Source organism: Alligator mississippiensis, chromosome 13 (genome assembly GCF_030867095.1).
Source record: "Alligator mississippiensis isolate rAllMis1 chromosome 13, rAllMis1, whole genome shotgun sequence".
Classification (NCBI taxonomy): Eukaryota; Metazoa; Chordata; order Crocodylia; family Alligatoridae; genus Alligator; species Alligator mississippiensis.
In genome coordinates, this window is record NC_081836.1 from 23,604,067 (window position 1) to 23,670,248 (window position 66,182).

General features: G+C 49.7%; 1 protein-coding gene across 1 annotated transcript; it reads right to left on the reverse strand.

The window, feature by feature from the left end:
• Positions 1–10,938: 10,938 nt before the first annotated feature.
• On the reverse strand, positions 10,939–49,980 carry C13H16orf96 (chromosome 13 C16orf96 homolog). Its single transcript, XM_019489989.2, has 15 exons — positions 49,366–49,980; positions 34,037–34,141; positions 33,410–33,490; positions 29,774–29,860; positions 29,172–29,325; positions 28,916–29,001; positions 26,614–26,724; positions 25,064–25,138; positions 23,723–23,887; positions 21,929–22,047; positions 20,846–20,908; positions 20,410–20,505; positions 17,923–18,100; positions 14,882–14,981; positions 10,939–12,212 (listed from the first exon to the last, which is right to left on the reverse strand). The coding sequence occupies exons 1-15, from the start codon at positions 49,786–49,788 to the stop codon at positions 12,079–12,081; spliced, it is 1,977 nt and encodes a 658-aa protein (XP_019345534.1). The 5' UTR covers positions 49,789–49,980; the 3' UTR covers positions 10,939–12,078.
• Between the last annotated feature and the right edge of the window lie 16,202 nt (positions 49,981–66,182).

The following is a 66,182-nucleotide window of genomic DNA, read 5'->3' on the forward strand; positions in this document are numbered from 1 at the left end:
TCTTCTATGTTCTTGCTTTCTAGTCCCTCAATGACAAGCCTAGAGTTTTACACGTTTGCAACCCAATAATTGGCACTAGCTTTCTTGGGACTGTTGCAAACTGAATTTTTACTATATTACACTCATGTCTAACATTCATTGCACAAACATCCTTGGTTGTTCCATTATATGCTCTCTGTCTCACTTTTTTTATTCTCATAGTACACGGGTTTAGTTTTCATTTTTTGAATAAGGTATTCTGGTATTACATTGACCTGTGCCCCTGTATCTAATTTAAAAGTTACTGTTAGTCCACTGGTATCCAGGTTGATTGTCCAATTGTTAGAAGAATGAACTTCTTGAATTGTACCAGTGACGAATTCTTCCTTTTCCTCATTGCATAGAGCATGCACCTGCTGTTTCTTGTGTGGTGCATCCTGCTCCTTTCTGTAAACTCTTGCAAAGTGATTGAATCTTTTGCATTTGTTGCAGCATGTATCAAATACAGGGCATTGCATGGATTTGTGGTAACCCCCCACAGCATCTGCATCTGACCATTGTTTCTTCAAGCAATTCTTTTTGGCCTCCTCTTGTTTGCTTCATAGTGAGATCCTCCTTTCTGTATTGTTTGTGTCTTGCCTTAGGTTTTTTCAGTCTTGAAATCCTATCTAGTTCAGCTCATTCTGTTTTTTTCCTCCAGCTTCTGCAGCCTGGCATTTGTTATCTCATCCACTTGGCACATTCTAAAGGCACATTCTAACTGCCTTTTTCAAATTAAACGCAGGATCCTCTAGCAGTCTTTTCCTGAGGCTTGTATTCCTTATACCCAATACTATTTGGTCTCTAATCATGGACTCTTTTAGGTCTCCAAAGTTGTATGTCTGGCTCAGTAGTCTGAGGTCTTTGACAATGTCCTCTATTGTCTCATATTCTTTCTGCTGACTCATGTGGAAATTATACCATTCAAAGGTTTAATTTTGTTTGGGTATACAATATTCCTCAAGCTTTTTTATTATTGTGCCATAGCTTTTCTGTTCTGTTTCTGACAGTTATAGGCTATTCTAAAGAGACAGAGCTTCTGGGCCTGCTATATTTAAAAAAATAGCTACCTTGAGTGAATCTTTCTTCTCTGTAGCTCCATTGGCCATCTTATATATGGTGAAGCTCTGCTTAAATTTCTTCCAGTTTTCTGCTACTGGACAGCTTTAACTCCTCTGGAATTCTGAGATACTCCAATTTTTGTTCTTTCTTTGCACCCCACTCCTTTTACCATGTGTAGTTCTCAAAAGACCATGGAATTAAGTTTATAGAATAAAGCTTGTTTGTTCAAAAAACAGTACCTTGCCTACAGTTCTGTTGTTCCCTCCTGCAATCCCCAGGCAAATGTAACAACTTATACATAATACTGGTAAAGGTATCCACACACATGTCTTGTTACAGGGGGCCATGACCGCTGTTAATTTAGAAGGAAAGCAGCAGGCTAGAGCTGCATTTTGATGGTAGCAGCTGAGTTTAGGCCAGCTACTAAGTAAGCAGTTCAGTCAAGCCAGGCCCTCAAGCATTCCAGTTCTTCTAGTGGTGCCTATTCCTGTACTAACCAGTAGGGCTGTGTGAAATTTTGCCAGGTATTTCACGTCAAAGCTGTTTTGATGCATTTTGAGCTCGAAACAGCAAAATCAAAATGAAACAAAAGCCTTCAAAACAGCTTTGAAATGAAACAAGGGCACTCAAAATGTTTTGAAAGTTTCAAAACGTTTCGAGTTTTGAAGCCAGGCTTACTTGGCTTCAGTGCCAGTCCCAGCCAGCAGCAGCAGCCTCCTGTCATCCAGCACAGATCCGGGGGCCCCCCTGGGAGGATTCTGGCACATCCCCCAGTGCTCCTGGGGGTGTGGACCCCTGGATCTGCGGGCCATATGATAGTTTCATAGTTGGTAGGGTTGGAAGGGACCTAAGCAGATCATCAAGTCTGACCCCCTGCCATGGGCAGGAAAGAATGCTGGGGCCAAATGACCCTGGCTAGGTGATTATCTAGCCTCCTTTAGAAGACCCTCAGGGTAGGAGTGAGCACCACTTCCCTTTGGAAGTTGGTTCCAGATCCTAGCTGCCCTGACTGTGAAGTAGTGCCTCCTGATATCTAGCCTGAATCTACTCTCAGTCAACTTATGGCCGTTATTCCTTGTTACTCCCGGTAGTGCTTGGGGGAACAGGGACTCTCCCATTGCCTGCTGCTCCCCCGTGGCCAGTTTATAGACGGCCACCAGAACCCCTCTCAGCCTTCTCTTGTGGCTATAGCTTCCCCTCATAGGGCCTGCTTTACTGCCCCCTGATCATGCGAGTGGCCCTCCTCTGGACAGCATGTGACTGAGGCCAGTGGCAGCACCAGTCTTCCTGGCATTAGGTGTAGGCTGTGCCCAGCGCCAGTCCCAGCCAGCAGCAGCAGCCTCCTGTCATCCAGCAGGCAGACTGCCCCCCCCGCACTCCGGGGAGGGCTGTGGGACTCTGCCAGACTCCTCCTGGGGTATGGGCCCCCAATCTGCCTGCTGGATCACAGGAGGCTGCCTCCAGATTACAAGAGGGACGTGAGGCTCTGCCAGACTCCTCCTGGGGGTGCAGGCAGACCCACAATCTTCCTGCTGGATGACTGGAGGCTGCTCCCGCTGCCTGGGACTGGCACTGGGCACAGCCCACACCCTGTGCCAGGAAGATTGGTGCTGCTGCCGGTCCCAGACAGCAGAAGCAGCCTCCTGTGATCCGGCAGGCAGATCAGGAGCCTGCCCGCAGCCCTGGGGGGAGTCCAGCAGAGCCCCACAGACCTTCTGGGGGTACAGGCCCCCAATCTGCCTGCTGGATCATAAGAGGCTGCTCCTGCTGCCTGGGCGGCAGCACCAATCTTCCCAGTGCCAGTCCCAGGCAGCAGCAGCAGCCTCCTGTTATCCAGCAGGTAGATCAGGGGCCGCACCCCCAGGAGGAGTCCAGCACAGCCCCGCAGTCTTCCTGGGGGTGTGGGCCCCCAGATCTGCCTGCCGTAAGACAGGAGGCTGCCACTGCCGGTAAGCAACAGTTTTGCTTGTCAGCACCTTGAGGTGCAGTTTCCCAGAAATTTCTGCACCTATTTCCTTGTAACTTGGCAGGCTTCATGCCATCCCTGCAAGTTTCATCTGAATCAGGCTAGAAATGACAATGTTATAGGCAGTTTTGTGCTTCCCCATTATAGCTTATGGGTGAAATGTTGAAACACCGTCAAAACAGCGAAACAGTTTCAACAAAACGAAGTAGAACTGTGCTTTTGAAATGAACCAGAACTTGAAATGAAACACTATTACGTCGAAATGGAAGTTGAAGCGGAATGGTGCTGTTTCGCACAGCCCGACTAACCAGCCACATGCCAGGAACCACCACCTCTACTGGAACTAATTAGGCTCCATTGTTGGCAAGCTGGTTGGTGATCATCAATGCCCAGGGATTCATTCTGACTCCTCCACTCACATTAGGGGTGTCCCCCAGCTCAGGGCTGTCACACTAGGCATGGGAGAGAGGCAGGGAATAGGGCACAAGGATTCCCCCACAGCTGTTCATGCTTTATGGGACATTTCCTTCACCCTTCCTTCACACTTGTTATCCTGGAATCATTACTTTGAGCACATCAGAAGGACACAGATGGGGGATGTTATGTGGATTCTCAGGCCTAGGTTTAATGGACAAGAATCCACCTCACAAAAGCATTTGCCTGTGTCAGCAGGCCCAGAAGAGAGAGAGCTGAATAGTTCATGGAGTTGAAACTCCCTTCAGACCTCTCTTAACAGCCCAGCACTTGGATGCCTGCCCTGCGCATAGTTGGATTCAGGATTTTTAAAAAGGGGGCCTGCAAGTAATGACCAGAACATCAGGCATGGCTGAACCCCCTTCTCCCATCCTTACTATCCTCACTACTGTGACAGGCAGAGAATGGCATAGAGCAGAAGCCACTCTATTTAAGCCTCTGGGAGACCTTCCCGCTACTATTTTTGTCCTGGCCACTCCTGCTCCTCTCCAGATGGGGCTGCAGGGAGCAGCTACATGAGAAGTCAGGCTTGACACAGTACAGCAGGAGCAGCAGGCTGGTGGGGAACATGCCTACTACTGCTACTGTCTCTGGCTGAGCCTAGCTCCCCACGCAGCCTGGCTAGAGCTGGGCAGGAGTGGAGCTCACCCTGCCACTGGGTCAGCTGTGGACAGTAGAGAAAGTTGCAGCGATGGGCAAGGGAGGGGGAATATGGGGAAAGGAACATGCTGCTGAGCAAGGAGGGGAATGAGTGGAAGAATTCTTACTCACTTTGGAACTTTAAAAAAGCCCCTGGCTGCTGATCCTTCAGCATGATCCAAAAGGGCTCTGTGACCATTCCATTGCACCCCCTCCAGGCCCACCCCTGGCCCTGCCCTATATCCTGCTGCTGTGTATGTGTCCCATCTGCCAGTCAACCTTAATAAGGTTAAGGCCAGTGTTTTCAGATCTGGGGTACCACACAGGAAAGGCCTCCAGAGCCAAGTGCCCCAGTCAGTCTCTGCTCTGAGATGTGACCACAAATCCCTTTGCTAGGCTAAGGCTGTTGGTGTCAGGTTTGAAGAGAAAGGCTGGCAGTTGTGGCCCACTCAGTACAAGAAAGGTGGAGCTAAAAGGCAGACTTCCAGAGGCCTATTTACTCTGGGGTTTGTGTTTTGTCCCTCATGCTAACAGCTAGGCATGACTCCCAGAGACTCATGCCCCAGAGTCCTGGCCCTCTCACAGATTACACTGCTCCTGCTCTTTCAGACATCACATATCAGGCTCTGAGTGGGGCACCTTGGCACCACAGGGGCTGGATCCTAGTTGGGCAGTCTGTACTCAGCATTTATCACCATATGTTGCCTTCCTTTGCAAATAATAAGATGGCTTTGTCTTGGACAGTACAGTTTCCATCAGGGAAGTGCATGAGGAGAATGGGGGTGTTTGTCAGATTACTGCAGTACACATGCATCAGTCACAAATCCACCCTGGGGAGGAGGTTGCTGTGACTCCCAGGCACTGCCCTAAGAAGAGTATGGATTTCTCCACTACCCATCAGAGAGGCCAGCAGTGTTGATTGGGGGTTACCACAACCATCAACAAAATGCAAGTGAAGATAGATTTCACCACGGAGCAGAGAGAAAAGGGAGAGGAGAAGAATGCATAGGGGAGGCAGAGACAGCAGGCAGAGATACTGATATCCATATAGGAATTACAGCCTCCAGGCCCCAGAAGTGGCATGGTGACAGGCATACTCTGGGACTTCTCTTCACTGGGCACAGCACTGGCAGTGCAAGGTCCTGTGTGCTGTGGGGTAGGAGTGGGGTGCTATTCAGGGGGTTGATCAGTAATAGATTATGGAATCACTAGGCTAGATCATCTAGTACATATCAAGCCAGGTATACAGGGCTACCTTCCTCCTGCAGTCCTGAGGGCTAATTCAGCACACAGCAGTGTGGAGCAAGGTAACAGTGCCAAATGAAGGCTCTAACCTGTGCCAAATGAAGTGGTCCCTAGAACCAGTTTCTGTCAGCCTGAGATCACTAGAAGGCAGCATGCTCTGGCTGTACCCACTCCAACTCTTGGCAGACTCAAGGATGTCTGTGAGGTTTTTCTATAATACCCTTGGCATGACCCCAGGATGCTCATGGCATGAGAGGACCCCATTAACTAAGTATCCATGGAGCAGAGGCAATGGAGAGGTCCAGCCATACCATGTTTGTCTCTTCAGGGATCAGTGGCTGCTAATGGCTCAAGCAGTCCTTCTGGGTCTAGCTGCCCTGGTGTCTTTTGGAATTGAATGTAAGTGCAGGCTGCCTGTCCTGTGAGTTTCAATTCCATGGCAAGATGACATGCACAGTTATAGACCAAGACAGAATATGGGCAGCATTTTCCAGCTACCCAGCAGACACAGCTGAGTCCCACTGTCAGTCACCCCAGCAGCTGTGGATTTCCCTTTCTCTCCTCTTTTTGCTTTGCATTTATAATATTTTTCCCACTACCATGCTCATTGTTCCTACCCACCTATCCTTGTGGCTGCTGCCAGCTGGTGCCTCCTATGCACTGCACATCAGACATCTTCATCTGAGGTGTTGTGCATGATGGTGAGAAACCCATCACATCCTCCACAGCTGGTGAGAAATGCTCTCCCTATGTGGTTACACTGTAATACAAGCCAGTCAAGTCTGAACCCCAGGATATTGCAGGAGGAGCTGCTGCCTGTGCAACTAGATGCCTCAGAGTGAAGACTTCAAGAGCAGACTCCATTTAGCCATTAAGAAGGAGAAGGGTGGATTTTTGACTGATGCAACCTGAGCTGTCTGCAAGTGTCTACTGTGGGACAGACATTTCTGGAGGAAAGATGCTGTAAGATCCCATGCTTGGAACTTTTAGCTAAACAAATTCAACCACAAAATGAGCCACACATTTCTAATAAGTTCAGTGTGTGTGTATGCAGGATTTCCCTGAGTATCTGCTTCAGTTCAAACAGAAAATAATTCAAGGAAGTGCAGGAGGTCAGACTAGTCCCTTCATGCTTTGACATCTGTGGGTTCTTATGGGTCAATACCATGGCAAGTGGGAAAGGAGGTGCTTACCAAATGGTCTTTCTGGATAGATGTGGTCCCCTCTGCAAAGGAAAGATGATAAGCAGAGTAGCCCTTGGCTGGATTTGAACTTGCTGTTCTAGATATATAGCCATTCTACTCTTTCTGCCCATAGCCTATACAGTGTGCACCCAAGAGTTTAGCTTTCCAGCAGCATGCTATAGCCCAGGGGTAGGCAACATTTTTTGGCCGGAGTGCCAAAAAAACCATGGTGTCTACCTTAGAAGGTGCTGGAGTGTCGACATGCCAGAGCCTGGAGCAGCTGTTTGCAGCCTTCCAGCTGCAGCCGGCCCACGGAGCCCGGTCTGCTTGCAGCAGGGCTTGCAGTCTGCCAGCTGCCTGCTGGGAGCAGCCTGGGCTCCGTGGCTGGCAGCAGCTGCTTAGAGCTTGGGCTGGCGGTGGTGTGCCAAGCAAAATGGTCTTGTGTGCCATGCTTGGCATGCGTGCCAGGGGCTTCTGACTCCTGCGATAGCCAGTCCTGGATAGTGCCTGCTGTCATTGGACTGGGCTCTTAGGGGTTGGGTGCATGATGTGTTTACACCAACATAATCAGCCTTTACCTAGGCCTAAGTAAGGAGTGGACACTCGACGTGCAGCCCTACCCCTGTGTAACTTTCTTGAATCCAGGCGAGAAATGGGGAAAAGCAGGGTTCCACCTACACTAAGTGACACAGGTGTAAATGTTGGGTTTCAGCCACTGTACCAAAGTAGCTGCTTGCTACCAGCAGACATGGGATGCCAATGCCTCCACGCCATGTTCATCTGCTCCTGCACTGTTATTCAATTCCAGAATACTGTGCCCCTGTATGTGCTCGTTCATCACTCAGCAAACTAGTGGACACCCAACTTCATGCTCCAATGTGTCTGGTGTCAGGGGCATTGTGCCCCACTCCACTCCCATGGTTACCAGCCCTCAGTAACATTGCTCCCCCTCATCTCCACTGCACAACCAAACTTATTAGCCAGACTTCTTGATAATCCTACACAGTCAATGTATTGGACCAATAGCTTGGCTCTCCTCAAGATGTCCAATATGGTCCACCCATTCAAAATCCTTTGATTTTCCTTATTTACTAGATGGCATGAAGAATGGTCAGCACATGCACAAATTAATCACCACATCATCTCTGACCCTATAGTCAATCAACCAGGATTTCACTGCCCATGCTATTATTGGGCACTTAACCGTTTTTGAACTGGACAGGGTCACTGTGCCGCAAACCTATACCAATGGGGCCTTCACATTGACAACAAATGCCCCTGTGGACAAGTTCAAACCATGTCCCACATTGTTCACTTGTGTCCGTTTACTATGCTACCTGGTGGTCTTCAAGTTCTTTACACTGGGGATGACATCATCTTAAGACAGCTAAACAATATGCCAAAACAGCATACACTAAATAAGTATACCAGAAGACTATTATCCACTCCCAAACTCATGGCAACTTGCTATAATAGCACCAGCTGTGACCCACTGCCCTGGAAAAGCTGCTCATCTCTGCTCCACCTCCAGTGTAATTTACATTGGTGTAAATGTGTAGCCTGCCCACGTCTTTCCTCAGCTTCTTTTGTGGCAGGAATGGGACACTTGGGACAACTTCCAGTGGCAGAAAGGGTCCCAGAGACTGCAGGTCAGTACATTCATTGCAGAAAAGCAGACACAAACACACACCTACTTGTCAGATCCAGGCAGTGATGGGCACATTGAACACCAACTTTTGTCTCCTGGGCCAGGGGATCTATACCATGGGACTGCATCACAGCGGCACCTAAACTGAAGCATGTTATGACTGCTGCTTCAAACTCGGGCTTGATCTGACCAGCACTGGCATCTAGCTCCAAACTGCCATGCTGTTGTTGCTCCCAGAGGCTGAATGGGGCCTGTCTAGAGCCTCTAGCTGTCTAAAATGCCACCCAGTACCTCATACCTGAGTACCTGCCTCCTAGCATCTGATCTTCTACTTCCCCTATATCAGGACTTTTCTTGATCCTGGATTACAGTCTGCTCACTTACTTCTTAACCTCCTGGTTTTTGGCCTCAGCTTGTTCCTGGATTCTGCTTATAATCTCCACCTCGAGCTTTTGCCCCAGTGCAGTAACCTTGGTTCCTGATTGGCCCCAAGGTCTGGCTCCCCATGTCCTGACACCGTTACAGCTGAGGGCTGGAGTATCAAGAGCCCTGGTAGGCTTTCTAGAGGATATTCCTAGAACTTGGAGAAGGAGCCCAGCCCATGCCCTTCAGTCACTCCCTCCCCACAGCATAGCAATGGGTGGTCGCTACCCATCTTGGGTACAGTTCCTCAACTTCATGTCAGGACTGAAGGTGATGCCCTCAGAATACAAAGACTCAATGTCCTGTCAGAGCCAACATGGATGTGTGTTCACTGCTGGAGAAAGGGGCTACCCTGCCTTGAGCCATGGCTTCTGCATGGCAATGCCCAGCTTGGCACAGCAGCAAACACTTTTCAGGCTGAATTTTAAAAAGCAATTCCCTTGCAAGGTGCAGGCCATAGCCTGGGTGGTGCCATTGGCTGCACAGCAAACCTGCCATCTATTGGATGCCATGCTTCCTTGCCATGGACATTTATTCCTAGAACAATATGTGCTTGATACATTTGGAGGGAGCCCAATGCTGCAGCCTGCCATCCAAGCCCATGTTGCTGCCTGTGTGTTATGGAGCCCACATCTGTTGCTTCACAGACCCAGCTCTCCCACCTACCATGCTGCAGCACAGGTTGGGTGGCTGCCTGCTCCCTGTGATCTTACTGGGGATCCATTGTGCCTGCAACTCCAGCTTTCCATGCCATCTTGGCTGGCTCTACCAGGGATGTTCAGCCCAGTGTTGCCTCTAAACTGCGCACGTGCACGGCTGCGCACAAGTAAAAATCTTGCCACGCACAAACTTTTTAAGGCCATGGACCCGCCTGGAGAGAAGCTGGTTGCAGAGTGTAGCGGAGGCACCAGGGCCAGTGTGGGACACTTACCAAAGGTAAGCTCCTCACTCCTCATGCAGGGCAGGCAGCAGCTTCTCCCTGAGGTGAGGCAAGGCAGGGCTGGGGGCTGGCGCAGGTTCTGCTGGCTCCGGGGAACTGCTCCACACCCCAGCCCTGATGCCACATGCCTCCTTGCTCCCCGAGGCGATACAAGGGAGCATAGCAGTTCCCTGGAGCCCGCGCCAGCCCCAGCCCCCGGCCCCATCTCACCTCAGGGAGGAGCCTCTGCCTGCCCTGCATGTCCCACGCCGGCCCCGGTGCCTCTCTTTCAGGTCTATCGATTGACTGTGTCCAGCCCATGGCTGCCCCACAGCACTCCACTGCACTGCTCTGAGCAGCAGTTAGCATGGAGAAGGGTGGTGGCCGAACCTTGCCTGCTCCCACCTGGACACTTACTTTGGGACACTTACCGGTGGACTGTGCCGCACCGCGCCAAAAGGGGGAAGCAGGATCGAAGCAGTGCACTCACGGACCACTACTTCTTAAAGGGAACATTGCTCAGCCCCTCTTGAGTACTGTAGTTAGTGGGAGCAGTGTTACAGGCAAGAGTGTATTGTTAACTCAGAAGTGTGGGGCAGGAAGAGACAGGGAAACCAGGATCTCTCACATTCTGATCCATGAGCTGACACCAACTCCCTCTTAGAGCCCTGAGCAAATTACTTCACCCATCTGTGCTTTGTTTTTCCTGCCCATAAATTGGGACTGAGGGATCTGCATGTGGATAAGCAAAGGCAGAATTGGGTCCAGGTGAAAGAGATGCAGCCTAGGGGCTTCAAACAGGCAGAAACAGGGAAACCCCTTCCAAACTGTCTGAGGGTTGGACTAAGACTCACTGATGTGGCTGAGTCCACACTACAGGGACAGCACGGGCTGCAGCACTGCAAGTCTCTTCAGCAATGTGGCTCTGCTGATTCAATGGGCTCAGTGTGGGACTAAGGAGTTCAGTCCCTGTGGCTGTCTCCATCTCTCTGGGTTTGGGTGACATGGACACCTGTGTTATGAACTAGCACAATACAAAGCTGACAGCCGGGAACAGCTGTTCTCCTGACACCCTTGAAGCTGGATTAGCATCATTGGCCTTGTGGCAAAAGGCTTGATCTGGGTATCACCCACTCTATGGAGTTACTCCAACATTACGCTGGCACGAGCGAGGTCAGATTGAGCCCCAAAGGTTTCCTTTGAACATAGAGAAGTAACCCCTCTCTGAAAAGCCACTCCTGGTAAAAATTAATGTCTTCAGATATTCTCCCTTGTCTCAGGTCCTGTGAAATGTGTGATCAGTGACCCTACCTGTTCTCTGGGCCTCTGTCCTCAGAACAAAATGATCCCACCCAACACATCTTATAAAAGTGACAACTTTATGGAGTTCCTTAAATTAACCTCATCTGGATGGGCAGCAGGGTTGAGAGCAGCTGCAGGGCCTCTCCTGTCCAACCTTAGCGCTGGCAGGGAGAGGGGCAGGGGGCTTCCAGGGCAAAGGGCTGCTGGTTTAGGAGAGTCCATGCTTTTGAGGCACAGAACTGGGACCAACCGCTCTAGCCCCACACACACTGCTGTACTTGGGCTCTTGTTAATAATCTCTGGAGGCCTCGGGGATTTTAGGATCGAGAGAGTCACTCACCAATGCCGAGCCTCAGCTGTAGGTATGTGTCTCTATATGCCACAACTGCTGCCTGGGTGCAGGGTCCTGTTGGTTACAGCTCTACAACCCCTGTGGGGACTCACAAGGGCCTGCTGGTCTGGCAGCAGGAGAAGGAAGGAATATTCCTGGGGACATGGCTGAGCCCTGAGGATCAGCCAGCAAGCTAGGCAGCCAGAATCAGTGGCTTTGAAGTCCCAGGAGCCAGTTTGCTGGGCCAGGGCAGGGACAAGCTGCTGAGCATCAGGCAAGCATTGGGCCTTACTGGGTGGACAGCATGGAGACATGCCAGTCCTTGGAACAGCCAGAAGGCAGTGCCAGAGCATCAGTCTTTCCACAGCCTAGAGGAGCTCCCTGACCCCCAGCACAGCAAGTGTAGCCCTGCTTGCCATTATCATTGTTCACCAGCCAGGCAACCCACAGGCCTCCCTAACACGCACCTTCAGTACTCACCAAGAGCTCTCAAGACCTGGGGCTTCTGCTAAGACAGGGGCACTTGGATCTTCCCTGACTGCCCCCAGGTCTGTGTGTTAATGCAGAGCTTAGGCACTGGAAGAGGGGCCCCCCTAGTTTATTATGAAATGACACATGCTCCAGGGCAGCCCTACGGCCCCATCCTGCCCATGCCCTTGCCCTTTCACCCAACAGCTCATGGTGGAGATGGTGACTGCAATTCCCTGCCTACAAGCAATGGGCTCTACACAGTCATAAATCCCTCTTGCTCAACTTGCTGAGGTCATGCAGAGCAGCCTTGGAGTTCCTGCCAGTTAAAGCTGCCCAGGAATAATGGGTAGAAAGGAAAGAGGTGGGGCTGGTGGAGCTGCTGCTGCCCTGTGTGGCTCACATGCCAGTCATGCCCCTGTCTCCTGGCAGAGGCCATGGGGTGGCTTGCTGAATGGGGACATCCAGGGTAGTCTCCTGGGAAGGCTGCTGTTTGCCGCTTACAGATCCAGCCCTCATCCGGGCAACAGTTGCTGCAACACAGAAGTGAGAAAAGCATTAAATCATCTGACTCAGTCCAGATTCCAGCTGCCTGTAGTCAGGGGGAAGTCACAACCACAAGCCAGAAGACAGGAGTGGGCCTTTGCATTCACATTAGCTTTATAGGGTAGCTTGAAAAGGAAGCCTGTCTTCACACTATCTTCACAGCAGTCCATGGCTAGACTGGGGTGGGGGAGGGTGCTGTGGCTTCTCAGTTTACTATGACTGCAGGTGAAACAATGAGTCAAAGCCCACAGTGATGAAAGTGCTACATCAAGCTAGCCATGGATGCCCTGGCTCCCTGCTCTCAGTGGGGTAACTCTGACATAAGCAGAGTCTGTATGTCAGTGGCAAAACAGCACAGATTTCACTGATGGGCACGGGGGAGAGGTTTGATGGAGCTGAGCTAGGAAAGGCACTTAGAGCAGGCTGGAACAAGATCATCAGCATTGTTTTACAGTGTTATGGGTATTTTAAAATTATTTAAAAAAAATTAAGAGCAGATGCTACTTTTGGTACTGACCAAGCACCACCGGCTCCAAGTGCCTCATTTTGTATTATGATCACGAAGTTTGATGTTGGGCCCTTTGAACAAGACAAGAAGGGAAGCACTAGTACTAATTAGAGAAGTAGCTGTTATTCATAGATTACAAAATGATTCCAGGCTAAGGCAAGGGTATTACAAACAGTTGTTCCTCCAATTAGCACAAGGAGTGCCAACTGCTTTTGTGTAAGTTGTCAGTGTCAAAATATCTCATTACAACACAAATGGAAGACATTGGGCGCATCTACACAAGACACAAGATACACAGTAGACTAATTCTACTGCGCATTAATGCATCACGGCAAAAGCCATGCTAATACACTAATGCACAGTAGAATTAGTCTACTGAGCATTAGTGTCACTTAAAAGGTATGCACCGCTGTTACTGTTCAGTAGCATTGGTTACTGTGCATTGAGTTAGTATCCGTTATTACAGGTACTAAACTTAATGTGCTGTAACTGAGACATATTAATGAACATGTAGATGCACCCATTTCGATCTAGAAATAATAAGTTGGTTCTACCAGCACTGGGAAGCAGCTGTACTTAATGATTTTTAAAATAAAACTGATTAATTCTATGATGTGTTACTACTAATAATATTTCCTAAAATAATGTAAACATAACAAAATATTAACATTAAAAGATAAACTGCAAACCTAAAATCCCCATAGTTTTGAAAAATTTCTGAGACAGAAGCATTCTAAACAAACATTTCTCAGCATGTTCATTTCTCAGGAAATGGTGAAATATCAGTGTTTCCCATGAACCAGATACAGCATTTCTGCCACTTCTTTTTGCTCTGAACATGCCCAGAGTGCTCACTGGGTAGCAGTCACATGACTGTGTCCCTTGCACATCACTGTGACTAACACTCATCCTCAGCCCCTAGCCCCATTAGGGTAAAGCCAGTGACAGCCAGATCCTGAGCCAGGACCAATGTTAGGCTGCCACTGGACAAGGGCAACCTAGGGGGCTCTGGCAGGGGTTGTGGCTGGCATAACAGTGCTCTCTAATTTTGAGCATCTGTGATTCTCTGAAGCTTAGAGCAAGCCTCCTTAGTTTCCAAACCCTCCTTGATTTGTCCCAGCCTTCTTCTAGAACTTCCCTACTTCCTCAGGCTCCATCCTCCTTGCTGCACCACCCCTGGGCTGCCCTGCTTTTACAGCTTTCCATAATAACTCCCAGTCACAGCTCTTCATGCCTTTCCATGCACTTGCCCCTGCCCTGCTCCCTCTGCTTGTGCTTACTGACTCCTTGTTGTCCAGGTGATGCTGTGCAAGAATGATGTCTCACCATAGCGGATTCACTGCTCCCCATTTTACCAGCCTGTCTTTGTAGCTTGCTCTCCACCTGCTATCATGGCACATGCCAAGGACAGCTATTTACTCCACTACACAGTTATGGAGCAGAGAATTCCCCTAACATTGAATGACAGCCTGAGCACAAGGGTGGTAGGGACTCACATGCATAAGGTGACACATAGTGGCTGCCACAACTGGTGGCAGAGCGTGTCCTTTCCATCCCATGTCTTGAGTGTGGCCGAAGGGTCTTGGTTCCTTCCATGTGAAGAATTGAAAGAGATGGGGTAATGGGGTGAGACACCCACAGGAGATCTGAGTGGTGCAAGAAGTCAGGCCCACAGGCCCTTAAGACAGGCCCAAATTCATGAAGCCAGGCTACAGGGAAATGCTTTTACCCTAGGGCAGACATCTTTCACTCTGGCATCTTTCACTCTGGCACACCCAAACTGGCCAGTGAGGGAACCACATTGAAACCCTGCTAAGGCACATAAAATGTGGTAATGATAATGACCTTTGTGAAGTTCTGTGCACTTTACCAATGGCTGGTGCCATGTAAGTGTTAGGGAGTACTAGTAGTGTTGTTAATATTATCATCTGTAGTGCAGTCCATGGTGTCTACCAATCCCAAGATGCAATGTGCCATTTTGAGCCAAATAGCTAAGCCCCTTGTCTAAATCTAGCATGTCATATGCTGAGATATGCAGCCTCCACAAGCTGCATCTCCAAACTGGGTGAGCAGGCCAGAGCTGTGCTGGGCTGTGGGCTGCACACCCTACCACTGTTGTGCCCAGATGAGCTGTTTTCCATACCATACCTGGAAATTCCTTGTCTAGAGAGGTGCCCCATTTTGCAGCTTGTGAGCTCATCCTGCCCTTGTAGAGAACTCCATTGATGCCCAGAATATCAACTTCAGTCTATGGAGGAGAACACAGAATACTATAGGAAGTGCATGGAGACCAAGGTCCAGGAACCAAGAGCCTTGAGACCCTCCTGGACATTAATTTCTTCTACTCTCTCCCAATTCCTCCCTTTGCCATGTGCCTTCACCCTCTTGCCAGCAACCACTGTCCTTCCTATTGCCCTGCAAGGTCAACCCCCTTAGGAAGGTTCTCTTGGTGTTCCCATGTCCTTATGAGGCTCCCTGGTTTGACATGCTAGTGACACACACTTAGCAGAGTCTAAGGCAAAGGCAGGCAATTATTTTGGGTGGAGGGCCACTTACCAAGTTTTGGCAAGTCATCAAGTGCTGCATGAGTAGCCCCATCCCTTGATAGATACCCTGCCACCTGGTTGCCATCTTGGGACCATGAGTTCCGCTCCCTAACCCCTGACCCTTGCCACCAGAAGTCCCTCCCTTTGCCTTCCAAAAGTACTTCTTTCAGCAATGGGGTTTGCCGTCTTGGAGCCAGAAAAATACCAAATTATATTTTAAAAATCAAACATACTACAACATTCATTAATTTCATTTCAAAAAATATTTTTGTCCTAATTTACATTTGTTTGTGTAGTTTACATAGAGGTGATGGTATAATAGCTTAAAATGAAGTCATACTGTTGTATATTATGGGAGGGTGTGGGTGGGAGGGTGGGTATAGGTTTGTGGGTATGTGGGGTGTGGGGGAGGGTGCGTGTGTGTGGGATTTGTGGTGGGGTGGATAGGTGTGGGGGGGTGGGGTTTAGGTGGGTATAGGTTTTGTGGGGAGCTGGGAGTGTGCACTGGGAGGGTGATTGGAGAGGATAGTGGAGGGGGAGGGTTTTCCCACAGCCCACCCCTGGAGGGGGAGTGGAGGGGGAGGGTTTTCCCACAGCCCACCCCTGCGCCCGCAGCAGACAGAGCCCCCTCCAGTGCTCCTGCAAGCCCGGGTAACACGCTCCTGCTGCTCCTGGTCCCCGGGCACCAGTGCAGGCTCCGTGCTACCGCTCACTGCCACATCCCTCCATTTGCCACCACTGTCCTTCTCCTACCACTTCCGCACCCCTCACTCCTCGTTGCTTCAGCACCACATCCCAGCTGCTCCTGCAATTCTGGCAATGCAGCCAGGAAACAGGTGTGGGGGAGTGGGAAAATGGCTGCAGCAGGCAGGGGGAAGGGACAGCGAGCGGGCATGCGGCACGCAGCAACAGCTGGGCAGGAGCATGGGGCCCACGCCGGTGCACCGGGGCCAGCGCTGGCAGGACCCAGAGCAGGGTGGCAGGAGCGCGGGGTCTGGGCCGGCAGGGGTCTATGCACCCAGGCTGGCTCCTCCTCTTCCTCCTTGAGCAGTGCAGCCCAGCTCCATACAGCCCCTGCCGGCCCAGACCCCATGCTCCTGGGCAGAAACTGCTGCTCAACATGGAGGAAAGTGACCCCCTTCACCACCACCAGGCAGTTTTAGCTGTGTCTGCCTGGATTCCGCACCATGCTAGGCTGCAGTGCGTCTCCTTCACCACTGTCTCTGCGCTGCCCAGCATGGCAGCAGTGGCCGTGTGGAGCAGCCGTAGGGCAGCTCATAAGCAGCAGCAAAGGAGCCACACCATAGCCTTGCGCAGCACAGGCTCCCGGTGTCCACAGCAAAAGCTGCCCAGTGACAGCGAGAGGGAGGGGCTGCTTCCCCCTACACCGACCAGTGGTTTCTGCCCAGCCGCTGCTGTCGCTACCACGGCCATTCAGCCCCAACTGGGTGCAGGGCCCAGGCTGAGGAGTGGCAGTGTGGGACAAACTGCTGCTCAACGCAGGAGAAAAGCGGCTTCTCCCTCTTCCCCTCCTGCTGTTGGCACTCCCTGGTTCAGCTGCTCAGAGCCCATGCGGGGCTACCTGTGCTTGCTCTGTACTGCCACCACTGCCCCATGGGGCAGCCCAGAGGTGGTGGTGATGCAGCGGAGACACAGGCAGCCCCGCATGGGCTCTGAGCAGCTGCACCAGGAAGCACTGGCCACGGGGGGGGCGGGGAGGGGGCACTTTTCCCCATGCTGAGTAGCAGTTTGTTTTGTGCCACTGCTGCTCAACCCAGATGGGCGAACGTGGAGCATGCAGGTTTGGGACTGTACGCACTGTTCCCTGCCTGTACCGTGGGGCTGGGACAGGGGGGACTGGGAGTGAGCTGGCACAGTGACAGCTGGGCAGTGACAGCCAGGCACCAGCAGGGCCCAGAGTGAGGCAGCAGGAACATGGGGTCCCAGCTGGCTAAGGCTCTATGGAGCTAGGCCAGCTCCCCCCTCTCCCTGCTGGCACAGCCCAGCCTGGCTCCGTAGAGCCATGCTAGCCACATCCCATGCTCCTGCTGCCCTGCTCTGGGCCCCGCTGGCGCTGGCCCCAGGACACAGGTGCAAGCCCCACATTCCTGCATGCCCACTCACTTCCCTGCCCCCACCACCGCTTTCCTCACTTTCCTGCCCACCAGCCGCTCTGCACTATGTGACTCCAGGCTGCATGGCCAGACTGCAAGACTCAGCAGGAACCAGCCCAGCTCCGAGGACTGGGACAATCACCCATGGTCCTCCCCTGCCTCCCTGACCCCTACCCCTTCTTACCTGAATTTCTCACTCCCATGCAGGGAGGCATGAACAGCCCCATGGTCCCAGGCCAGACCCCCCTGCTAGGTAGGGGCTTCTAACTGGTGGGGGCAGGCCTTGCTGTTCAGGGCCCTGCCGTGGCTTCCCCTGGGTCCTACTGCCCCTGGCTCCTGTGATCTTTGACAGGCAGCCTAGGGCAGATAAATATTAATTTTCTAAATTTTAGGGGTCCCATGGGCCAGATAGAATGGCCTGGTGGGCTGGATCTGGCCTGTGGGCTGTATTTTGACTACCCCTGGTCTAACAAGAAGCACATGGCTAGGGGTTGGCATGGGAGGTGAACAGAAGCATGAGTAGGCTCACATTATCGTAGGTGAGGACAGCTGGGTCTCCATAGGGGTAGATGGTAGTGAGAGTCTTTGGATTGGAATATCGCTCGGCAGGGTAAGTGGCATGTGCTTGGCACTGCCAGCAGTGCTGCGAGGACTGCTGCTCGTGGCTGGTTGTTTCACTCCTGTCCTTCTTCTCCAGAGCTTGTTCCCTGGAGAAGGACAGAGTGGACCCATTACCCCCCCTTATTGCACTGTTAACCACAGGAATCACACCCTTATCTGGCCAAAAATCAGCCATCATATCCTCTAGGAGTATCAGGAGTTGAGCAGGGCTCTGCATGGATCTGTAGAGCTGGCAATGGTTAATCTAGGAGTTTAGAAAGGGGGGTGCAGTTGGGATCAGATCCTTGGCCTCTAGGCTGACAGGATATGGCAGGTGCACCTGGCTGCCTGCCCAACTTGAGAAGAGGAGCTGGGTAGCCTGGCAGGAACTGGGCTCCCAGTTGACCCTCAACTGATTCTGCAGGTGTTTCTGGCTTGCCTGCCTGGCTGGGGAAGAGGGGCTGGGCAACCCAGCTCTGTCAGGATTGGGCCCCAGACAGCAAGAGTGGAGGAGGTGCAACTACACCAAAGCACCCCTTCTTCATCCACCCCCGGATACAGGCACATGGAGTTCCCTTCAGTGAGCTCAGGGATACTAGAGAAGCAAATATTGTCCCAGAAACCAGAAGATCCTCCCCCTGAACCTGGTGCTATACACTAGTGACTGCTTCCCCTGGCTGCATAGTGATGGGCATCACCCCCAGCAGAAGACAGGGCCTGCAAAAATGACCAGCTCTCAAGGGGTGATGAGCTTCTGTCCTGATGAGATGAATGCCCTGAAACCTGCTACCTTGGAGTAGAGCTTGCTATAGGCATCTTGAAGGAAAATTACCTCCCCTGGAGATGCTCAAATTCAGGGGTTAGGAACCAGGCTCCATTGCTACTTGAATCACTTGCAGAACTAGAGCACAGGCCCCTCCTTTATTAGGCACATGCTGCTGAGCCAGGAGCTGAGCCACACCAGTGTCTCACACCTGGCACTGGTGAAATGGTGGAGGGGTAATGTTAGCACTAGCAGATCTCCAGGGAAAGAAACAGGCTGCCTTATTCTCCCTGGACATGGGGCTTCTTTCATAGGCTAGGGACAGACATTCAAAAAGCCTGAGCCTGAATTGATTCAACCTTTGCAGGTTAGTCTAACCTGGCTAAGCTGAACCGCTTTCCAACCATAGAGACAATCCCTCTGGACTGAGGAAATTCAGGCACATGCCTGCAGTGGCTCAGGCGGGAAGCCAGGGGGTGCTAAAGCAGCCCTCCCTTCCCTTGCAGATCTAACCTGAAGCGGGTGTGGCCAGGTCCCAGCAGGAGGCTCTGATTAGGGATTGGTGTAAACCTCCAACCTGCCTGCAGTCCCAGGCTTTTCCCAGCTGGCTGTTCAAGGTGTGGGAGTGTTACCAACCCCCAGCTAGCACTGAGGCAAAGGGGTGTGTGTGCAGTGTGTGCATCTGCTGCTGATACAGAACTTTTCAATCTCCCTCCCTGCTTCTGTATACTGCCTGCAGCAAACTGACAGGCAAGCAAGCCAGGGGTGTGGGGCTGATAAGAGTGTCACTCCTATCTCAGTGTTTATCACCCCATTAAGAAAACACAGGGACATTACCAGCTACCTGTTGATTCTGCCTGTTGATTCAGCAGGGACCCAGAATGTGGTCGGCTAGCTAATACACAGATACCTTCTCACAAGGCAGAGGGGAAAGGGGAATTCCTGCTTAGCAGGGACAGGGGGAGCAAGCAGCTCTTAAACAGCTTTACCAAAGAAGGACATTAAGCTACCTGATAAATAGCTCCAAAAAGCCTGTCTGCCTCTGTGGTCTCTCACAGCACAGACTGTAGCCAGCATGTGGTCTGCTAGCTCATGTTGAGGTGTCTGTGAGGGAGGGGGGAATGGCCTGTTTAGCACATTGGAGGGGGAGGGAGCAGAAGCCAGGCAGATGCCTGAAGAGACTGCCAAGCTCCAGCAAGGCAGCAGAGGGCCAGCCTTGCTGTGGAGCAGAGAGCCCTGCCCTGCCCAGCCAGAGAGCATGCTGGGATGCTGGGGGGCTTTGATTTATCTTAAACCAGCAAGGAGTCATAAACATAAGCATAGACATTGCATAAACTGGTTTGAGCCAAATCTCAAACCAGTTTCAGCCATTTTCAAACTGGTTTATGTGTACTGAACATCTATTTTGTTACAGGTTTAAACCAGTTTCTCATCACTTAAACTGGTTTATATGTAATATCTGTCCCTAGCCATACTGACCAGAGAGCAGGACAGTACATAGAAGGCCAAGGAGAATCTGGTGTTTAATCCCCCCTACAGTCAAGTACATGGCATGTCTCACACACCATACATCAGGCCCAGGTGCAAGAAGCAAGAGTCCTCTCTGGTTTCATCATGGCTCAGGGCCCTGCAGCTTCCTGGACAGTAGCTCACCTCATTTGCTGTTTCTGTGCTAGGTACTCATAACCATTGGCACTGGCTGGGCGCGTCCGGGAGTACAACCTTGCCTTTCGGACTGTTACCAGGTGCCTGTATGAGGGCAACAGTGTAGAACAAAAGGTCAAATAGTGCCCTCTAGTGACAAATTAGTGTAATTCAGCCAGAACTATTGAAAATCAGGGTTTTGCTCAGTATCAGTAACTCTCAACCACATACCATGAGGATGCAGTAAGTTCTTCTGACCAGTGTGAGAGATAAGCAAGGTGTGAGGAGATGAGCATAAGCCTGACTTATCCCTGTCTGGCTGCTCCCCTGCCCAAAGACGCTATAATAAATGCACTGATTTTGGCAATGGGGTGCCGCTTAGTTCACAAAAGTTATGGAGGGTCTCTTGGATCTAAAAAGGTTAGGAATACTGCTCTGTACTCACGGCCCAGTTGTCATCATCACTGGTCTGTCACAGGAAATGCACTTCACCCGTTCAAAGAGTTGCCTGGAACAGACCCCATGATATGTATTATTCAGATATGAGATCAGCACTCAAAGATATGCCAGTGGCATCAACTGCAGCTTAAAAGTATATTTCTTAGCATGACACTACTACTTAGAGCCTTCACTATCCTGGATGCCCACAGAAGCACAGCCTCTGCACAGCTCATCCAGGTGTAGCAGTACCCAGTATGGAGTAAGGACAGATTCCAAATCTCCTGACACCAAGGCCAGGAGCCTTCTGTTGGGACCACACCAATTCCCTAGAGTCTTGCTCTGCAGATCAGCCCCAGGACCTCTGGACAGTCACTCTTGCCTTATGGCTTTAATAAGAGGGAAAAAAGAAGGTATAAATCCCATTGGGGCAACCTTTCCCATCACTCAAGGTGATGTGGAGCATTTTGTCACAGGAATCAAAGAGTCTAGTCTAATCAGCCCTTGGCTTTTAACATTAGGAGGTCCTGGACAAGAGCTCTTTGTCCAGAAGTGGAAGGTTGTGCTGAATAGCAGTTGATACAGCTTCACAGAGAATCTCACAAGCTACCAGGATAAATCCTGAGCTTCAAAGAAGGCCAAGAAAAAGCAAGATCTTTCAGCACTAGGGAGAGAGACTTGCCACTAGCTCTGTATGTGAAGGACAGGTGTTTCCACCATCATATAGATGTGCCTGTTAGGACAGATAGCCCTATTTATGGAAAGGGTAATTGAAGCTCTATCTATGCCCCACTGTATTTGAAGGCAGCAAGGTCAAAAAGACTACAGGTAGTGCCAAGCAGTCAGTGTTTCTTGGTGATGTTACGAGCTTAACCAGATAGAACATAACTTGCTGGAACTGATAGTGTGAGTGAATCTCCATGAGGCTGATGAGGAAAACAGCTGTACTTGGCTTCTTTTTAGCTACCTGAGTGCAGCCTCTATGTTCCCATGTGTGTTGGGGCAGCATGACTTCCCCAAGGCACTGGCATAGCACAGTGACGGGGTGGACTCCGTTCCTTGCCACAGGAGGCTGCCGTCACCCACTCACTTTTTAAAGCCAGCAGCGCTGTCAGCATCAAAGTGGGGGCCCTCGCTCAGATACTTCTTAATGAACTTCCACACTTCCTCCAGTTGCTTTTTCAGGGGGTCCAGTGCCACACGGTCCAGCTGTAGAGAACCAGGAGAAGCAGGTGACTCCAAAGGGACCTGCTTGCGGTAGATGTCTGCATTATTCTGCTGCAGCTCACTCTTCTAGGGCTGGCAAAGCTTCTCCTCCCCACTAGTTCCCACACATGGGAGGAGTGACTCCACTCCACAAAGCCTGATGCAAGCCCTAGATGTGCAGAGAAGTTGGCTACGCAACCTACCTCTTTGCTGGTGGCCTGGGCTGCTCTTGTACCAGAATCAAATCTCCTGATTGCTTAGCCAGAGTCTCCCTGTTGCAGACAAGTCCCTGCTTCCTGCCCTAATGGCCCCTGCGCACCCTTTAACTTCCCAAGAGCTGTCACCTTCTCCTTGGCTCAGTAGTGTAACCAATTATGGCAAGGATACCAGCCCCAGATGCCCATTTGAGCAGGCCCAAGAACGACAGCAACCATTGCTGCCAGCCCCATAAAGGGCACAGAACATAGGTGGCTTGTTATCTCTCTATCTTGGCCATTGCTGCTGCAGGTGCCTCCTTTTCCCTGGTCACCAGAGACAATTGGTATCAGCAATCACCTAGCATGGGTGTGAGTCAAAAACAAGTGTCCATAATGATATGCACACTCTGGGGAAGCCCCATTCCTAGCCCAGGAATAAGTCCAGCTCCCAGTTATATGTTCAAAGGTAGAATGTGATAGAGCTGCCCCACAGCAGGGAGGGAGGGAGGGAGAGCAAGCCCAGACAACAAGCAGTGACTTCCAACCCAGATATTAAAGCGGAGATATGGGGAGAAGGCTCCCCCCTCACTATAGGTAACGGGCAGGGAGTCTTCCCTTCACATGCACATGCCATAGACCTCTTCCTGAGGGAAGCAGGCCAGCTGGGCTTCCCATCCTTCCTCCATGATACAACCCTGGAAGTACGGAAGCCCCTGGGGCTCTGATCTCCCAGTTCAAGCAGGGCTGCTTTGGCCACCTTGCTCCCAGCACTGGGGCGCCCCTTGAAGTGCTGCAGAAATGGAGAGAAGCCAAAGGATGTCGGCCCCAGGGTTAAGGTAAATGATATCTTTTCCTGACCAGAAGGGAGAAAAAGGAGAAGAAGTCAGTACCCACCTTTCCCTTCCTGCTACTGGCATGACAGTAAGATCAGTACTGAACATAGCAATGAGCAGAGAGCAATCTTGGCTCCATGTCCTTTGCTCTCCCTTTGAAGGGATCCCATGTGCTATATCCATATGGGTTTCAAGCAGAGGGTGCTTATTCACTGCATGCCTGGGCTGGGACAGCAGAGATACTGTTATCCCTAAGGATGGAACCGAGTTCCCATTGTATTCCCGTGCAGTGGGAACAGAGATGCATTTTCATCATGTGAGAAAGCAGAGCCTGGTCTATGCGGTTCCTCAGTCCCCAGGGCCTCTGCAAGAGAGACTGCTCAGGCTCCAAGGCAGGGTGCTCATAATATCTGTCACTAACTGCAGAGGATGAGGAGATGAAAGAGAACATGATCCTGGTCTCACACTAACTGGACACCAGGTTAGTCCAGCAAAGCTAGAGGAGGTGTGAAACAAAGACAAAGCTAAGGGTGTTTTGCAGCTCCTGGAATCTCAGGCCGCTTACTCTGCATTAGGGTGAGGTGATACCCAGCCCACCACCTCCCGCCCCCACAGCTGTTCTCCCCCTGCCCTGCAGACACCTGCTACCTTGGAGTCCATGTCGATGAACAAATTCTGCAGAACCTTCTGCCACTCCTTGTCCTGCAAGGACATCTTCTGCAGCAGGTCCTGCATCATCTCATTCAGCTGAGTGGTGGCACTTTGCAGCTCGTCATGGTCCACCTTGGTCTCCAGCTCACTCTTGTCTGCTTTCTAACAGAGATTCACATACTCAGACGGCTCCTCCCCAGCTCAGAGGCTGGGAGGTCCAGGGCTCAGGTCTGCACAGGATTGGAGTCCTGCTGCCTCTATCTCATGGCTGCATCCTCCAGAAGGGATCTCCAGGGCTCCTCCCCACAGGGGTGGAGGGCTGTGAATGGAGCAGGTGCTCCTGAGCTAGGAGCAGGCTGCAAGCATGCAACTGGCTCAGGGCAGCACAGGCGGCCTGTGTGTGGTTACCCATGTTGTAACAGTGTTGAGCAGGAAGGGAGAGAGGGAGCAGCTTCTGGGGAAGTCTGGTGCAATTTAATGCCAGTTGGAGTTGCTCAGTCCTTGGGGCCTAAGAACAGTGGGAGAAGGCAGGACTTGAGACCTGGGCAGCCTGGACTGGGTGACAGCAACAGGATCCCCCCTCCCACACTGGGAGAAATAAAGGTCCCAGTTCTGCAAGGAGCGATGGCCCCAGCACGCTACTGAGAACTCCCATCCACCATGAGGGAGGATGGAACTGTTCAGAGGGGTGGGCTGTAGTGGGAAAACCAGGCTCTTCCCTGAGCTGCACACAGGATCTGGAAGGTGAGAGAGAAGGGCAGAGTTTTAGCACTCCATCAGGGCTTGTGCAAGAAACAGAAAGGATTTAGGTTCTGGCACTTGGGCCTCCAATTTCAAAGGGCAGGTAACCAGCTCCCAGTGGAGCCAATTGGCCAGCATCCAGTTGCAGCCATGGGGCTTTCATTGTTTTTAACAGGAGAAAAAGAGAATTATGGAGAAGGGTCCCTCACATACAGATCACATTGCTCCTTCCTGATATCAAGCACCTAAGGAAGGCAGTGATGGGAGCCAACTGGATTCTTACAGAACATGCAGGCATCTCCATACACTACAGAGAAGTCTGGGTGCCAGGCTTAAAGCTACCAGGATTTACTCTAGATGCTATTTCTCCTGAGATCCAGGATCTGTCTTCATGTAATGGGACAGTGTCCTAAGGAGCAGACTCCCATGCAGGAGGCTGGTGCTCCCGGCCAGTCCATCAGGATAATTACATTCTGTGCCAGTGCTGTCCTCAGAGCATTAAGAACTGGACTCAGCACTGCAAGGCACAACATTTCTGGGGAGGTGGGGATAGGCCTTTAGTCCCTGAAGCTGGTGCCACTGGTTGCCTCAACTCACCACATTCATCTCCTGTTCAAGCAGGGTTTTGTCTGCTTTATTCAGGTTCAGCTGCTTCACCATCTCTCGCAGGTTCTGCAAGCAGGCAACACACACTCTTCAGGCAAACAGTGTAGAGACTCAGCACTTGTCAGGCGAGGAAGGACAGATGTGGTCCTCTAGTTTGTCCCCTGCCTAACCCAAGTCAAAGGACCTCACCTCATGGTCCCTCCACTGCACCCTTGGGGACCAAGCAAGACCAGATCATTTGAAAAAATAGGTCCAGTCTCACTTTAGCAGCTACATGTTCTGGGGAACCCACCATGGGCCTCAAGAGTAGCACCAATCCCCCTTGATGCAAAACCTCAACATCATCTCTCCAGTCCAAATGTGTCTCCCCTCACCATCTAGCCATTGCATGTCATATTGCCTTCATCCACTAGAATAAAGAGCTCACTTCTATCTCCCTCTTGAGCATCCTGATAAAAGCATTGCTGACATTCTTTTGGAGAAACTACAGACGTTGAGCTCCTTGTGCCTCTCACTGTAAGGCAGGTGTTTCAGACCTTGAACCATTCTCTTTCTGTCCTGTAATCTGAAGCTGCCCATCTGTGCCTATCCTAGGCTGGGACAGTCCACCCAAAACTTTGGTGTCAACAGACCCAGAAGGAGTAAAATGGGGAAGGGTCACAAACCCTCCCATGGCTTGTGACCACAAGCAACATTGACTGGCCATGGAATGTTTCCATTTTCCTGGGCCCATAGGCTGTGCCTGCACTACATGCACACATCTGTGACATTTTCCTTTGGCCCAGTGATAACAGGCATGGTCTGAGCCATGTCCATGCTGCAGCCCCTTTCACAATGTGGCCACATGCCAGTCATGTTCGTGCTGCCTCCCCTACCATGCTGTCTTTTACCACGTTCCCCTACTATGTTGTCTCTGCCACTGCTTCTTGGCCTTTGTTTGGCTTAGATCAAGTGCTTGTGGCAGTGCATGCTGGGAAATCTGGGAAGCTCTTCTTTCCTGCCTGGTGTTGGCAGTATATGTGGCTTCTCATGTGTTCTTGAAGGGAGCCAAAGGAAAGCTCCATTCAAGCTGTTTAATACAGCCCCTCTCCCCAAGTATCTGTAATGTCCCAAATCAGCAAGAAGGCAGTTTAAGAAGGGAAAACCTCAGGGATCCAAAATCTTTCTGACATGTTCACAGAATGTTGAGGTTAACCTAGGTGAGAAGAGCACAGGAAGTCTCTCCTTGTTTTTTCAATCACTGCAGTGCTTCATAGCGACCAAGGAGATGCAAGCTTCCCCACCATTGGGCTGCAGCCCATGATCTTGCCTCAAGCAAAACAGCCAAGCAGGTGGTGTGCTCTACCACATGCTGGATGCTCCTGGGCTTACCACTCCGAAAACACAGCAAAGTTCTCAGCTGGGCTCTTGGAGATCCCAAGGCTTTGCATGCTGTACTTGGACCTGCAAACAGGTCTTCATAATTCTGAGATGTTTCTATCTGCCCTGCCTATACTCTGCTGGCTTCCAGAGCCCAAGTGTATGTATGCCTGAAGGATTACCTGGATGTCTCCTGTGTTGCTCAGGAGCCTCTCAGTGACTTTCTGTAGCTTCTCACACTGCTCCTTTAGCTTCTGCATCTGGGCCAGCATGTTCTTTCGGAAGTCCAGCCTCTGGGAAAGCAAGGCATGACACCATCAGCATCTTAGACACCCAGCATAGCTACCACTTTCTTGTGCCCTTTAGAGCTGCCAAACAGTTTCCATTCCAATATCCTGCCCTCAGACCTTCCTAAAAGCAAGGATTCCCCAGACAGGGACATCTTCGTATGGTTCAACCCTGAAATGTGAAGCATGACTTGGACAGAGACCTTGCTGGAGGTGACCACCTTGATAACCAGTGGGTTAGATTTCAAAGAGGTGGATATGTGAGGCTTTAGGGAACCTGCCTACATGCAGCTTGTAACTTCTGGTTAAAATTATAAAGCTGTTAATTCAACAATTGCTTCATTTTAGAATACTTCTATGGCGATGTGTCCCCACTTGTGCTGACAAGGACTGGAATTCTCTTTTGTTTGGTTGTCAAAGTAGCAATTTTGTAGCCATCTACAATGTTATTTGTGGCACTTATACACAGCTAGCCATTCTTTTCCTGCACTTAACCCTGCACATGTAGATGACTACATACGCATGTACCTGCATGCACAACAGCAACAACATGAAGGAAAACAAATGTTCACCCATGTTTTAGGGAGCTTAGTGGTTAATATAGTTGCCTGGGAAGCTGGAAACCCAGGCTCTAGGCCTTCTTCACCTAGAGGGGGGTTTTCCAGATCCCACTCCAGTGTTATTTTTATACCTGAGCCTCTGCCCTTTGCATTTAATAAAGTCATGAGAAAAAAATGGAGAGAAGGATGAAGGCAGAAAAGGATGAAGTTTCTGCCTTACTGGGCATAAGGCTCCCTAGCAGGCCAGCAACCACCTAAGTTAGCTATGCACCCTCTGGCTTACTCTCTTCTTCCTGTTCCCACATATTTCCTTCTCGTGGCTTCCCATGGGGCCAGTTTCTATGGTATTTGGCCCATGGAGATTCGAATAGTGGTTAGAGTGTTGTGCAAGGAAATTAGAGAGGCGTGGCCTGGGCTCAAACCTCCACTGACAGGTTGGCCTAGAAGTTGGGTTGCTAACTTCCCCAGATGAGTGCCTAGCCCTCAGCTACTGAGGACAAAGGATGGAATGACTCCCCTCCTCCATCTAACATTGGGTATTCATGAGACAACTATGATCTTAGGCCTTAGCTATCACTATGTGCCCACAAAAGGTGTGTGTACATGGCCAGTGTATAGCCTACTCTGTCTGTGCATGCAAATAATGATCTGTTTGTCCAGGAATAAAATGCTTACCCGCATATAAATGCTATGTAACTAAAAACCTGCTACTTAGATGAGCAAAACAAAATGGAGTTCCATCCAAGCAACATGTCTAGCATGTATCCACTCTAGACTAAGGGCAAAGGAAAATATTTCACTTCACAGACTGTGCTTCAATAAGCATTTGGTATGCTGAGGAAGTTGGTTAAAGCCTAGGAGAATCAATTTATTAGGGCTGCCTAGTATGTGAGGTCACTTGGTAGCAAGTCTGTGGTTACTTGTTGGGACTGAAGGTCATGTGATGGGTATTGGAAGATTATAAAATGGCTGGGGCTGCTGTGAATCATTTTTTTATCAGCTAACTATGAAAAAAAGGTGCTGTAGGAAACTAATGAAGCAGGGAGAATCCCTGCCTACCTGAATAGTGAGGACCCCAAAGGACTCCTCACATCAAGATGAGCTGGATTGTGTAGCAGTGAGTCCAGGAAGTTTGTTGTTTTCTAACTATGAAAACTCGCTGGTACTTAAGTAAAGAACAATGTTGCTTTAGAATTCTGTGCAAAATCTGTGTGTGTCACATGTCACATCCTAGCCGCTTTCTACCCCAGAGTGCCCACATGGTTGGGAAAGGGCAAGTTTAAGTTACTGGGGGATCTTGAGGGTCAGTGCTGACAGGGCACCTAAGACAGATAGGCTGCAAGGCTCCATTTCTGCTTTATGGGTAAAATACAAAGAGCCTGTGCCCAGGAAACCTGCAAGAGAGGCCAAAAAAAGGCCTACTGAGGGCCAGGGAAGCTTAGATTACATAAATCTGGAGGACTGGGGCCAATCTGACAAGTGTCCATCTGGGGAATTTGACCACATCTGTGACAAGGTGCATCCAAAGCCTTCCCACTCTCCCAATGCAGCCATCCCTAGAGACTATGGTATAAATGTTATGTATTATACTAAAACACCATCTCACAACCAATATTTTCAGCCCAGAAACAAATCACCTTCTCTTCTTCATTCTGCAGGCTGCTTAATTCATCTTGCATTCTTTTCAGTTCAGCAGCTAAGTCAGCTGAGCTCCCCATGTTGGCTAAAAACAAATGAGAGATGCCAGAGCTTCATCTGCACTGAGAGTTTTAAGGACTTCTCCCACAGTTACTGTAGCCTCAAAGCCAAAGCTCTGCCCTTGTTCCCAATACACACAGGGGCCCCTCGAGGTCAGGCTGGGGATGGGAGACAGGAGGGGCAGCAGAGCCTCACCTATATGATTCGCTTGCTCTTGGAGCTGACTCTCCAGCTTGCTGACACGAGTCTCCAAGGCCTTGTGCTGCTCTGGCAGCTGGGTCAGCTTGCTGAGGGCCTCCCTGGCCATCTCTTGTTTGGACTCCAGGCTGTGCCCTTGTTCAGAGAGGCTCTGAAACAGAACACCCCAGAGGCTTTATAGCAGCTGCCCCTGCAGAGAGCTCAGCCAAGGGGGGGAGAGATGGATGGGCCAGGGCAGCTGGGTTACAGATACAGAATCCCAGTTTGCTCTACATGTAATCAGGAGCTTAAGCTTTCTGTTGAGGTTGACTTGTTCCTAAGATATCAGCTCTATGATAGCCTTCTCTCCCTCTGAGAAATGCACAATCCCCCTGATGTCCAGAGTCGGAGCCCTGCATGATGTGGGTCATTGCGTGAGTCAGAATAAAAGCCCTTACCACATCCTGTGGGCTCCCACAGCAAAGCTGGATTCTCCCCTCAAAGAGCCATAATAGACACACAATGGGACACATTCTTATTGCTCCTGAGATGCCTCTGCCCAGTACTTCCTTTTTTCTGTTCTAGCAAAGGTCCCCCATATGTATAAGAACTTTGCCAACCTTGTCAGCAAGAGACTTGAAGAGACAGCTCCATTGTACCAGGTCTGCCTGCTTGGGGAAAGAGCTCAGCTCTTCCTGCAAGTCACCCTGCAAATAGAAAAAGAAAAAAGAAGCTCTACATCAGAGGAGGACTTCATCCTCTTTTTGGAAAGGAGCACTGCACTTACACTGGGGTGGGAGAGTTGTAATCTAGGACAGAGAACAAAGAACTACCCCAAGCCTTGCCACGTCAGACCCAAACCAGTGCTGCAAGTCTGCAGTAACACCTGTCTACCAGGGATCAACCACCCCAGGCTGCAGCCAACCTGAGCTACCACCACAGTATAGGGAGGAAGGGACTTCAAGGGGTTTTCTTGTTCTGTGCCCTACATCTGAGGCAGGACCTGCTTCTGGGAGACTGTCATCCTCATTTTCAAGTTCAAGAGCTTTGAAGGCAGAGCTAGCCCAAGGCTTTGCAAACTACATGACAGTAGAGCGTTTAAACCAGTAGTTCTCAACCTTTTTGGACTCAAGGGGTGCGTCTACATGTGTGTCAGACTGAGCAGTTGTTACTGCACAGTCATTAAATACTTGCTTAAGCAAGTACTAAATGATTGCGCAGTAACCACTGCTACTGCACAGTCCCAGCACCTAATGGGTTTTTCTGGTGGTACTGAGCAGTAACATCAGAGTCACGATTCATATTCGCCAATGTTACGTCATCATAGCATTGAGCTACATCGCCATTACTCATCACTATACAGACATAGTGTCTTGTGTAGACACACCCAAGGCACCCCTTCTTAGATTCAAGGCAGCCCTCAGAAAATGCCAAAGTTTTCACTTGTTTTTTGACTTCAGAAAAATAATAGAGAAAGTCTTCTGTAGCAAAGAATGCAGAAAGACCACAACAGGTCAGAATGTTTTTAAACCTGGATTTTTATTGAAATCTCTGGATTTATCTTGTGAATCTTTTTTGTACCCTTAACAATAATAACATTTTGTGGCACCTCTGAAAGGATCTCACTGGACCCCAGGGTGATATGGCACCCTGGTTAAGACTTAGTGATTTAGGTACTTGGCAGTGGGGAAAGGCCAAAATGCTTAACCCTTACTCAGGGCCAAGACTGGAAGGGTGGCATTCAAGAGAGAGCAGTGAGGGCTGGGAACTGCAGAGACTCTTTCATGGGGTGTGTGTGTGGGGATGATTGTCTCAGGGCAGCATACAGAGGACCTGACATCCTAGTGCAGGTTGAGGTGCAGCACCTATACTGCAATGCCCCCTGTACTTGTATCTTAAGTCCAACCTCTGGGCACAGATTTCCAGGCACTATGCCAGCTGTGCCCTCCACAGTTCATTTATCACTGGGACTTTAAGCATAGTGCTGTACATATTATTTTAAAAAACCATGCTAAAGATAAGGCTGGCAGCCTGCTGTGCCCACTGTTGTCCTCAGTGCCCACTCAGGATGCCCAGTCTGTACTGGAGCAAGGCTGCTACCAGACTCCTGGGGGGGTCCCATAGCTCAGTGGACTTGGAACTGACCAGAGACATTTTGAATGCTCCCATCCTGCCCTCTTCCCCCCCCCCCCCCAAAAAAAAAAAAACAAAACAAAAAAAACAGGACTCCTATGGAGGAGCTACCAAGAGAGAAACAGCCTTGGTCCCAGTAGGAATCCTGCTCCCTGTCCAGGTCTGGGATCTAGCTTCCTAAGGAGTCCCCTGGGGTGAAGTGTGGGAGGCAAATGCTGTGTCTGTTGTGTATTCTTCAGCTACCAGCTGCTTGGCATGTTTGCTGGCTAGTTTTGTTCAATGTCTTCATCAACGACCTGGAAGATGACATAGAGTGCACCCTCAGCAAGTCTGCAGATGACACCAACCTGGGGGGAATAGTAGATAGGCTGGAGGGTAGGGCTAGGATTCAGTGACCTAGACAAATTGGAGGATTGGGCTAAAAGGAATTTCATGAGGTTCAACAAGAACAAGGGCAAAGTCCTGCACTTAGGATGGAATAATTCCATGCACCAGTACAGGCTGCGGGGTGACTGGCTGGGCAGCAGTTCTGCAGAAAAGGACCTGGGGGTTACAGTGGACAATAAGCTGAATATGAGCTAGCAGTGTGCCCTTGTTACCAAGAAGGCTAATGGCATACTGGGCTGTGTCGGTAGGTGTGTTGCCAGTAGGTCAGGGGAAATTATTGTTCTCCTCTATTAAGCACTGGTGAGGCCACATCTGGAGTACTGTGCTCAATTTTGGGCCTCCCACTACAGAAAGGATGTGGATACATTGGAGAGGGCCCAGCAGAGGGCTACAAAAATGGTGGGGGGCTGGGGGACATGATTTATGAGGAAAGCTTGAGGGAACTGGGCTTATTTAGTCTAGAGAAGAGGAGACTGAGAGGGGACTTAATAGCAGCCTTCAGCTACCTGAAGTGGGGCTTGAAAGAGGATGGATCTAGACTATTTTCACCAGTGGGAGATGACAGAACAAGGAGCAATAGTTTTACATTGCAGCAAGGAAAGTTTAGGTTAAATATTAGGAAGAATTTTCTCACTAGGAGGGTAATAAAACACTGGAACAGGTTACCAAAGAGGTGGTAGAAACTCTATCCTTGGAGGTTTTCAAGATCCAGCTAAGCAAAGCTTTGGCTGAGACAATCCAGTTCAGGATGGTCCTAATTTGAGCAAGGAGTTGGACTAGATGACCTCCTGAAATCCTTTCCAACCCTAACTTTCTATGATTCTAGGCCATCAAGTGCACAGGTAACATGGCTGCTCATGTACAGAAAGGAAGACATCCCCACATCTGGGTGTGAAGGTATCTGAACTGACTGTGCCTAACCGACCAGACATGTCTCTTGCCTTTGTAAAGCAGGTTGAACTCTTATTTTCCAGATAGCATCACTTACAACCACAGCTCCTCTTCTGGTTACTTACTCTGCAGGGGAGGTGGCTCTTCTTTGAATTAACTTGTCAGCAGAGATCCTCAGCTGGGGTGCAGTGGTGACATGTAGGGGATGCACAGGGATGCACATGCACCCCCTGAGAGCGCTGGTGCACTCCCTGTCAGCCAGCATTCCCGGGCAGGGGGAGCAGGTGAGAGCACTGGTGCCCCCCCTGAGAGTACCGGCCAGGGAGTGGGGACTCCCCCAGAAGTGTCAGTGGAGTGCCCGGAAGTGTCAGCGGCATGTTGCTGCCACTTGTGGGTCAGTGGGATTGGCTGGGGGGGATACCACCCCCCCGAGTCAGTGTGATCAGACACAGAGGACCACCCCCCAGTTGATGAGTGGCCACTGGGGGGGGGGGGGGGGCAAGTGACTCAGGAGGCACCAGTTGCCCATGCTGGGGTGGATCAGCTTTGCTCCACTGAAGTCAATGGAACCGACACAGCAGGATGATCTGGCCAGGTGTGTATCAGGATTTTCCTAGGCCTTGGGACACGTGTTTCCAGTGTAGGCTGTGCACAGAACCCTCACTGATTGTGACCAGTTACCAGTGACTGTGGCACTGAACTTAGTGCATAAATAGGGCTCTTGAAATGCTGTACAAACAGGGCCTGGGCTAAGCAATCCCTACCTGACTCCTCCTGACTACTACCATACATGCTTTTGCCCATTTGCTAGCAGTTTCTCTCCCCCTGGCCATGCCCCCACTCACCAATTTGTCCAGGATGGTCTGGATGATCTGGCTGTGCCGATCCAGTAGTGCAAGCTGCTCACCTATTTCACCCATGCTGTCCTGTTGAGCAAATGACATTGGAGTGAATTGCTGGCATGCAGAGTGCTTGAGCTGCTGGTGGCTTCCATCCAGCCCCACTCCCTAGCCTATGCTGGGAAGCATTACTCCAAACTGCACAGTCTAAAGTGCTTGTCTCCGTGCCCTTGGACTCAACTCAGTCCTTGCACACAGCATACACTGCAGCCCTGTGGGGTGTAAACTGATTGCCTAGGGACTGAGAGGGACCAGAATCTCCAGCCTCCTGCACATCATGTTAGTAGGGAGATGAGGGAGAGGTTCAGTTGTCCTGATGTGGGGGGAAAGAATCCTTTGAGGCCCAGCAGGAGCCCTTGGAAGCCCATGAAGACCTGTCTTGTCCTTGCTATGGCATCACTCCCACCCATCTATGCTCTATTTTTCTCTGCTTGAGGAAGCTGAGTGCCATGCGGGACCATATGGAGACCTGCTGGGTCACCCAGGAAGTGCACAATTGGGGTGGGGAATAAGCTGTCCTTCTGTGATGCCTTCACCAGGACAACTTCCCCCTGGCACAGACAGGCTACACACTTTGTGGAACTTGTCCTTCAAGAGTCTCAGCTCATTCTGGAAGGCGTCAACAGTGGTTTTCAGAGAGTAGATGTTGGTAAGCAGGTCTTGCAGAGTGTTCATAGCCTGAGGAAGTGAACAGGGTAAAAGAACATGAGTTGGAACCAGGTCACAATGAATTAGGTGTAACAAGGCAGCTGGGTGCATAGGGGAGCTGTGACTTCACTCCCAGTGCAACTGTGTGGCTGTGGCAGCAGCAGTTTTTTCCACTGCTCTAAGTCAGTGGCTGGGGTGGCTTCCCTGGTTGCCCTGCCCTAGGTACTCTATTGTCCCAGTGAACAGGGAAACTGGAGAGAAACCAAGAGAGGTCCACCTGGCAGTAAGCCAAGCCTGACATGGTGTCAGGGATGCTTATTGGGCAGACCAGCCTGGGCCCAGTGCTGTCAGGGACTCTGAGCAGGCCGCCCACCCTGGGCCACGTACTGCAGCAGCCACATTTGCAATAAGCCCCAGCTAATGAACTCTGCCCCTGCTCAGGAGCAGCGAGCATCCTGATTGGCTGCTGTGTGCACCACCTATCCATGTGGCACCAGTCTGTGTCTGCAGGACAGTCAGCAGTTCTGCTGTGCCAAGCCTCCTGGTTCCTACATTCTGGTTCTCCCGGCTTCTAACCCTGAGGGGTTTTGTTTGTTTGTGTAGCCCAGGTACACCTGGGGGGTGTGCCCTGAACTCCGATGACAGTGGTGGTGGTCAGGCAGGGTGCTGAGGAAGGGGTCAGCTACTAGAGCAGCTTCTTCCCCTCTCTATAGAGCTAGGCCAACACCAAATACTAAACTATGTACAATTTATTACAAGAATAAACACAGATGCTTAATATAAAATATAGACTATTTATAAGGCTTAACATATAATACTATATATAATATTCCACAATTCACATATAATACCAAATATAAGCCAAATAACTTACAACCTATACAACACAATTAACACATAAGGATAGTAACTTAACCATAATATTTCTTTAAACCTTCACAAATAACAATACCAATATACACATTGAGGCATTAAAACACATAAACCATATAAACCCCCATAAAGAATACCCCTAGCTATATAGCCCTTAACACAACAACCTCAAAATAGGGACTGCACTCAGCACCTCCCTGAGGGGTTTCCCTGAAGCCCCTCCCCTTTAGGGCCCTGGGATGTGGACACGCTGCTCCCACAATGGAGGGTGGAGGTGGCAGACCCTCTTCACCCATGTCAGCCTCCTCTGCGGGGCCCACTTCCCCAGCAACTCACGCTTCCTCTCTGGAGAAGTCCAGGCTCGGCCCCTGGTGGCCGATCCTGCAAAAGCCTGTCCCCACCAGCACCTTCGGCTCTCCTAGATGGCCCGGTGCCCTGCACTGGGCACCCAAGGCTCTCTCTTTCTCACAGGAGCCAAGCCTTTGCAGGCTCTGACTCCCTGGTCTCACACTGGCGGTTCTCCACCTTCTCAGGCCCTGCTGTGGGCACCAGGGCTCTTTTAGTTAAAAGTGGAGCCGCACCGCAGGGCTCCAGTCACTCGGCTTAGGGCCAGAGCTAACGTGAGCAGCCACAAGCTGCTTCCAAGGCGGTTCTCCGTGCACCGACCTGTGCACTGGGTAAGGCCCGAGCAGCCTTGAGCTGCTTCCAGGGCCAGTTCTCCATGTGTCAATTTGCACGCCGTGCAGGGCCCGAACTGCCTTCAGCTGCTCCCCAGGCCAGCTCTCCATGTGCCGATCTGCACACCGACTGCCCAGCCGCTTGCTGGATTTGCAGGCTCAAGCCGCCTGGAGCAGCTCCTACAGTCTGATCCCTGTGCGCCGATTCACACACCACTGAATCTCAAGCAAGGTCCTGAGGAAGGCCATCTCTGGAGCTCCTGCCTCCTTGCTGCCCCTTGTCCTCTCTTTCCAGCCTGCTGAGCATGCTCTCCTTTTATACTCGTCAGAGGCTCCACCCCCAAAGTTCTCCAGACCTGCCTGGCACAGTTCTAATTCAGGTCCAGCTGCTCCTTGCCTCCTCCCTTCAGAAAAGAGTGGGGCATTGCTTCCCTTGTGCTGCCTCTGGATTGGTGGGCGGGCTCTACCAATCAAACAGCAAACCTTCAATCTGGGACTCAACCCAAGCTCTGAAAAGGTAAGCCTGCTACATTTGTTTGTTTGCTTGGGGCTTTTTGGCTTACTTCTGGGCTTCATTTTTGATTTCCCTATAGTTCTGTTTCCTGGCTCCTGATACCAGTTTGGCTCTGTTTTTGGACTTCACCCTGTGGATTGCCCCTTGGACTTCTACTCAGCAGTGTGGATCCTGTGAATCCTGATCCTGGACTGTTATGGACTCTGCTTCTGAATTCCCTCTGGTTTTAGTATATGGCTTCTGCCCTTTGACCTAACCTCAGGCCCTGATTTCCCTCGGTGGCCTACTCATTAGGCCAGACCACCTACACACCAGTCCCTTACACATGGGGCTCAGGAGCCAGAGGGATGCACCTGACTTCCTTCAAAAAGGCCAATTGCACCAGCTACGGCTGTTGTGAACACAAAAGTACAGGCTGTGAAAACACTAAGGCCCTGCAGAACAATCTTGTACCTTGATCCTTGAACCCCTACTTGGCCCCAGGTGCAGCATTGCATACTGATCCCTGCAGCATCCTTGGGCTATAGGAAGGGTCATGGAGATCTTGTGTCACACTCCTAGGGGAGATATTTGTCCCTAGGTCACACTTTGCACATCCTGCAGCAAAGAAACACATAGCAAAGAAGCATGGGCCAAGTACACAGGCAGCAGTTGCTGGGAATTACTTGCTGCCTCATGCCTGAGTTACCACTTACACATCCAAGAGTGACCAAGGTGTTATGGGTGGTCCTGGAGTGCTTACATGGACCTAGGGTTTTCCTAGCTCTCTTACAGCATACCCTCTCCTGAAGGCAAGCCTCATTCTTGCTGCCTCCCCCAGTGAGGATTTCACTAAAGGACAAGAAACTCCTGTGGTATTTGGAAGGAGCCAGACTGAGGTGAGGACAGGATTTCAGGGCTAGTTAGATGCAGTTTAACCTCCAGAAGCCTGATTCATATTGGTGCTGTGTCTATTCTTCTCTCTTCGCCATTTGTTTCTTCCCACTTTACATCTCTGTCCAAATCAAATGGCCCATCCAGATACTGTGGAAAAGGCACCCATTTTCTGTTGTCAATGTCCCACAAGGGAGGACTAGGGCTAGTTTCACATCCAGTACTAAGTTAGATTAGTTGGGGTACCTGGCAGAGCCACCTGGTTTCTTCACAGATGTCTGCTATGTCTACCATTAAGAGAGTGGCTATATGGAAAATGCAGTCTGTGGCCTGGTCTTCTGGGGAGCCAGTATCCAGGGGGCTCAGCCAAAGCTGAGTGCTCTGTCATTCAGGGAGTGTTAGGGTTGCCAACCCTCCAGCATTGCGCTGGAGTCACCAGGAATTAGATATAAATCTCCAGGACACTGCTGAGAGTCACCCAGGAGATGAATGATAGGGTATTCAGTAAGATAAATATTAAACATTGAATCCAATTCATACAGTAGTCCAGTGGGTTTTTAAAATGTAATAGTAATGTATATTTGCCTTCCTGAGTACAGTACAGTAGATCAGTCATTAATGTCCTTACATCATGAGATAAAACCTTCTGGAACAGATTCAAACAGAGTTGACAACCCTGGGGAATATGCAGGAGGGGGATGTGCCTGAAAGCGCTTCCCAAAGAATCTATTTCTGCATTTGGCTTGGTGGAGTGAGCACAGGGCTGGGAAAAGCCTGAAGGTCTCCTGCTAGCTCCTTCTGTTATCCTTTAGCCAAAAGCAATGTGGGACTAAAAAGCTACCAAATGGAGCTCTTCATGGGGTCAGCTGCTCGGCCTGAGCTTGAATGGCTAACCTGGAAACTCCAACCCACATCCGCAGCTCCAGGAGCTCACTGATAAAGGTTCAGGTGTTAGTGACCTTCCAGAGTTGTTAACACAAAAGAAGAAATGAACAGCAAGATAAATTAATAAATGAAAGATGGGTCTGTTCCTGATGATGACACAGAATATAAGCAAGCAATGGGGATCACTGAAGTACGTTCAGATTAGACACAATCTAAACGGGCATATGAAAGAATCCAGCACAAACCTGCAAAACTGATTAGGGGCCTGGGAAGTAAGACTTTTGAGGAAAGGCTGGAAGACTTATGTTTATTTAGTCTGGAGAAGAGAAAACTGAGGGGGGATTTGATAACAGTCTTCAAATCCTTGAAGGGTGATTTCAGAGGGGACGGAGATGAGCTTTTCTCTGTGGCTGTAAGGGACCAGGCTAGGACTAATGGCCTCCAGTTGCAACAGGGGACATGTAGGTTGGAGATTAGGTTGACTATGAAGGTGGCCAAGCCTGCAAACAGGCTACCTAGAGAATTTGTAGAATTTTCATCTTTGGAAGTTTTCAAGTTAGACAGATGTTTGGCTAGGGTGGTTTAGTTAGGGATGATCCTGCTTTGAGCAGTGGGCTGGACTAGATTGTGGCAGGACGATCAAGGAGCTGAAGCAGCCTGCGGAGTAGCCTGCAGGTGCTGGCCAGGACTAACTGCAGAGTCAGCTGACCCAGGGAGCTGGTAGGTGGTGCTAGAGCTGAAGTGTGAGCTTTAGTAAGTCTATAAGGTGCAAATCTACCCTGCTTGCTAGTAAGCAGAGTAGCCAGAGTAGAGATCTTGGAAGCAGAGTGGGGTTGCTGAGCACACACCAAGTCTGACACATCCAGGCTTATGCTCCTAGCTAGCACCTGACATGACATTTCTCATCCCATGAAAATAAAGCCATGGGGCAGGTACATGTATATGGTGAGATCTGGCACTGAACCTGCTTGGCCTTTTCTGCCTCCACCCTGAGCCCAGAGGAGGCAGGTAGGAGCCAGCCCAAGCCAGGGGCAGTATAGAAACCCAGGCTTTGGGCTATCAGGAAGCACAATTATTCCCTCTACAGAGTCCTGCATGCAGAGGATTGTCTACACCACACCACTGTACAGCTGTGTGTAGCACGTTCCCTCTGCCACAAGTTCTGTCAGACTCTGGATTGGGGAATTGCCCTGACCATTTTGGGAGTGGAAATTCCTCCTGGCACAAGCAGGCAGCAGTCTCTGGGCTCACGTGTGTAGAGACTGTATGTGACCCAGGGAGCATGGTTCCCATGACTCCTAGTATGTCCAGCAAGTTGCAGTTGAAAGGCTTTGCAGAACTCTGGAAGGACACATGCACACTAAGGAACAGACACATGACACATTTACTCTTGAGTCAGAGGTATAAGTGCCCATACTGTGCCCTAGCCAGTGGCAGTGCACAGTGAAGGAGCTCGGCTAGAAGTTTGCTTATGCAAAGGATGTAGGGAAGATTTTACCTCTTTTTTGCTACTGATACATGTGTCAGGCAGCCAGTTGAACACCAATTTTGGCAGCAATAAAAGAAGGTGACATCTCCCCTGCAGCAGTGAGCCTCTGATCACTGATCCTACCCTATGTGCCACCACTGATGCTCTGCTTTCCTCAATTCTAGAGCTAGAACCAGAGCCACTGCAGGAAAGATGCAGGGTGTAAGGTAGGAGGATCAGGACAGGAGGGCAATAATATCAGTTGTTATATGGTAATTTCAGCTTCACGGGAACCTTGAAGCTTTTTTACACTGGCTAAGGGAATATTTCTATAACAGAGCTACACAATGATCAATCCACCACAGACCTGACCCCTACATAGCACCTCCTGGACTCCATGTGAGGATCACAGCCCCTGGACTTGTATATAAATTGTTTCCATCTCCATTCCCACTTTGAGATTGCCAAAAAACAACAGCACTTTACTACCTGAGTCCTGCAAAATGAAGAGCCACACTTGGACTGAAAAACAATGCTGCTATAATCAGACAAAATGCTGATAAGGGGGGGGAGGGGTGCCACTGTTGTCATGGGCAAAACAGCATATATACAAGAAGCCAAGAGACAAATTTCATAGATTTTAGACATTAGGGGCTGGAAGGGACCTTGTGAGATCATTGAGTCCAGCCCCTCTGCCAGAGGTAGGAAGTCTGCAGGGATCAAATGGTCCCAGCAAGGTAAGCATTCAAATGCCTTTTGAATGAGTCCAGAGTAGGTGCTTGCACCACCACTGTGGGGAATCTGTTCCAGACTTCAGACACTCAGATCGTAAATAAGTTTGTCCTTATACTGAGTCTAAATTGGCCTTCTAGAAGTTTGTGCCCATTAGACCTAGTTATCCCTTGGGGAGACCTGGTGAACGACTTATCTCCCAGATCCTGATGTACCACCCTTATATACTTATAAGCATGAATGCCACATGCTCCCGGAGGCTGGGGGGGCATGGTGAGCTCCTGCAGGTGGCAGCGGCAGCAGCAGTGTCGGTGGCAGGAGCATGGCAGCGGCAAGTGGGGAGCTCCTGCAGGCAGCTGCAGCGGTGTTAACGGCGGGGGGTGGGGAGGGGTGGGGAGTGCCGTTGGTGGCTCACGTTCAACTTGTGGTCAATCAAGACCCCCAAGTCTCTTTTGGCTGTGGTGCTAGTAAGCACAGCACTGCCGAGCCTATAAGTATGATGCTGTTTCTTTCTCCCAAGGTGGAGTACCCTGCATTTCTCTATGCTGAACGCCATCAGGTTTTGCTCCACCCACTTTGCAAGCGTGTCCAAGCCGGCCTGTATCCCCAGCCTGTCCTCCAGCGTGACCGCCTTCCCCCATAGTTTAGTGTCATCCGTGAACTTTGCCAGTCCGCATCTGACGCCCAAATCCAGATCATTAATGAAGCTATTGAAGAGTACCAGCCTGAGCACTGAGCCCTGGGGGACTCCACTGGTAACCTTGCACCACAGTGATTTGTTCTTATCAACTAGTACTCTTTGGGTCTGACCCCAAAACCAGCTCCCCAGCCATTGGACCATGAGATGGTCGAGGCTACAGTTCCCCAGCTTGGTCATGAGGACATCATGGGAGGTCAAGTCAAAGGCTTTCTTTAGATCCAGATAAATGACATCAACTTCGTCTCCCTTTCCAGCAAGGAGTTTTAGAAACGCCTGACCAAGGACCCTATGGCACAATACCAGGAGGAATTAATCAGCCTCTTAAGGACATTACTTCTGGAAACACAGCAGAGGATTTCTGATTCTGCCTCCCTGGAATCCAGGCTAGTCAACTTTTGCTTACAACCCAAAATCCACAAACCTGGCAACCCAGAATGCATATTGTTTCTGGCATTGGCACCATCATGGAGGGAGTTTCTAGTTATGTGGATGCTATCCTATTCCCGTATGCCATGGGAGCTGTCAGCTATTTGAAGGACATCACAGGTTTGCTAAAGAAACTGGGCTCCACTGACAGCAAACACCCTATTAGCTACCATGGATGTCACATCTCTATACACTAGCATTCCCTATGAGGATGGATTACAAGCCATAAGGAACATTATCCCTGATGAGGACACTTCTTTTGTTTCCATCACACTCTCTTGCTTTGTCCTCTCACACAGTTATTTCAGATTTGATGATTCTCTATACCTACAAATGAACAGCACCAGCATGGGTATACATATGCCCCATCCCCCACCCTGCTCCCCCTTTGTGCCAATATATTTATGACAGACCTTGAAATCTGCTTCCTCCATGGCTGCCTTCTCATCCTCCTGGTTCATTTGAGGTACATAAATGACATCTTCACTGCCCTGATACATGAGAAGAAATCTCCAGAGAAATTTCACCAAGACTTTAACAACTTCCACCCCTCCATCAAATTGACTCTGAAATATTCCACCCAGAAAATTCATTTCTGGTACACCATCATGAAACTTTGCAATGGTCAGATCACCACCACATTGTTTCGGAAACCAATTGACCGCCACAGCTACCTCTGCACCATTAGCTTTCATCCTAAGCATACCACAAGATCCATCGCCTACAGCCAAATTCTGTGTTACAACCTTATCTGCTCTGATCCCACCAACTGGGATGCACACTTAAGGATTTGAAACAGGAATTCCTATACTTACAATACTATCTCAAAACCACAGCCATTCAAATCTTGAGCCAGACTCAAACCCCACTCTGACTTGCTACAATACCAATCTTATGACAAAAACAGCAAAAGTTATCCTGTTTACACCTACAGCTCCCAGCTTTAACACTTTAGACACATAAATGACCTCCAACCTCTCCTGGAAAATAATGACCATCTCAAGGTAGCCTTGGGAGACAAGCTTGTTCTGGTTTACAGACAGGCCCCACTGCTAAATTTCTAGCCCCATAGGGAGTCCCACAGGCTGGATGATTTGGTGATGTGTGCCAGATCTGGCCCATAGACTGGGGTTGAGCACCTCGGAAGTAGGCTGTTACCTATGAAAGTGTATGTGTTTCTGAACAGGTGCTACCTTGCCCTGCCTTCTGCTTGGCGTCAGACTAACATGGCTAACTACCTTTCTTTGCTCATAAAATCAAGTCACAGAATATTAGTCATATAATCACGGAATATTAGAGTTGAAAGGGCCCTCAAGAGGTCATCTAGTCCAGGGTTGGGGGGGCAGCAGACTGCTGGTCAGGAATGAGGGGCACCCCTGGCTTGCTGCTTCCTCCTCTGCCCCTGCCCAAACTGAGGCAGGACCCTGCCCTGGGGTACCATGATGCCCCCCGTCCCCTCCAGTGCCCTGGGTGGTTGCCCTCACTGCCCACTCCTAAGACTGGCTCTGCCTGCAGGTCATGTTGGCAGGGCTGACAGTTGCAGAGCAGGGAGGGTGCTGGTAACTCTGGCAGAGCTGGAGGGCCTTGGTTTGGGAGTGAGGGGCACCTGCATATCAGGACTGCTCAGCACCACAAAGCAACGGGGGGGCCAGCCACAGCTAGACTTGTGATCTGGTGAGTGAAGGGAGCAGGGGGAGCTCTGATTTTCTATGATAAAAAAACCAGAATCAAACACCAAAATATATAGGTATTTAGAATGTATTTTATTATAATGATTGATGCACTTGTAGGCTTCCAAATTGCTTTAAAATTGTAAATATATTAATAAAACATTGTGTTCAGCTGATACCTTTCATTTTAATCATGGAAAATGTGGATTTGGGGGGTTTCAATCAGAGAATTTTAGAGTTTTAAACAGAGAAAACCAGGATCCCTGGTCATCACATTCTACAAACTAGAGAAGAAGCCCTCCTAGTTTCTCTGAACCATGGGTGCATATTCAGGTTGCTTGCCAATGTGCTTCTGTGGCTTTACTGCTCTTGGTACCCATGATAGCAAGACTGCAGCTGGCACAGCTGGCACAAAAAAGGCCATGTGTTGAAACATAACCCTGGTCAGGTCAAGTCTGGGAGAAGCCTGAGTTAGTCCTGGCCAGTTGACACTATGCTGAACCCACCACTCATCATGTCAACCAATACTGTCTCAATGGGTCCTTGGACTCCTCCATCTGTTATCTAGTGTCTTACTTTTGGATTATAATGTCTTTGGGGTAGGGACTGTTGTGTTGTTCTGAATTTGTGCGGTGCCCAGCACAGTGGTACCTAAGGCCTTGATGAGGTTATAGCATGACAAATAGGAGCAAACACAATATACCCTGCTCACACCAGGCCTGGAGTCTCATGTTACTAGGGAATGTTAATACAGTTAAATGGTGGTACAGTTTAGAACAGTGACCAGTTTGTTCTAGGCAGGGCAAAGGAACTTCACTAGAGCTGCTGACAAAGGTCGGGCAGTTGTGCAGGGGCCACCCTGTAAAGAGGGTTAGGGACCCCAGACCTACGCAAACAGGGTCAAGGGGTCCAGTGAAAGAGGCAGGGCCAAGGATGCTGAGCAGGTTGAAGGCACCATAGAGGCCAAGGAGGCTGAGAGACTGGAAATTAATACAGGACCAGAGGGTCTAATGAAGGAGTGAGATCTCTGGGTGGCGTGCTGAAGGAGTTCGGTGCCCAGGTGGTTTTCTCTTCCATCCTACCAGTGACTGGACGAGGAAGACGGCAGGAGAACTGCATCCGAGAAACCAACTGGCGGCTTCGGCAGTGGTGTCTCGAGGCAGGCTTCGGCTTCCTGGACAATGACCCGCACCTCACGACGAGGACTCCAAGATGAACATGAGCCGGCAGTGTGACGAAGCCATCAGAAAAGCCAATGGCACTTTATCGTGCATCAGCAGATGCATGACGAATAGGTCCAAGGAGGTGATACTTCCCCTCTATCGGGCGCTGGTCAGACCGCAGTTGGAGTACTGCGTGCAATTCTGGGCGCCGCACTTCAAGAAGGATGCGGATAACCTGGAGAGGGTCCAGAGAAGGGCAACTCGTATGGTCAAGGGCCTGCAGACCAAGCCCTACGAGGAGAGACTAGAGAAACTGGACCTTTTCAGCCTCCGCAAGAGAAGGTTGAGAGGCGACCTTGTGGCTGCCTTTAAGTTCATCACAGGGGCACAGAAGGGAATTGGTGAGGCTTTACTCACCAAGGCGCCCCTGGGAGTTACAAGAAATAATGGCCACAAGCTAGAAGAGAGCAGATTTAGACTAGACTTTAGGAAGAACTTCTTCACAATTAGAGTGGCCAAGGTCTGGAATGGGCTCCCAAGGGAGGTGGTGCTCTCCCCTACCCTGGGGGTCTTCAAGAGGAGGTTAGATAAGCATCTAGCTGGGGTCATCTAGACCCAACACTCTTTCCTGCTTATGCAGGGGGTCGGACTCGATGATCTATTGAGGTCCCTTCCGACCCTAACATCTATGAATCTATGAATCTGTGAGGCATGGATGAGGCTTATGGGGGTGGCTGGAGGCTATGATTAATGCCCCTTAGGTAATTTACTGCCCTATGGCCTAGATAGGGCCAGTAGGGCCACAAGACTTGTCTGAAGAGCAGTGTAAGAGCTAATGGGGCGCAGAGTTGTTGTGATATTAGACTGTAGGTCCAGAGGGAGATGAACAGGACCAAGCATCCAATGTTCAGGAGCACTCCAGAACTCAGAGGCAGCCTCCTACATTATATACATCAAGGCATGGCAGGAAATAGAGCAAGGGCATACACTGAGAAGCTGGAGTGGGAGCCGGATTAGCATGGCCACTAGGGCAGCATGGCCATCAGGGGCTGGTCCTGCTATTTTCGTACAGGGACAGACATGGGACATTTTATTACCTAAGTCCAGGCTTCAACTCCAGGCTCCTTGTTAGTCCCTCAAAGTTAAGAGTTCCTGTTGATGCTTTGAATGTTGGCTGCACTGGAGGCTAAGGCAGCCAGACCAGCACATATTAGGGGCTATATTGTGACCTTAGAGATCAAGTGGCCCACCCTGCCACGCTGTGCTGGCATCCCTGCACTGTGCAGGATCCCTGCGTCTCCCTTAAATCCTCCAATTGTGGGTTCCTTCTGTCCTATGGGCTGCCCATCTCCTTCCCTCAGGGGTAGAGAGGTAAGAAGCAGAAGCTAGAGGAGGGAGCAAAGCCTGCACTGGGAATGCAAGAGCTGCAGGGTAGCCCCTAGGGACCCACAGGTTGCCAGTTGTACAGCCTTGCTATATCCAGCTGACCCTGCAAGAGGTTTAATAAAAGTGAATGTAAAGGCCTTGGAGCTAGGTTTTTAATCAGCTGCGGCTTGACAGTCATTTCTGAATAAATATCAGTAAAACTATCTATCAGTTATATCTGTTGTGCAGTAAAATTCATCCCACTGCTAATCCAGCATTGGCTCAGTCTAGAATAGGGGTGTCAAACATAAATTCATAGATTCATAGATTGTAGAGTCAGAAGGGACCACAATGGATCATCGTGTCCGACCCCCTGCCCCTGCCCTGGCAGGAAAGAAGACTGAGGTCAGATGACCCCAGCCAGGTGACTATCTAGCCTCCTCTTGAAGACCTCCAAGCTAGGTGATAGCACCACCTCTTTTGGAAGCCCATTCCAGATCCTGGCCACCCTTACTGTGAAAAATTTCTTCCTAATATCTAACCTAAATCCACTCTCAACTAGTTTACGTTATTCCTAGTCACTCCCTGGGGCGCCTTAGTAAACAGCGCTTCCCCTATTCCCTGTTGACCTCCCCTAATAAATTTATAGGCGGCCACAAGATCTCCCCTCAGCCATCTCTTGTGAAGGCTTCAGAGATTCAGCTCTCTCAACCTTCCCCCATAGGATCTAAAATGAAGGCCACTAATCATGTGAGTGGCCCTCCTCTGGACCCTCTCGAGATTCTCCGCATCCCTCTTGAAGTGCGGCGCCCAAAACTGGACACAGTACTCCAACTGCCGCCTGACCAGTACTGCGTAGAGGGGGAGCATCACCTCCTTTGTTCTATTAGTCATGCACCTGCTAATGCATGACAAGGTGCGATTGGCCTTGTTGAAGGCCTCGTTACACTGCCGGCTCATGTTCATCTTGGAGTCAATTATGACTCAAAGATCCCTCTCTGCCTCCGAGCTGCTGAGAAGGACACTTCCTAACCTATAGGTGTGCTGGGGGTTCCTCCTTCCCAGGTGGAGTACCTTACATTTATCTTTATTAAATTGTATCCTATTTCTCTCTGCCCATTGATCCAACCTGTCCAGGTCAGCCTAAATCTGCTCCCTGCCCTCTGGTGTACTAACCTTGCCCCATAACTTGGTATCATCAGCGAACTTGGAGAGGGTGCTCTCCACGCCCTCATCCAAATCGCTGATGAAGATATTGAATAATATTGGTCCAAGAACCGAACCCTGCGGGACCCCACTGCCCACCTCCCTCCAGGCCAAGAAGGAACCATCCACCACCACTCTCTGGGTGCGGTCCCTAAACCAGTTGGCCACCCACCTGACCGTGTAGGCGTCCACTCCGCAGTCTGCTAGCTTCCCAATGAAGATAGGGTGCAAAACTGTGTCAAAGGCCTTCCTAAAGTCCAGGAAGATGACATCAGCCTTGGCTCCCGTGTCCAGGCAGTGCGTGACCTGGTCATAGAAGTCTACAAGGTTTGTCAGGCAGGATCTACCTGTGACAAACCCATGCTGGTTTCCCCTCAGCATTGTTTCCCCTGCTGGGCCTGCACAAATGTGTTCCTTGATTATTTTCTCTAGCATTTTCCCAGAAATAGAGGTACGACTGACTGGTCTAAAGTTACCCGACTCATTCCTTCTCCCTTTCTTGAAAATGGGCATCACATTGGCCCTTCTCCAGTCCTCAGGGACCTGGCCAGAGCACCACGAGTGCTCGAACAACTGTGCCAGCGGCTCAGCTATGACACTGGCCAATTCTTTCAGCAGCCGTGGATGGAGGTCATCTGGGCCTGCTGACTTGTACCCATCCAGCTCCTCCAGGAGCTCCTTAACTATTTTAGAACTAACCGTAGGCAGACTGGTGCCATGTGGACATCCGTCAATGATCGAGGTGAGGGAATTGGCTTGGTCGGTACAGAGAAATACTGAAATGGCTGACATGGCTAAAATAGGGGTGTTAGGCTATGGCTGGATGCAGCCTGAAGTTCTGTTCCATCTGGCCCACTGGGCTATTGAAAGTTGGGGCAGGGGATGGGGTCTGCCATAGAGTTGGGGCCCCTGGGCTGTGATAGACATGGCCATTGGCAACAGGAGGATGAGTTAAGGCTGTGCTGATATAGCTGTTTGCCCTGTGGCTGCCTTTGGTTCTGTTACCACTGCCAGGTCCCCAGTGCCACTGCCAGACCTGCTGCAGTCACTGTTTGATTCACTGCCATTGCTGCTGCTGGTCCTGCAGACCAGCCCAGGAGAAGACTCCAAGTCTGGATGCAGCCCATGGCCCAGGAGGGTTTGACACCCCTGATCTAGAATAATGACATTAAAAGACAAGATGACTAATTTGTCACATTACATTTTGCCTCTGATCATTCTCCTTGCCAGTTCATGGCTTCTCACTTAATGTCCAGCCATAAGTGTTGCGTGGTGCTGCTCTTTGTTGATAAACAGCAACAGTGCTTCAGCCCAGGGGTGGCTGCATTTCAGTTGAGAGGGACACACATTCTCTGTTTCCTTTTTTGCTTTATGGACTGCTATGATTATTAGTCACATTTATAACGTCTGTGAAGCAGAAGATGGGCCTTCAGATGAGAGTGGTTTAAGATGTGCTGAGTGCAGTTAGTTATCCCTGGGAGCACATTTATTTTTATGATATGTGGCTGCTGGTGGTACCTGTTGATGGTACTGCTGCTCTTACCATAAAAAAGCCAAGCTTAAAGGAAATTAAGTCCAGGGGCGATGCGTAGGGGCTGCACGCGGGTGCACGTGCACCCCCTGATCACAGCAGTACACCCCCTACAAAAAGGCACCACCGACACTGTCAGTGGCACCTGTGGGCAGTCACTGCTTGCCACCCCACTGCTGCCAGCGTCTGCAGGTGGTCTGAGATCACCGCTGGCTGTTGCCAATGCTGCTGGAGGCATCTGTGTCTGGTCACTGACCCCTGGTTGGCACTCGCCATCACCCACCCCACCACCGACAGCGCCGGCAGTGTCTGCAGGAGCCCTCTCTTACCGCTGCCATGCTCCTTCTGCTGCCACCACACTCTCGCCGCTGCTGTGCCCCCCCAGCCACCGGAGGCACACGTCGTTCATGTCTAAAACAGCCATAAATCCTTGCAATTGGGTCAGTAGACACTGTATTTCAGTCCATATCATCCACTGTCCGCCCTGCACATCAGTTGGCCTGATGTGGCCACTTTTTCCATTCAGTTTCTCTGCTGGGCACAGGACAACAGAACATCAGGCCTTGTGGCTGTTGCCCCTATATAGTGACTCACTGGGAGAATCTGGAATCCTAGTGATGACTGGTATTATTGCACTGTGCTGCAGAGTGCCCAGGAGGGGAATTACAAGAGGCATTCTGCCAGGTCTGCCAAGGACTTGACCGTGTTCCCACTGGAGCCAAAAGCATGACTGAAATGGGACTTAATTGGAAGCAGAACAGGGCCTCCACTGAGTTATTGCCCATCAAGAATGGGCATGGCAAGAGCCTAGGCCAGGTCATCAATAACTGATCCCCAATGCTGGGGATCCCATCATCTTGCCCTAAGACAATAAATTGTTTCAGAAAGCCTTACCTTCCCATAGGATTGCTCTTTAATGGAGTTTGATCCTTCCTACATGAACTGGGCCAAATGGTGCTATCTCCTGCTTACCTGAACTGGCCCTGGCCAGTTTTCTAGAGTTCCCCCCAGTCCTAAGCCTGATGCTTACCTACCACCTGTGTTCTCAGGGCCCTTTGGAAGCCAGCCCCCATGTGGCTGTAGGCAGCATGATTTCCACCAGCAGAGGGGTTTGGCCCTGACACACCAGATGGAAAGGAAGTGGGAGTTTTCCTACAGAAGGGTTTCTCACCTTTGTCATTCCTTCTTCATTCATTTCCATCTTCTTCTTCAGCTGCATCATTTGCCACATGTCCTCAGCTGGCTTGTTGAAGGATTGGCTTCTGGTCAGCAGTTCTGCTGTGGAAGGGGTGTCATTCAAATGAATCAGCTGGCTTTCAATCCTCCCCAGCCTCTGCTGCATCTGGTGGAAGAGTGAGCTGGATTTCCCCTCCATATCAGCCTGCTGCGTGGGCCTCTTTTTTAGTGTTAAGCCAGAGGAAGGTTTGAGGAAATCCTTCTCCTCCTCCAAGATCTCCTTCCTGATGTCCTGGAGCTGGAGGTGCTCCAGAATGCTGTGCAGCAGAATGTGCAGGGCATTGAAGTTGACATTGCCCGCCTCAGGTGTGCCAATCGCAATGTTCGCCAGCTCCGAAAGCGTAAGGGAGAAGCTCATCTTTCTTTTCGTCTCTAGCCTTGAGAGACCAGTAGCTGTGAGCACTGAGGTGGCCTCAACACAATGAAGTTAGTTCCAAGGTCTAGTCGTCTTAGGGATCTATAATAACACACTATGATAGGCTCAAAATTAGGAAGTCACAGGCATGAGCATGCGATTGGTTCACCATGGCATCAGTCTGCTTGGGGTTCTGCTTGGAAAGTTTCTGCTGGTTGCTAGGATACCAAGGAACTGGCCAAGATCTGAAAAAAGACAGACAGCTTAAGGACTGTGCAAAGAATGAGTGAGTCACTCAGCTATTTGGACTTGTATCAGGGCCAGCGCAGGAGTACAGCAGAATCCAATAGAGGAACATGGGCATTTTCCCTCAGAAGTAAAGGAGCCCAGTAGTGGAGAGCCAGAAGTAACAGTGACTGGTTACCTGGTGATTGTTGTGGACATTCCAGGAACCTCCCTGTCATGCCCAGGACTCTCAGCTCATGGGCATGGAATGAAACCACTGGCAAAGGCAAATCCCTCCTGTGCATGGAGACTCTGTGGGACACCCTGTGATATACTTCATAGAAGAAGCATCCCTCCCAGGGGCATGACTGCCAGAACTACCCCTGGTAGTGGCAGCTAGTACTGTTCTTCTGCCTTCATCTGTCCTGTGAAGGTAACTTCAGGTCCTTGGCAGCCAAAAACATCTGTATACTTAGAGTCTGCCTGGCATCCTGAGCACATTTACAGACACTGGGATCTTGTGCTGGGTTTTTACCACTGTTCAGATTCTGGCAACCTGAGACAGCTGCCAGCCAGTTCAGCCAGTGAAACTGCAGCAGACTGACTGAGAGCAGCCACTCCTCTCCACCTGCCATCACCTGGCCCTACATCACACACAGAGCAGGGTGGTCCCCTGAACCAGAAAGGAGGGGACTGGCTGCATTACCACGATGGGTCAATGAATTCCACTCTATATGGATAAAAGTGATGGATGCTTCAGGATGACAAGTACAACAAGGAACACCTCTGGACCAGGTCCTGCAGTCAGCTACCTCTGTGTACTTCTCAAGTAACTCTAGTGACTTCATTGGAGTTGCCACATATAGAACATGTCCACACATTGCAGTACAGTGACATTGTTATGGTGCCATGCTTAGTACTTCCTTTAGGAGCACACCACTATGGTGATGTAGCTGCCGATCATGTGTAGTAGACCCACATGATCACTATGTTGTCATAGCACCTTGTATGGCAATGTAGCATGTCACTATGTTGCTGTAGGGCGATATGTAGACACACCCATAGAGTAACTCCTTTTGAGTCAAATGGTACTCACATTTATGCAGATGTAACAAAAGCAGAATTGGGTCCACTGCCATGACCTAAACCACAGCACTTGCTTGCTTGTATTTTGAGCTCTGTGTGGACCCTACTCCAAAATATAAGCCTAGCTATATTCTGTTGCCTTTACAAAACAGCTTTAGATCTGAGTTAACTGGCCTGCTGAACTGTAGTTCTGGTGATTCTGCCACAGGAGAACAATGAAAAAGATATTGGCAAGTCCCAATACATGAGGTGCCATGTACCCAGGTATTTCTAAACCTATTTGAATATGAAGGAACTAAGTGACCCACCTGGTTTGTTGTTTGCTTTTGTTTGTTTGTTTTGGGGGGGAGGTTGGTTTCTGCACAAACAGTAACATTCCAGGTAATTCCCTTGTGCTGACTCTAGATGACACTGGAGTAAACACACCTGTGCCCTGGAAAAATGAGCGAGTCCACTATTTTAGGGCACTCCCTGGCAGACCTTGGTATATGTTAGAGATAGTATCTGTTTAGCACACAGAGTCTTGACCACAGTAAGCTGGGTTAGTTATTCAGCCCAGAAGACAAACTAGCACTTGTGCTTTGTTGGTTAATTGCTTCTAGTCTGTCGATTCGTTTATCTCACCCACTGGTTCTGCTTTGTCTTTAGACTGTTACTTCTTTGGGAAATTAACTCTCATTTGCCACCTGCATGTAAAGACCTTGGCACAAGTGTGCTTTGACCTGCCTGCTTCCTGCTTTTACCACAATGAAATGTAAAATGATAATGATCATAGTTCTGCTTCTTACCTTGCCCACAATTTTGTTGCAGTTCACAAAGGAAATGTTAAAGATGAGCTTTCAGAGAGAAAAAAAATCTGGATTTTACAAAAGTAAGGAGACAGTCATGTTTTGAATAGCTGTGAGATCTCATGAAGCTGCCTTTTGTTCCATGCAAACAATCTAAGCAAGCAAAGAGAAAAAGCAAGGAAACGAGCTGAGAAAAGCTGTGACTTTTTTTATAGAGCAGTGAAAATTAGGACAGCAAAAGGGCTGCTGGAAGATCTGCTTGTTGCTGTTGACTTGAAGCAGTTGGTTCATCCAAGTAACTCTCCCTCCAGTTCCGTAGAACACTGACACCCTTATATTGCCAGTTAATATGTAATGAGATCTTCAGGCACTTAAATAAAAGATGAAGCTACAGGCAAAATTCCAAGGCTGTTATGAAAGATCTTTAATTATTTTATTCTAAGAAGGATTAATTTTCATTTCTGGAGAGAACTGCCAATTATTTCCAGCTGAAGAACAAAGTCTGTTTAATTATCCTTTGACAAAGACTGGTCTAAGAAGAGTCCAGGGTTCACTGATAAAGGGTAAGTTGGGAGGGTCTATAAAGGAACAGAAAAGTTCAGTTTAGAAGAAATAAATCTGGTGGCTTCAGCCCCGCCCCATAAAAAAGTCCTACAGTAGCCAGTCATGCTCTTCTTTCTGTCAAGACTGAGACTGCAAGGATCCAGGTTGTTTTGATAAAGACAAGCACACTCATTAGCTCTGCATTGTCTCACAACTAATATGCTCTTTAAATGTGGGGAAAAGGATGCACTTCTGAAGACATTATGCTGTAACAGAAAGGTTCAGGGCCTTGTCACAAGTTACACTTAGGATGCATTAATTGCACTTAAAACATTAGTATCTGCATGTTCAAGGAGTTAAAAATATGCTAAGTGCCATCCTGTCTTAGCAAAGTTAGGATGCTTCTAGAGTATCTATCTCCAGATCGTATTAAGTAACCCATGTTGTGCTAATGTCAGACTGCTCCACAGAGGTAACATAATCAATTTGTGGTCCTTACTGAGCCAGTTCAAGACTCTGGTGTAGTGGGGGAGCTGGGACTAACAAGAAACTATTTGTTGGTCCCAGTCCCCAAATTGTACCAGTCCTGAAATGACTCGCCTGCAGGTGCCAGGGCTGGGACTGACAAACAGCTATTTGTTGGTTCCAGCCCCCACACTGCCCTGGAGTCTTGAACAGGCTCCTGTGCTATGCAAGGGCTGGGACCAACAAGTGGCTGCTTGTTAGTACCAGCTCCACCATGGCACCAGAGCTGGTTCAAGACTGGTGCAATGTGGTGATGGAAGTGACAGTCAGGTGTTTGTCCACTGCATGGTCAGCTCTGGCCTCATCCAAAGGGCTGAGATCCTAGTAAACATGACTGTGTGACTGCTCAAAAAACTTTCTAACTTGTAGTAATGTTTACTATAATCTAAATAAAACATGTCCTAAGTGCAACAAAGCCCTTATTCTAGGGGCCCAAGGTAGCCAGCCAATCAGAGAGCAGCTGCTGAATGGAATTGCTAGGACAGGTGGAAACCAAGGGCTTGATCCTGTAACCATAACTCAGCAGAGTAAGTGTAACTGATGCCACTATTCAGGGGGCTAAGGATGACTCACATGAATTGGGCTGCTGGATTCAGCCCTTAAGCCATAATGTTCTGTCAGGTGACAGAGACACCTGCCCATTTACAACCAGATTAAGTAGATCCATAAAATGACACAATGGATCTCTAAGGTGGAAGTCATGGGGATCATTTTGCTCCACTGAAGTGAAGGGCCAAACTGTAGTGATATCAAAATGAGCATCATCAGACCTCAGGGATTTGGGGTCTAAACCCTGCAGGGTACTAAGCAAGTTTAGCTTTTACTGAGCTCTGCAGCTCCCAAAATCAAGCCCCTTGTATGAAGCAAAAACAGTTTTGCAATTAATATTGTCCTCATCCCTGCTCCAGATACCAGCTGCCTTACTCTGAGCTTTACTGTAGAATTCTGGCGTTTTGATGGCCTGACCTGAGCCAACTATGACATGGAACCTTGCCTCAGTTTCCCTGTAAATGCTGTGAAAGGCAGTTATTTGCCATGGTGTACTGTGTGGGCAGCAGACACATAGCCTTCCATTTGTGCTCCCTTAGCCGTAGCTTGGGGGTTATTCTGGTCAAGTAAAGCCAAGGGAAGAATTCAGCAATAGAGTGAGTTGGACAACGCCTCACCCGCCATTTGGAGTCTGTGTAGGGAACCTGCCTCTCACTCTTGCGATTTTTATGTGAATGGCAACAATTCATGAAATACCACTTGTGCAGCTTGGCTTTTCGATTGCCTGAGGCTGCTGGACTTCAGGAGTCTTCCTAACAGGGTACAGAAAATACAGTACTATAATGAGGATGATTAACAATGAACTGCTGCCCAGGAATGCTGCATAAAGGCAGTGAATAATCTAGAAATGGTGCAACACTAAATATATGCAGTAGCCCCGCAAGGGACTGGCCTTGTTATTTCGGAAGGAATGAATCCAAGCTGGTCACCAACACTAACTATGCAGCACAGAATAATATGTGTTCTGTTTGAATTGCAGGTCTTTGCTATGTGTATGTCCAGGGAGGAGAGCTATAAGCTTTTCAGGACTAGTCTTCATGGTAAAGCAAGGGAAGTCCTCCTACCTAAGAAGCCTATAGGGAACATCCAGCAGGTCAAGTCAGCTAGTTCTTGGGACAGCTCAAATAAGTGAGAGCTCTCAAGTCTTCAGCCCTTTGCAGAGGAATTCATGCAGTTACAGAAATTGCTTCCCATCTGAAGGACAAAAGATGTGGAGGGGATGGAAGTTTTCCTTTGTCCTAGATGAGAGGTATTGTTTGATGAAATTTTCATAAGGACAATTTTTCCCTGGTGTTTCTCAGTGTAGCAGGAAGCTTGGAGTTCCTCTACTTGAAGAGCAGGCAGGCTGTGGCTAAGGCAGGCTGCAGGTGGGGCAGGAGGGCAGTAAGGGACTATGTCTGAGAAGCAGCCTGCAGGTGGAGCCAGGATTGACTGAGAAAGTCACTTCACCCTGGAGGAGAGCTGGGTTATGCAGGGTATAATCCCAGACCCTGAGAGGAGCCAGCAGTAATATCCTGGAGGCAGCTGAAGGGAAATTAGTTCAGCAAGATGGCTGCAACGCTGGAATGGAAGCAAGGAGAATACAGCCTGCAGCAGTTTGGAGGTTTGGGAAGGAACTAAAGAGGTGGGAGAGATTCCTGGGGACCCAGTGAGTGAGGGATCCACAGCTCGGGGAGGGGCTGAGTGTGAGACCAGAGCCCAGGGAAGGGCTGAGTGTAAAACCGAGGGGCCAAGTGTATAGAACCTATTGTGGGATCCAAGTGAACCCAGAAAGAACCACTGCTAAGACCAGGGGTCTCACTGGCCCAAAGTGAGGCCAGGGCCAGGGGGCCTGGAAGACACTGAACTGAGCTGGAGCCAAATGGTGAGTACAAGCCAAAGCCAAGGGGCCCGGAGGTGAGACTGAGCAAGGGCCTAGGAGCCTGGAGGTAGCCCTGGAGGGGCAAAAACTGCCAGAGCTGGGTAGCCTGGAGGTAGCCCAGGAGGGGCAAGAATTGTCAGAGCTGGGTAGCCTGGAGCTTGGTCCTGGCTAAGACTGAAAACTGCACCCAACTGGAGTTTGGGGTCACAGTGGCAGGGCACCTTGTGATGGGATAGCCCCCAGAAGTGCAAGTGATCCGAAACTTCAGGGAAGAGTGAGTGTAAGGTGCCCAAAAACACCAGCCCCTACTGCCTTATGGGCCACCCTTTAGCAGAGAAAGGTAGGGGAGCACACCCTGGAAGAAAAGCACAAGAAGATTTCTAGGGCACCAGAAAGGTCCAGAGGCCATGAAATAGGCTGGGGAAAGATTGGGACCAGAAGGGTCCAAGTGAGAAACCAAGGGGTCTGATAGCCCAGAACAGCCAAGTGAATGTGTGGGAGCAGAGAAGGGTCCAAGTGAGAAACCAAAGCAGGTTAATAGCCTTGAGAGGGGAAGAATGAGATACCCAGAGGTCTGAGAGTCCAGAGAAGGGCTAAGCATATGAGGGAGAACATCTATGAGTGGTGACACCTGCAAGGCATGGGTATAGGAGTGGATTGGAGCCATGCAATTAGCCATAAGGTATTGCCCCCAAACATCTGAGGTCATTACAGTAAGACCAGGGCAGCCTTTCATATCTAAATAACAGTTGCATCAAGCCATGGTAGATGAAAATATGAGCTGAGGATAGAAAAGGAAGAAAAGAAGTGCCTCCAGGGGCTTCACGGCTACCCCTGGAGACGGTGCCCTGTTCAACTCAGAGGTTTAATTTGCATGTGTTAAAAAAACCTAAACATTTTTAAAGATTATAATCTCTCAGGCCACTTTTAAATCAGAGATGAGATCACCTCAAGATTACAGTGAACTGTTCACATTTTAATAGTGCTTTCTCCAAAGAATGTTACTGCTTATCCTCCCTCCTTCTTTCTGTAACATATATAGACCCTGATTGTACAAGCTTTATTCAGTGTGGTTGTGAGAGGGGAAGCAAAAGCCCCCCTGGCACATCCCAAACCCCTTCCTGACAGACCCCGATACTTACTGCAGGGGTCAATATGAACGTCAGCCGGGAAGAGATGCCGACACAGGCTCGACAGTTCCACAACTGCCTGAGCCTGCAAATTGGTGAGCTCCAGGGATGTGACTCCGGAGAGGTGCAGGCTGCTCAAAAAGCAGCCAGGAATACAGCTGATGGGCCAGGCAGAGGAGAGCAGGACGCCGGCTGGGAGACACCGACTGCAGAGCCAGGGAGCACCAGCCCCGAGTGCAGGGACAAGGGGCTGAGCAGGGTACGAACTTTATGTCTCATGTCATAAGAGGCCTCTGTCGGATCCTGTGCATAAAGCACCTCTGCACCTCAATATATTACCCCCAAACAAATGTGCTAGTGGAGTGATTCAATGGAACCCTTAAGGCTATGTTCCGGTGATGCATGCAGGAGGACCCATGGTGGTGGGACCTGCTGATCCCCCTGCTACCGTTCGCCATAAGGGAAGCACCTCAAACGTTATTGGGCTTCACCCCGTTCAAGCTGGTTTTTGGGCATACCCCATGGGGCCTGTTGGATGTGATCCAGGAAGTATGGGAAAGAGCAGAGGGAGGAGGAACCACCTCAACTCAGTATGCGCAGATTCTGAGAGAGCAATTACAGAAGGCAAACCAGGTGGCCAGGGGTAACCTGAGGGGGGCCCAAGAATGACAAAAGCAGCCGTATGATAAGAACGCGGTAGAACATGAATTCCAAATAGAACAAAGGGTACTAGTGCTGCTACCCAGCTCCACAGGCAAGTTCCTGGCCTGTTGGCAAGGGCCTTTCCAGATTGTCTGCAGGGTCAGCCCAGTTGACTACGAGGTCATGCGACCCGGACATAGATGGGAAAGACAAATCTATCATGTTAACCTGCTGAAGCAGTGGCATGAGCCAGAAGGGTTCTTAGCTATGCTGATCCCAGAATGTGAGGAGCTAGGAAGGACGCTAGATGAGCCAGCAGGGGAGGGAGTCTCCGTAGGCCGAGACCTGATGGCTGAACAGAGGGGACAGCTGGCAAGAATAGTACGGGACTTTGCTGATGTGTTCAGCGAGATACCCAGGAAGGTCCAGGGCACAGTCCATAAGTTCGTGACACCTGAAGGGGCCATAGTAAGGGAAAGGTGGAGGCAAATACCCTACCATCGGTATCCCGTGGTGAGAGAGGAAATAAGAAAGATGTTGGAGCAGGGAATCATTAGGGAGTCCCAAAGTCCCTGGCGTAGCCCAATAGTGATGGCCCCAAAGGCCAACAGGATATTGTGGTTATGCATCGAATTCCACAAGCTCAATGCCATCACATAATTTGATGCCTTCCCTATGCCCCAGGTGGAAGAACTGCTGGAAAGAATAGGGTAGGCATGGTTCATATCCATTTTTGAACTGGCCAAGGGGTATTGGCAAATACCTTTGCGTCTGGAAGATAGAGCTAAGATGGCGTTTGGGACCCCATGGGTATGAGCTCTGCAGAATGCTCTTTGACCTCAATGGGGCTGCAGCAACCTTACAAAGATTGATGGATTGGGTACTGGCTCCCCATCACCAGTGCATGGCTGCCTATATTGATGACATTGTAGTGTACACTGAAACATGGGACCAGCACATATGGACAGTTCAGGTGGTACTGCAGGAGTTGAGGCAGGCAGGCTTGACGGCCCACCCCAAGAAATGCATACTGGGACAAGCCAAGACTAAATACCTCAGATTTTTGGTGAGGCAAGGCCAAATCAAACCCTTGGCCAATAAGGTGGCCACTATACATAGGTATGAGATCACACAAACTAAAAAGCAAATGCGGGCATTCCTAAGTCTAGCCAGCTACTATAGGTGGTTCATTCCCCACCTTGCAGGCCTCACAGCCCCCCTCACTAATGCAATCAAAGGGAAAGGGAACTGAGCCATAAAGCTGGAAGAGGAACAAAAAAAGGCCTTCGAAGGAGTCAAATGGGCTCTCTGCAGGGACTTGGTGTTACACATGCCAGATTTTTCAATGCTATTTGTCCTGCAGGTTGATGCATCAGGCCAAGCACTGGGTGCAGTCTTGTCCCAGAAAGTGGAGGGGGCAGAAAGACCAGTAGCTTATGCCAGCAGGAAGCTCAACGACCAGGAAAGGAGGTACACCACCATTGAGAGGGAGTGTTTGGCCCTGAAATAGGGGGGTAGAATATTTTCGATATTATTTGCTTGGTAGAGAATTCACGGTCATAACAGACGATGCTCCCTTGAAATGGCTAAAGTCGGCCAGAACATATAATGCTAAGATAACATGTTGGGCCTTGGCACTGCAGCCATTCCAGTTCTCCATAAAATACAAACCCAGGAAGAATAATGTGGTAGCTGATTTTCTGTACTGCTGCCATTCAAGGGACACATCAGAGGACTCTCAAGATCATCAAGAGAAAGCACTGCCACACACACATCCGGCACCAGGTAATGATGGAAGAGTGCCTACCGGCATCTTGAGGTGGGGGATATGTGAGAGGGGAAGCAAAAGCCCCCCTGGCATGTCCCAAACCCCTGCCCGACAGACCCTAATACCACAGGAGTCAAGGTGAACAGCAGCTGGAAAGAGACGCTGACACAGGCTGGGCAGTTCTGGAGCTGCCTGGGCCTGTGAATCGAGGAGCTCTGGGGGTGTGGCTCCAGAGAGGCTTGGGCTGCTCAAAAAGCAGCTGGGATTACAGTTGACGGGCCGGGCAAAGGACAGCAGGATGCCGGCCAGGAGACACCAGCTGCGGAGCTGAGGAGCACTAGCCCCAAGTCTGGGGAAAAGGAGCTGAGCATCTGTTGGAGGACTCCAGCAGACAGAACAAGGAGCACAAGCCTTGGAAATGGAGGAACACCCAGGAGCAGAGCTGCAGCCACATGAGGGAGCCCAGGTACTGTGGCGGGGAGTGGCAGCAAGGGCCTGCTGGCACTCTTGGGCAGCACGGCAGGATGGAAGGCGCAAGAGGCTATGAAGCCCTGCATGGGAGCAACAAGTACCACCAGCTGGTAGAATCATGAAAAATAAACTACAGGTCAGCCAGGCCCCAGGGAGGTCCCGCTGGAAAGACTGGCAGAGGCTGGACATGGGGCAGCTGCCTGTCACCACGCGTCCCCACACCTACTAGGAGGGAAGGGACAGACGAATCCCTCCTGCCCCCCGCCCCAAGTAACCAAGTGGGTCCCGGGAGACAGAATCCCAGAGGCCCATCAGCAGAACTAAGAATAACTTTTAGTTAAGTTCTCCTTAGTTACAGTTAGCTCCAGCTGGTGCAGGTTTAGTTGCCCGAGATCTGGCCCAAAGACAGGGGACCGACATGGGAAAGATTGCTGGCTGAGAAGAACCGACCCATTTTACTACTTATCTGGTAATAAAACTAGGGCTGTCAATTAATTGCAGTTAACGTATGCAATTAACATGTTAATCGGTTCTTGAGTTAATTTTTTTAATACATTAATCACACACATGGTTTTAGAGCCTGTGCCTGGGCTCTGCTCTGCCACCTTCGGGCCTCACAGTGGGGCAGCGGTGGCAGCACAGAGGACTGCAGGGCAGCCTGGGCATGGGCTTTGGGTGGCTGCAGCTGGAGGGGGAAGGGGTGTGTACATGTTGAGAATATGATCAAAAATTAATTTTAGATGAATGCATGAGTGAATGAATGAATATGGTTTCAAATATACCCAGTCTGCTGAGAAAAGCAGCCTTGAGAACAGGAAAATAAGAAGAACAAATAAACCATCTACAAGAAGATAAGAAGCAGAGCAGACTCCCTGTCTTCCTGTCTCCGGAGGTTGTAAAACAAGTGATTCCTCACCATCCATCGATCTGCATACCTAAGCCATGATGTATGTACCCAAAAGACTGAGAGTTTTGATGAAGTCAACTCAGCAACTCAGCTCAACAGCAACAAGGTGATTGGCTGAGCGGGTTGTCAGAGGCACCGTGGAAGTCTGCCTAGATAAAAAGGCAGTGAAGACTGGGCCCTGACAACATCATATGCCATCCACATCAACTCGGGAGAAAACTACCAGCGTCCCTCCCATAAGATCATCGTGTCCAGAAGCACTGCAACTGGCCATCGTGACTGAACCTGAGCACCATTGGATTGGCCTGTGTGTATGTGTGTGTGAGTATGAATGGTTTTATTAACATTGCTTTTCCCTACTTGATCTATGTGTGTCATTTAATAAAGATCTTGGTTGCTGAACCCGTGATTTGGTATTTCATCCAACATTATCTGGTGGAGAATGCGAGCAAACCATTTAATCTTTTGGGTGACACTGGACCAACTGGGAGGACCTCCCCTTGTTTGTGAGGGAGGCCTATCTTGCGACGGGAGGGTTAGGCATTTGAGCCATGCTAGGGAAGACAGCTCTTGGGTCTAGGGGAAGGTGTCCCTGTGACAAAGTTTACAAGTCACCCTTACAGGGGAGACCACTGTTTGGAGGAAAGAGCCTCCCTATTATTTAAAAATGTTTAAGGAAAAGAAACATATTCAGCAGTTGAAAAATCCTCACCATCAGATGGATGTAAAAGTTTTGCAGACAGCTTTTGAGGGGAGGACTATCCCCTTGGAGGAAAGATGTGTGCCCCCCCCCCCCCCCCCATTTCACTCTTTCTGATCTTAACAGCCAGTTTGAAAAGTACTGTTTAGGTGAATGCTGTCTGTGAAAAAACAGCATGGGGCTGCATTGTGGCTTTATGGCAGGCTGTTAAAAAGGCTGTGGAAAAGAAGTGCTGTTTCATAAAAGACAGAGGAAAGTGGAAGCTATAAGGCATTTGTTATACAGAGGGAAATGTGGAAAGTGTTTAGAAAGAGAGGCAGTGAAGGAATTAACAGTTCGGATGCAAGAAAGGGCAGGAGGAAAGAGTAAGAATAAAACTTAAGGAAAAACTATCCTAAGAAAAAGTTGTAACCTGATCTCAGTACCTGAGGTCATGCTGTGAATTGTTTAGGTTAAGTACAATAACTTTTATTGCTGGTCCAATAAGAAGTCAGTAGCAGAGAAAATCAACCCCTGTGCTAAAAACTGTCCAGATGTACAGAAGTAGAGCCTAAAGAGCCTAATGAGTGAGCAGCTTTACAAAGATTGTTAAGGTGTTGATGCAAAACAGAGGGTGTGAGCAGTGTGAAGTATTTGTTTTGTGTGTTGCAAGGTAAAGAGGGACTGTTGAAAGTGTAAGTGTGGACACTCACTGGTAACAGGGAGTGAAAAAGGAAAGGTAAGGAATGTTTTTGTTACTAGAAATAGCATGGAATTCTAGAAAGGATAGTGTTAACAGCTTGTTAAAGCAAAAAAAAAAAAAGAAGGTGTTTGTGAAAACTCAATGTCAGCTATTAAGGCTCTTGCTGTAATTGATAGGGTTAATCAGGACAAGCAAATAAAGGCATTTCTTAAGGCAATGGCAAAAAGAGTTAAAGATACAAGTATGTACCTTGAATGAAGAATCAAACTCCCCCTCCCCCCACAAATATTCACTAGAAGCTAAAAGAGATTCAAAATAGAAGCTAAAAGACTGTGAGTTTTGATGCAGTCAACTCAGCAACTCAGCTCAACAGCAAGAAGGTGATTGGCTGCGTGGGTTGTCAGAGGCACCGCAGCAGTCTGTCTAGATAAAAAGGCAGTGAAGACCGGGCCCTGTTGACATCGTATGCCATCCACATCAACTCAGGAGAAAACTACCGGTGGCCCTCCCATAAGATCATTGTGTCCAGAGGCACCGCAACTGGCCATCGTGACTGAACCTGAGCACTAATGGATTGGCCTGTGTGTATGTGTGTGTGTGACTGTGAATGGTTTTTGATAAAGCATCGCATTTCCCCACTTGATCTATGTGTGTCATTCAATAAAGATCTTGGTTGTTGAACCCATGTGTTGGTCTTTCGTCCAACACACAGACACAGAAACACACGAGCAGCCACAACTTGCATGCTGCATCTAGACCAGCACCATGCTGGTAAATCTGTGGACAGGGAGCAGCAGGGAGAGAGGGAAGGGGTGGAGGGGGGCAGATCAAGGCCCCCATGGTGAGGGAGGGAGTGGGGCAGGGGTAGGCACTGGGGTGAATGGAGCCCTGGGGCCAGGACAGGTCATGGGATGGAGCCATGGGAGGCTTGGGGGTGTGACTTGGAAGAGGCATGGGGGGCAACATGCCCCTAGGATTTGTGCATGGGGCAGAGGCAGGCTGCCTGCTGCAGGCTGGGGCTCTGCTGTCTTTGCCCTGGGAGCCGCACACTGGCTACACTGCATGTCCCCACCCCACCCAGTGGTGGGAGGCGTAATATAGCATCTTGTGGCTCCTGGGGCAAAGGCAGCAGGGCACAGAGCCCCAGCCCACAGTGGGCAGCCCACCTCTGCTCCACACACAAATCTGGGGGGCATGTCCCCCCCATGCCTCACCTGGAGGTGCGCACAGTGCTGGGGAGCCCCCCCCACAACCAGACAAGCCACCCGCAGCTCTGTCCCGTGATCCGCCCCGGCCCTACCTCCTATTCAGCCCAGTGCCTGCCCCTGCCCCACTCCCTCCCTCATTGTGGGGGTCTCAATCTGCCCGCCCCCCAACCCCTTTCCCTCCACAGACTTACCAGCACAGCGTTCTGTGTGTGTGTGTGTGTGTGTGTGTGTGTGTGTGCCCCTCACTCCCAAGCCACAACCACCCCAGCCCTGCTACTGCCCCTCACTCCTGACCTGTAGTACCCCCTATCCTGCCAGGGTGTGCAGGGCTCCCCCTCCCTGGGCTCCAACCACCCCCACACCCCTACAGCACCCCACACCATCCCAAATTCCCCCCATACACACACACTCCACACCCATCCCCCAACAGTACAAAGTACCTGCATAATTTTGAGCTTTTCTGCACATAATTTTGAGTTTTTAGTGGTGGAATTAAAATTGTAATTAATTGTGACTAATCGTAATCAAATGTTTTAATCATTTGACAGCCCTAAGTAAAACACAATGGCCATTCTGCCTTAATGTTTCCATGCACTATTACTGAAAATTAAGCATGAGAGAGGAATCAATACCTCATCTTCTGCATCAACTAGCTCCTCAGCCCCAAAGATCAGGTAGATACTAAGTTACTTCTCTCTGCCACTGCCCTCCTCACACTCAGCTTTGGAGAACCGTGTGCAACATTGAGCTCTCATGGTATGCAGCCTTGTGTCACTGAGAAACCATGCAGCAGAGATGAGAATATATTAAAAAATCACAAGGGTTACTATAGTGCTGCTCATGGTCTTTCAGCAAAACAAGGAACTCTCTGTGAGGCATATTTCTTTAATTTTCTTCCCCCGTTTATGTGCATATGCATATGCATGCACACACACAAATATAATTGTTGAGAAACAGAATAGTTTAGCAGTTATGGCACTGACACGGCACAGGAGACATAGGCTGAATAATTTATTATGGAGCAAAAAGGGGCAGCTCCATAATAAATTATCAGCTGCTCTGTGGCATTTGTCCATGTCCCTGCACTTACCTCATGGTAAATGAAAACTAAACTGTGGTAATTTATTCCTCTTTCACTAAGGACTAAAATGTACTGTGGTTTAGCTCCAACTTTTCTACTAGAGGAGAGCCATACACACAGGCAGTTGCTGTAAAACAGCTGGGACATGGTAAAGCTCTATCCCCTTTTGCCCTACATTAAATTGTTACTTTTCTTTGTCCCGGGTTCCCCCCTCAATTCTACTGCATTTAGACTGTAAGCTCCTCAGGCAGGGGCTGTATCTGTACAATGCCCCATGATTTAATATATTACACATAATCAAATGACAGACACAGAAAGGTAGCTATAAAAACTTCACAAATTCTACCAGTCTCTGCTAAAGTCAGTGGTTATAAGTGCTCAGAACCATTGAAGTATAGTGCTCATGCTTGAAAGCTTGTAAAGAACATTTTTTTCCAACTTTTCAGTTGGTCTAATAAAAGATATCACATTTACCCAAATAACCTTGTCTCCCTATGTCCTTAGACCAACATGGCTACAGCCAACACCCCTGATGCATGGAAGATATTGAATTTTGCTGTTTGAAATGGAAATTTCACAACATCAAGGAAGAAGGGTGCTTGTGCCTGAAAGCTTGTAAAGAACAAATTTTCCAGCTATTCTGTTGGTCTAATAAAAGATATCATATTTACTCATATAACCTTGTCTGCAGAACCACTGAGGAACAGGCTGCCCTAAATGCTCTTTGTGTTGCATAATCTGACAATGAGAGAAGCAAAGTGGTGCAATGCTTTGATTTCCCGCCTGTGTCTGATGAGCCTGCTGGTGGGGTATGGTGAGGAGATTGTGAACCACATATTAAATTCTACACTGGTAGAATAATCTCTGCTCCTAAGTGACGGCTACTGTTTGCTCAAAGATATTTTATGACCACAGATAAGAACAGAAGGTTTTGAATATGATGTCCCTTGTTACATGTTACATATATTACACAATTAACTGGTGAATTGAGCAATACATTTAGACCAGCCACACATGCAAAGTAATTATCACATGATAAAAATGACTGTCCAGCTATAGAAAGAGCCAGCCAGCTATAAATTTACTGCTTGAAAATGTGTAACATCTCTATAGCTGGTTTCTACCCAGCTTTAATATGAACATGTAGCATGAGGCTGAAGTTGGTTCCTTATTCCCAGTTCATAGATTCATAGATTCCTAGATGTTAGGGTCGGAAGGGACCTCAATAGATCATCGAGTCCGACCCCCTGCATAAGCAGGAAAGAGTGCTGGGTCTAGATGACCCCAGCTAGATACTCATCTAACCTCCTCTTGAAGACCCCCAGGGTAGGGGAGAGCACCACCTCCCTTGGGAGCCCGTTCCAGACCTTGGCCACTCGAACTGTGAAGAAGTTCTTCCTAATGTCCAATCTAAATCTGCTCTCTGCTAGCTTGTGCCCGTTGTTTCTTGTAACCCCCGGGGGCGCCTTGGTGAATAAATCCTCACCAATTCCCTTCTGTGCCCCCGTGATGAACTTAAAGGCAGCCACAAGGTCGCCTCTCAACCTTCTCTTGCGGAGGCTGAAAAGGTCCAGTTTCTCTAGTCTCTCCTCGTAGGGCTTGGTCTGCAGGCCCTTGACCATACGAGTTGCCCTTCTCTGGACCCTCTCCAGGTTATCCGCATCCTTCTTGAATTGCAGCGCCCAGAATTGCACGCAGTACTCCAACTGCGGTCTGACCAGCGCCCGATAGAGGGGAAGTATCACCTCCCTGGACCTATTCGTCATGCATCTGCTGATGCACGATAAAGTGCCATTGGCTTTTCTGATGGCTTCGTCACACTGCCGGCTCATGTTCATCTTGGAGTCCACTAGGACTCCAAGATCCCTTTCCACCTCTGTGCCACCCAGCAGGTCATTCCCTAGGCTGTAGGTGTGCTGGACATTTTTCCTCCCTAGGTGCAGCACTTTGCATTTCTCCTTGTTGAACTGCATCCTGTTGTTTTCTGCCCACTTGTTCAACATATCCAGGTCTGCCTGCAGCTGTTTCCTACCCTCCGGCATGTCCACTTCTCCCCATAGCTTTGTGTCATCTGCAAACTTGGACAGAGTACATTTGACTCCCTTGTCCAAGTCACTGATGAAGACATTAAAGAGTATCGGTCCAAGGACCGAGCCCTGCGGGACCCCACTGCCCACACCCTTCCAGGTCGAGACCGACCCATCCACCACAATAAATTCCTTATTCCCGCT

Bases quoted from the DNA above. Each gene is read 5' to 3' on its own strand.
- C13H16orf96 (XM_019489989.2), bottom strand. From the start codon at position 49,788: ATGAGCTTCTCCCTTACGCTTTCGGAGCTGGCGAACATTGCGATTGGC. The intron at 34,142-49,365 runs GTGAGAAACCCT...TCACTTCCTCAG, and splicing joins ATGAAGAAGGAATGACAAAG to GCTATGAACACTCTGCAAGA. The intron at 22,048-23,722 runs GTAGCAGGTGTC...GGTTCTCTACAG, and splicing joins TCATCGACATGGACTCCAAG to CTGGACCGTGTGGCACTGGA.